General features: G+C 39.3%; 1 protein-coding gene across 1 annotated transcript; it reads right to left on the bottom strand.

Annotated features, from left to right (window-relative positions):
- Positions 1–43615: 43615 nt before the first annotated feature.
- On the bottom strand, positions 43616–48526 carry LOC133795602 (pectinesterase-like). The gene is made up of 3 exons (XM_062233058.1): positions 47612–48526; positions 47254–47414; positions 43616–44554 (listed from the first exon to the last, which is right to left on the bottom strand). Exons 1-3 carry the CDS (start codon positions 48478–48480, stop codon positions 43860–43862), a joined length of 1725 nt encoding a protein of 574 aa, XP_062089042.1. The 5' UTR covers positions 48481–48526; the 3' UTR covers positions 43616–43859.
- Between the last annotated feature and the right edge of the window lie 23563 nt (positions 48527–72089).

Genomic DNA, 72089 nt, shown 5'->3' with positions numbered 1-72089 from the left:
CATTGATTTATTTGTTATTTCATTAGGTTGATTCACATTAAATGTTTTGAAATTATAATTTTTGAAAAGTGAAGAAAAATCATATCTTTTTAGAAGTAATTTGTGCTTAAAATTATAAATGTATTTGGAAAATGATAGTTTGATTTATTTTAACTATCACTAAAACTTGGGAATCAATATACTAATAAATATTATTAAACTTACATTTTGTGGATTCTAGTATCTTAATAATCTTTCCTTTTACCACTTATTTTAAAATCTTTATTGAGTTATTTTCATTCTCTTAAATAACTTTATTTAAAATCTTTTATTTTATAATCATGACATTAAACCTCATCAATATTTGGAGCTAGGTTAGAATTTATTAGTTTTGATTTAAAATAGTTTTCTTTTTGATTTTAGACAACTCCTTTGGGTTCGATCTCGTGCTTACACGAACACTATATTCCATATACGATTCGTGCGCTTGCGAGTACAAATTTTTAAAACATACCCGTTTTTGGTCCATCAAGTTTTTGGCGCCGTTGCCGGGGAGTTGCAAGAAAAGAAACGACATTTATCTCAAGGTTAGTGAATTCTTCTACTAGGTATTTTAATTTTTGCACTTAAAAAAAACTAATATATATTTATATAAAAACTAAAAAAAAAAGAGATAAAAAGAAAATTTTGGACGATTCTTCCACCCATAAAAAAAACTTACTTATATATTTTTATTTATTATTTTATAGTTGAGGGCACTCGTGCCTCCTATCTATCTTTTTTCAATTTTTATAGTTGACGACACTTGTGCATCCTATCTATCTTTTTAATTTTTATAGTTGATGGCACTTGTGCCTCCTAATTTTGTTGTAATTTTATTTCTTTTATATCTTTGTTAGTTGACGACACTTGTGCCTCCTAACTGTAACACCCTGGTTACCCTAGAACAGTTACGGTGATCGGTGAACCAGAAATTTGACCCGCTACCCAAGTCTTTTGGTTAAAACGTGTTCTAAGTGTTATTAGCAGCAGGTTAAGGTGGAAAAACAATAAAAAAGAAAGGATATATTTTATTAAATATATAACTGCTCATGAGCTATTCAAAACATTTACAAGTTGTTTATAATACAAAAATGTCACTACTGTTTCAAAATTTACAACCCCGCCGACCTAAGCGGCAAAAATAGGGTAACCCCTTAGTTCTTCTAAGAACTCCTTGGCCATGGTGGTCAAGCGGCCGCATATGTACACAACACCACCTAAGCTCTCCACTCAACGCTGGGTGAGCTTTTCTTTTCCTTTACCTGCACCACATAGCACCCATAAGCCAAGGCCCAGCAAGAAAACACAATATAGCATGAGATAATATCATCAATGATCATAATAATCATTCAGGACTATCAGTCCAAACAGATAGGTGACAGTTGCAAAAGTCACTAAATTGGGAATAGCTCCCTTTAGCCTTGTGACGATAGGGTCACCGGGACTTAACAGGTAAGTGAACCTTTCATTAGCTTAACTAGGATAGGTGCATGGTGACTGGTCACCAACTTAACCTTCCTCATGACCATAGAGTCATAACCTTGGAACATCGTTCCCTAGCCACGTGACTAGTAGTCACCCGAGTCTTATGCCCTGGCTCTCAGTAACTAGTCTTAGACTAGCCAAGCGCTTATAAATTCATCGGCCTTAGGGTCGGTCCAGTGTTAATTCCTTAGAGCCATTCAACACTGATATCGATTAGATCTAATCTTCATTCGACCTTGCGTTTAGGACGCTTATGTCGTTTCTGACTCTTAGGTCAGTGTCCCTAACTAGTCAGTGCCATATACAAGTATACAATACTCATTAGCATTTAATATGCAATCCATGTCCACGTTTATCAATCCACATGCCTCAATAACAATCATGCATGTCATATATAAACAGGGTGCAGTTTTCTTACCTCAAGTTCGAGCGAGAAATATTGTAAGGACGACCTCTGAGAACAATCGATCTTTTAGTTCCTTAGTGATTACCTAATCACAACCAATTATAACCTCCATTAATGAGAATCAACATGGATAGGGTCTTAACCTAAGCACCACTCTCGGGACCTCGAAACATGCCCAAACGGTGAGTAGATTTGATCCCGGGCCTTAAGGATTGAAACCCCAAGTCAAAAACCCTAAAAAACACCCAAAACGAGACTTTGAAGGAACAGGGTAGCGCTATAGCGCTAACCCCTAGCGCCCTAGCGCTCTTCTTAGAACCTCCAGCACGCCCAATTGCCCCCTGAATAGCGCTGTAGCGCCCTAGGGTGGGCGCTATAGCGCTACCTTCAGACCAGGAATCCCCTGAACCGACCTTCTTCATCTCCTTCGATTCCAACCTGATTACAAAGCTTCCAAATTCCATTTTTGATGCCAAATGAACCCAAAAACCATCTCAACATATCCCAAACATCACAACCATAGGAACCCTAGCCAAAACTCCCAACAAAACCAAGATCTCAACTTAGAAATCACAGCTGCAAAACAGAACTAAAACAGGGCAAACCAGGGAATTCTATGGTTAGAAACTTACCCAAAGCTCAGCTTATGATGCTCTTCAAGGGTGGAACACACTCCTAAACTCCCAAGGCTTGCTTCCCAAGATTGAATCCTCAAGAATGGTTCAAAAATCTCAAAGAAAGTGAAGGAGAAATAGATATGGGAAGGCTCTTGAACATACTCAGTTTTTCTACCTCTTTCTCAGCCAACAATGGCTTATATCTATCTTAGGGGTGAAATGACCATTATACCCCTAGGTCAACTTAAAGTTTCTAAAGGCTCCCAAGGGAAAAATTGGTATTTTCCACTTATCTCGTTAATCATAATTAGCGCTCTTCAATTCCCGCTATTCTCAATAATCTCAAACACCAATAATTCATATCTCGTTACCCTTTAATTCCCGGTAACGCTCTAATCCTTAAAATCACCCCGAGACTCATCTCGAGCCCCGCACTTAAACCTGTTGTGACTAGACCGCTAATCAATAATCCAAGATCGTCTCATGCCGAATAGCTCGAACCAACCCACATTATAATGTGGTCTCAACATATATCATCGACATGCATACAAATATACAATTATACCCTCAACGGGCCAAATTACCATCACACCCCTGTAATTAAAATGTGGACTCACATGCCTGCATTTAACTTCATGTTATAATATAATTCACATATACATGCATATTATCATTTAATGGCATAATTAAGCAAGTATGGCCCTCCCAGCCTACTAATCCTGCCATTAAACCACATCGGAGAATTCAGGGCATTACACTAACCTTTTATTTTATTATATTGTTATTAGTTTATGGCACTTGTGTCTCCTAAATTTTGTTTAATATCTTAACATTGTCTTTGTTCTCTTAATTTTATTTTCTTGTTCCTTTTACCTTAATTGTCATTTAAAAATAAATAAAACTAGTTTGTCATTTAGTTTTTACCAAACGGATCATTTTAATTATAGTTGGAATTCTGAGTACAACTATTATGAGCAATCAAATTTAAATTATGGAGAAACTAATGATATGTATGATATGCATGAATCTTTTGATATCCATTTTACCCCTACCTATAATCCAAAATTTTCATGGAGCCATGCCCAATCTTCAATGAATCAAGGGCATGAATTCAACATGCCTAATCCAAGTCATGCCCAATCCGACCTATCGTATCCCATTCAACAAGAAACGAACCCATCTTTAGAGGATACCCTACAATAGTTCATGCAATCAACCTACCAAATCTTGCTAGCCCAATCTCAGTCAATCTCAAAAATTGAGACAATAGTAGGATAACTTGCAACTGTTACAGAGTCAGAAAAACAAGTTTACCCCAACCAACCCATTCCCAATCCAAATAGTCAAATTGAAAATGAAAAGGAGAATGAAGTTGTTGAAGAACTTGTAATATGCATCCAACCCCTAATGAAACAAAAGAGTTGAATGAAATAATTTTCGAGGCTCATGAGGAAAATGAAAAAGATATAATTATATCTCAAGAGCCCATAAATGAACAAATTTTTATATTTACTCAAAATGAAAATGAGTCTAATATAGATATGCAATTTTCTTATTTTATTGATACTCCCTTAAAATTACATATTTCTAACTTTCTTGTAGGTGTGATGTTATCAATTCTTATTTATGGCATTTGCATCAAAGTCATAACTCACTCTACTAATGAAATTTTACACCATCGATTGGGTGTAGGTTGAAAGAAAAAAAAAATTAGTCGAGCAAAAGACCATAAACTAAAGCGATTTGTGGGAGGCAACCCATACTTTCATGTTTCATTTATATTTCGTATTTGTTTCGTATTTTTCAACATTTCGAAGGAAACTTCTTGCTAAAAAGAAGAGAAGAAAACAAAGGAGCAAAATCAAGAAAGCATACATCCAAGGGAGTAGTTCTTAACTTTTTCCATTTTATTACTCATTGAGGACAATGTTTCATTTAAGTTTGGGGGTAGTGTGTATTTGTTTTTCTTTGTGTTTTTGCATGTTTTTCATTTGTTGTAAAATTCAAAAAAATAAATTATTTTCTTTTTTTTTGTTTGAAAAAAAAAAGAATATTGGTGATTTTAATTTTCTAATGATAAGAATTATGATTGAAATTGTTCTTAGTTTTTAGAAAAATATAAATAATTATTAAGCTTTACTTTTAATTTTTAAGTTAGTTTTGTTTAAATATATATTTTTCATAATATGTCACTTTTCTATTCTATTCGAATTTGTGATATTTGGATAGAGTTTATTTAAACATTAACTTCTTTAAATCTCTAAAAAAAAAAAATTGAAAAATCCTAGAATTTGCTTAATTATCTCTTGAGATTTAATTTATTTTTGTTTGCATAAGCTTGTCTAAATGTTCACATGATGATTTGATGATAGTTTTTGGTGTTTGCATGTTAAATATCTATTTTGAAAACAATTTTAACTTTTTAATTAATTACATAAGCTTTACTTTTATTTGAGATTTTCTTTGAACTATTCCATTATGCAATATTTGACGAAAACATTTGACATCACCAATTAAAAAAAAAGTATATGTTTTTAATTTTTCTTTTGCTCGAGGACTAGCAAAATATTAAGTTTGGGGGTGTGATAAATCTACAAAATAGAGTTATTTTACCACTTTTTATGTGCTAATTGTTGCTTAATTCTTGAGTTTTTAATTGATTTATTAAGTTTTTAAGTAATTTTGAATTTATTGGGTTTATTTTGATTTTATATATTTTTGTATGTTTTTATAGTTATTTTGTTGTAAAATATTGTAGTTAGTTATTTAAATTATTGTTGTTTAATTTGAGGTAAAAAAATGTTGTATTATTGAGCTTAAATGTTAAATATAAATTAAGTTATAATTAATATTTTCAAAGAATTATTAAGACTCATATTATAATTGAAATTATTTGATTATGATTTAATTTATTTTGTAGGAAAATTATTGCATTTGTGGCTCTTGAAAGCAAGAAAAATGAAGGAAAAAGTGGTATGCTTCAAGGAAAAGTAAAAGATTTGATGTTTTTGTCCAAAGGCCCAACCAGCCCACCTCTGCCTTCACCCAAGCAGCTGCCCCAAAGCTCCACCATGCCAGGCCCAAAGTGCCACCCGCCTGCCACCTCACATTCAGCATCACCCAGCCGAAGCCTGCCTTCTCCACTTGGGCCTAACCGACAGCCAAGCCCACTGCTCCACTCGGCCCAGCTCCTTGCAGCCACCTCCTGGGCCCGCGCCAGGCCCGTTTCCTTCACCCAAACGCCTGCCCCTTCCTCCTGTTATGCCTAGCCATACCCAACGAAGCACCAATCCGCCTGGTTCCTCTTCAGCCAACCCACGCCCCAGTTCCCTTAGCCTGCCACCAAGCTTCTTTTTCCCCTTTTTGAGCCCATAAATGTCCCACTGTCTCTTTGTCCAAAAATACCATAATTTTACCCAACTTTCTACACATTTTACTCAAAAATTACACCCTACAATTTACCCATATTTTCCATATTATAATTAATTCAATTAATTTAATCAATTTAATTAATTTAAATTGATTTAATCAATTTAATTAATGTAAATTGATTATTTTAATACCCTTTTTTGGCTATAAATAAGGGAGTTTTGTGATTAATTTTGAGGAGAGGTCATACCACAAAGTTTCTACACTTTCAAACATCTCTATTCTCTTCATCTTTTTCTTCTTTTTAGTCATTTTTCTATGAGTTTTTAGAGGAAAATTTTGGGGGTTTCTCCTCCAAATTTTCCTATTTATGTTTGTAATTTTTTGGTTTGTAATTTTTAATCTAGTTATGAGTTTCTAATCTTTTTAAGATTATTAAGGTGATGATGAAACAACATGTAACTAGATAATATTTATGTTGTGTGTTGATTTCCCATTTTGTGCAACAAAGTTTATGGATTTTCTTCTTCAAATATATTCTTTCATCTTAAATATCATGTATTTTTTATTGTTAGCTCATATTTACACTCTGTTCTTCATTTGTGCAAAAACATAATATTCTTTGTGTAAGATGTGTCATTAAATTGTACACATCCATGCTTAGAACAAAAATATTATGTTTTGCCTTATAAATAATGTTCATTGATTTATTTGTTATTTCATTAGGTTAATTCACATTAAATGTTTTGAAATTATAATTTTTGAAAAGTGAAGAAAAATCCTATATTTTTAGAAGTAATTTGTGCTTAAAATTATAAAAGTATTTGGAAAATGATAGTTTGATTTATTTTAACTATCACTAAAACTTGGGAATCAATATACTAATAAATATTATTAAACTTACATTTTGTGGATTCTAGTATCTTAATAATATTTCCTTTTACCACTTATTTTAAAATCCTTATTGAGTTATTTTCATTCTCTTAAATAACTTTATTTAAAATCTTTTATTTTATATTCATGACATTAAACCTCATCAATCTTTGGAGTTAGGTTAGAATTTATTAGTTTTGATTTAAAATAGTTTTCTTTTTGATTTTAGACAACTCCTTTGGGTTCGATCTCGTGCTTACACGAACACTATATTCTATATACGATTCCTGCGCTTGCGAGTATAAATTTTTAAAACATACCCGTTTTGGGTCAATCATTGGTTGATTTGTCGCTTAGGTCGACCTTAACTATATTTTTTTGTTGTAAAGTATCTTCTAAATGGTATTTTGGGATCCCAAATATATAACTCTTTACGGTTTCAATGAATAACCAAATGTTTTATACTTAATATCTTTACACAATTTTTGTTTCAGTTTAGTCACACTTTTAACCTAAAACCTCGATTAGCGAGCTAATGACACATTTTTAACTCACTTAGTATCGACTCTAAGGAAGTAGAGCGTTACATTGACCCTTGTCAAATCACACTTGAGTAGGGTTGTGAAGAAGTTTTTGCGAACCGTCCAACCCGAATAAACTGCCCAAACCAAATAGAAAAAACTGATAAAAATTGCAACTCGAGTAACCCGATAAAAATTCAAACCGCTCAATTATTTTATTGGGCGGTTTGGAAATTATACCAACCTGCCCAAATAACCTGAATAAACCGATTAAGATTTTTTTTCATTTATGCATGCATATATTATATGTAATATAAAATATTGTTTTTATATTTTTAACAATGAATTTAGAATAATGTATTAAAATTTCAATTTAGAATAATATGTCTATGTTTAGAAGATGTATACTATACTTTTAGTTTGTTGAATCTAATTATTTGAACATTTTTTAAAAAAAAATTAAGATTGGTTTGGGCGGGTTAACCCGACCAAACTGCCTAAAATATTGGACAGGTTTAACTTTTTTTTTCTTAATTGGACGAGTTAGAGTTGGATTTTTGCAACCCGATGTTTACATTGGGTTGATTAAAATATGTTATAACTCGACCAAACCGACTAATGAATACCCATACACTTGAGTAATCTAAAAATCTAGTGATTCAAACCCCAAATATTTAAACTCCCATTAGGCATTATAATCCTTGCAATCCATAAGTGGTTTTCCTCCCATCATTTAATTTTTTACCACTTAAATTAAACACATACCACTAGCCTAGATGATTTTGAACTAACATAAACCACTAACCCTTTATTGAAATAAAATTCTTAGGATAATTTAATTGAATCCAAAAGTGTGACACTAAACTTTATTTAAATGTATCAAAATACAATTAATAATTCCTATAGTAGGTGGTATAGATTTAACTTAGGGATATATCCTAATTAAGCTCACTAAGCTAAACTTTTATCATAACCACTACCTTTTTAGTTTAGGTTAAATAACAAACTTAGGGCATACATTTTAGATTGTGTGTGATACTAATAAGTCATTATGCCACATATTCTTCATAACCATAATTTACTTTTGGAATTATTTACTGATTAAAGCCACCAATATGCTTAATAAGAAATTTTCTTTAAAAAGGCGATTTAAATTATTTTTCTAAGAATTACAATAAGCTAAATAGTCTCAAAATATTGTATAATTATTCCTTGGCCCAAAATAATTTTTTCATAATCATTCTTCTGAATGACCATTTTTCGAGATTTTTCCCGATAAGGGATTTCGGTTCTATAACAAATCGAGTTTCTAAAATTCTGGCTAAGATAAATAAAATTTTCATTTGGACTCAAATTCAATAATTAAGAACATTATTTGGGGAATAAAAAGAATTAATAAATTCTAGAAGTTTGGTATTTTACAACGTCGCCTCTAGGAGGCAACTCATTGCACGAGCCACATTGAAAACAACAAGTGACATATCGCCTATACAATGTCATTTTTTAAGCTCCAAATGATGTGTTTAAAATCTCTAATACTATTAGTTATATTAAATGACAACGCGTACACTATAAATTGGTCTTTAAGAGTTTTGAAGCATTGATCACACTTCTCAACTCTTTCTTTAACCTGCTTCTCTATAACTCTCAAAGATCACAAGTTTTCTCCAAGAAATTCATAAAGAAAGTGCTTGTCTTTTGAGTTTCAAAGGCTTGTTAAATTCATATTCCCTTTCCTACTATAGAAAGCTCAAGCATCCTAAGAGGGCTAGGAAATAGAGAATTTGGACAGTGATACATCTCATGTATGAGCCTTGGTTTTAATTCTCCATTAACATAGAAGATGCAAGCGGTGTTCCATCTAAGGTTTGAAGCTTTCAAGAGATACTAAGGGTTTGCTCTACATCTAGGGTTTGCACTTCTCTTCTCCTATCTTTTTTGGACTCTGTCATATGGAATTTTGTGTAGATTCATTTTATATTGGTGATATAATTTTACTCTTCCCCAAACAATCAAATTCTCCATCATCTGGGTTGTGATATTCTTCATCAATATGGAAAAGTCTTCTTCAATTTCGACATTGAAATTCATGACTCAATACTTCGTAAGGCTTTAATGATTTGATGGAACCAATTTTTTGCAGTAGCAAGACAAGAACAAGTTTACAACCTTAAAGGTCTATTATGTTCTAGTCAAGGATCTAAAGTCCCTAGGTCCCGCTAAGGAGAATGACACTCAAGAGATCATCAAAGAAAGGAAGAAGTGCAATGAAGATGAGCTAATTTTTCAGGGTCACGTCCTCAATTCCCTCTCGGATCATCTATATGACCTCTACATCAACACCAACTCCACCAAAGAGGTATGGGAGGCCTTGGAAAATAAGTACATGTCCGAGGAATATACTAAGAAATTCTTTATTACTCAATATTTGGAATATAAGTTTTGTGATGTTAAACCCCTCCTCCCCCAATTCCATATGTTAAAAATCATTGTAAGCAAACTTTCTACCCGCAAAATTGTATTGTCGAAGTCATTCCTTGTTGACGCCATCATAACCAAGTTACATCCTTCTTGGAGGAGCTTTAGGAAGAATATCCTCCATAGGAATGAAGAGATTTCTTTGGAAGAGTTTCTAAAGCACTTAATAATTGAGAATGAGTCATGTATAATGGAGAAGAGTGTAGAAAAGTCTAATGGAGAGTGATAAACCCTTGGTACCCAAGAAGAAAGAATGACAATTTAAAAGCTCAAAGGGACCTTGCTTTGTTTGTGGTAAGAGTGACCATTTTGCAAGGGAATGTAGGTTCAAGAAAAACCCTAGCTGTGAGGCAAATGTGAAATCTACGAGGGATGAATTAGTGGCTACACTAAGTGAGATCAATACCATATATGGGAAAGTGAGATGTTGGTGGTATGATAGTTGTGCCACCATCCATGTCACTTATGATAGGTCTCTCTTTAAGACCTCTGAGAGTGCAAATGATGGGCATGAGATCCAAATGGGCAATGAGGAGATGTCCAAGGTTGAAGGCAAAGGCATAATTGATCTCTTCTTCACTTATGGCAAGAAGCTTCTACTCACCAATGTTTTATATGTACTAGACATGAGTAGGAAACTCGTGAGTGGTGATTTTCCTTATAAACCCGGAATCAAAGCCGTGCTTGAATTCGACAAGCTCATTTTGTCAAAAGAGAATGTATTTGTGGGGAAGGGATATACTTATGAAGGCATGTTCAAACTTTGTACTTCTATTAATGATATGAACTATAATAAACCTTTTAGTTCATCTTGTTATATGCTTGACTCAAATTCCACTTTATGGCATGCTAGACTTGCATAAATAGGTTTCAGTACAATTAAATGTGGATTAATTCATTGTGATATTGTTGAGCATGATAAATGTGAACTATGTATAAATTCTAATAAGAATCCCTTTCCTAGTATTGATATAAATTCTAACTTGTTAGATTCAATACATAGTGATTTATGTTAACTTAATGGAATGTTCACTAGACGTGCAAGTAGGTACTTTATTACTTTCATAAATGATTGCTCTAGGTTCACATATGTTTATTTGCTTAATAATAAAGATAAAGCATTTAATGCACTTAAAATGTATAAAGCAGAAGTAGAAAATCAATTAGAAAAAAAAAATAATGGTGATTAGAAGTGATAGAGGTGGTGAATATTTTTCAAATGATTTCAACTTATTTTGTTACGAACATGTTATAATACATAAAAGTACCAACCCATATACTCCACAACAAAATGGCGTAGCGGAAATGAAAAATATGACATTTTAAAAAAATGATTAATGATATGATATTACATTTTAAATTGAGTTTTAGTTTATACAGTGAAGCCTTATTCTCCACATATCATATTTTGAATCGTATTCCTATGAAGAAAACAAATATTTTTCCCCATGAGTTATGGAAAGGAAATAAACAAAATATTGGTTATCTTAAAGTGTGGGGGTGTCTTGCTTATTGCAAGGGTTTTTAAACAACCTTATTTCCTAGAAGAAGCCAAAAACTTACAGAATTTGGATCAAGTGAAAAATGCTCTCAAGTGGAGACACTATATCTAGTAGAAGGAAATCATAAAAAAAGTGACTTAAAAAATTGCAATAGTACCTCAAATAGAATATGATCCCAAAACTTTTAAAGAACTCTAGTTCTAGTAAACAAAAACAAAACGAGGCTTACAAACAATATTGAGTTAATTTTGAATTTAAAATTGATTTGTCTTTTTATTTTTTGAAATATGGAAAAGTTAATAGTTTTCTCAATTATTGGTTACCGATTACCAATTACATGTCTGTAACAAAACTAAAAGAAAAGTGCAGGTACGAATATTTTAAAATCAATCATGATATTGTTGATTATGTGGTATCTAATAACAAAATCAATCGATCTCTAGTTCTCGTAAACGAAATGAGGCTTACAAATGATATTGAGTTAAATTTTGAAATTGAATTCTCTTGAAATTTTGAAAAGATGTCATTATAACTAGTTACCAGATTTTCTAGTGACTAGTTACTGGTAACTGGTTACTTGTCTACAAAATAATAATAATAATAATAATAAAGTTCATAATATTTACAAATCAATCATCGCTTCGTCGATTTGTAATATCTAATAACAAAATCAAGAAATTTCTAGTTTTAGTAAATGAAAGGAGGCTTAAAAATGATATTAAATTAAATATTTAATATGAAATTACCTTTTTTACAATCTATAAAAGATGTCATATTAACTAGTCATCAGTTTTCTCAATTGTCAGTTACCAGGTAATTGGTTACTTCTCTGAAACAATGTTTTTAAATTTTTTTTTGAAATGCAGGTTACTATATTTTAAAATTAGGTGCGATTTCATCAATTTTGTGTGGTATCCATCAACAAAATCAACCAATCTCTTGCTCCAATAAACAAAACGAGACTTACAAATGATATTAGCATAATGCTTGAAGTTGAAATTGATTTTTTTTTTTTAAATATGAAAGAGAAGTCTCGGTAACAAATTGTTAGTTTTTTTTTCTTTTTCTTTTCAGCTACTCGTTACTAGGTAATTAGTTGTCTATGATAAAACTAATTAAAAAATGCAAGTTACTAATATTTTCAAGTCATTCAAGATTTCATTGATTTTGTGATATCTAATAACAAATCAATTGATCTCTAGTTCTAGTAAATTAAACGAGGTTTCCAAATGATATCGAGTTAAATGTTGACAATAATCAATATCTAATCCAAATTAAAACAGCCAAAATGTAAAAAATTATGTACAAAAACACTAATTAATAAGCTTCAAAGCATGAATAAATAATGATAAGCATAAATATAACTAGCCATAAAGCAAAAAATTAAAAAGAAAAAGAAGGTAATAGCTGAATAAGAAAACAAAGTCGCTACTCTTTGCAAAGATGAGTTGTGATTTCGTAGTGGATACAAGCAAAACGAAGTGACCTTATTGTGGACTGTGGTAGTCGGCTTTAATGGTAGTCAACGTAGTTCTAATGTGGGTTAATAAAACATATAAAATCACATAAATACCCTTAAAAAATCTAAAATAATTAATTCTCTATACTCTAATATAATATAAGGGTTATACATTTTTGGATCATGTATTTTGTCTCATTGCATGTTTAGACTCTGTATTTTAACAAATAACTTTCTGGTCCCTGTATTTTGTAAAATAGTTCAAATAATAGACTCCTAAACCCGATTTTGATGAACAACTAAAAATTGAATATAACAATACAGATGTTAGTCAGTATAGTTGTGATTTTTTTATGATTTGTTAGTTTGATGAATTATTTGTGATTTTAGTTAAATTTTTTTTTATTAAACTCGGGTTAATAGGTCTATTTGAATCATTTTATAAAATACAGGGTTCAAAAACCAATTTGTCAGAATACAGGATCCAAACATGTAAAGAGACAAAACACATTATGTAAAATAGTATAATCCCTCAAATATATACCATACAAATAAAATACAAAAATATGGGAATCCAAATTCCATATATTCAATTGAAAAAGACTTTTCCATAGAAATTTCTTATTGCTAAAAAAATTCATATGTATATATATAAATAGAGAAATTCTTAGTTAAGAGACTTACTTTTACCACTATTGGTAGTCGTGTTCATGATTTTGGCACATAGAGAAATTATATATAATTTTTTTTATATAACGGTGTATATAATAGATATACCATATATCCATCCAGTTTTCAGAAAATTCTAAATAATTTACCGTTTCGAAATTATGATTCAAACAGTCAGTTACACGCATGCCTAATTTTTTTTTTGGATATAAATGTAAAATAGACTGGTTGAACCCTAATTTCAGCACCATAAATTATTCAAAATTTTCCGAATACTGGCTAGATACATACTATAGCTACAATGTATATCGTCATATACAAATATTTTAGTTTTAATTTCTCCACATACCAAAAATGAAAACTCTCCAACCGGTAGGAACAAAAGTGATGTCCCTGTATTAAAATCTTCATTTATATATACGTATATGAAAATTTGTAAACAAATGCCAAACCAAGCGTAATTTTCTCTTTTAATAATTATATTACATTCTTACTTTTCCATTTTAAAAAAATAAAATTGTATATATTTATTTTAATCTTTTTGGGATTTTTTTAGTATGCAGAGTTTAGAGATTGTTGTGTATGAAGAGTTTAAAAATTTCACATTATTAAAAAAACTAAACATTACCATTTGATTTCTTTGGAAACCTATATTATTGTGCAACGTGTTCGGTTGTATATTAGAATTGTATACAAGAAGCCTAAAATTGTAAATTTTCTATGTTTAGTTATGCATAAAATTGTATTATCTTTATAATATTTTAACAAAATTAACATAACAATCATTTTTATTAAAATCATACAAAATCAAATAATAAAAACTATAATTTGGTAAAATTAAAATTGGGGAGTAATAATAACACCACAACATTAATATAAAAGCACTATTTTTCAACAAAAAAAAACATATTTATCGCTGTTTTTTTTAATAGAATGAGATATTATCATTAAAAGTTGAAAAGCTAGAACGAAATACAAACTAGCAATTGATATGATCTAAGGTCATACACACTAAGAAAAACTAGACCACCACACTTTAGCACTCTCCCAAGAAAGTGCTAACTTAGCTATAGAATTAGCCTTCCTATTATAATGAACAAAAGATGGATCAATGAAATCTTTGCACTGAAAAGTCATAGAGATTTTTTCATGCAGACATAAAAAAAATTCCAAAAAAAAAAATCTTTTATATAGTTGGAAAAGTTTTTCTTTCACTTTTATTGTAGCACAAAATCTTTCTTTTTTACGGTCTCTTCTTCGGGACCCAAAACTCCACACATGAAACCTTCAGTCAGTAGCAAAAATCAACCCAGCCCATGCGACTCACACGGCTGCTGTAGTCAAGCTTTGTTCTGTAATTAATATATATATATATATATATATATATTTATACAGAGAGAGAGAAAGAGAAAAACATAAGAGAAGGGAATCATGTAACATCATGGAAATGTTAATTACATAACAAAGCTTGACTATGGCAGATGGTCTAGAGATAGAAAGATATCGCCGAGGTAGAAAAATATAGATTGAGAGAGAGAGATGGTCTATCATATAGAGGTGTTTGTGGCTCAGTTTTTTGGCAGTTGCTTCTCAAAGCTAGACACCAGGGCTGACATTGTTTTCAGTTTTTTATTTTTAAAATTGTATTTTTTAGTGTACGCCCTGATTTTCCAACGGGCTATTAGCCAGCTGAGATACGGCCTAAATTATATCAGCCACATGGATCCCCCATGACCAGAGCTGTTGTCGTCAGGTCCTACCTCGTTAGCTCGGGGTATCCAAAGGATCGCCAAGATTACATAAGGACCGAGTCAGAACTGTGACGGCCACAGGTCGAGGCAGCATCCAGCTCGTGGTACGAGCTGGAGTTGGAGGCTATGACCTTTTATGAAGTCAACCACACAAGGTAAACGTGCATATATCAGACATCACGTGTCTGATATATCCCTGACTTCTTGGACACGCAGCATGAATGTGCGTATTTAGGCACCCACGACTGGGTTGGGCCGTGCGGCCCATTATTCCCCATATCTATTGATTAGACCACACTTCACCTGTCAGGGTTTAGGAATTAATCATGAATGTCACAGAAGTGACATGATAGGTAAGAAGGTCACGGGATGATCCCCCTTACCAACTCCCAGGTGCCCTCTCCTATAAATATGGAGACCCTGGGAGTTGCAAAGGGTTGGATTCCATTGTATAAGGAAATACCCTGTAAAAGAATACCAGGCACATAACAATAATATTGACTGGTGGAGTAGAATGATTTTAACCTTTGAACCACCTAAAAAATGTATTTTGTGTCACCGGTCCATTAAAAGATCATTCATCTATTCTGGTTCATTGTTAAGCACTAATCGCTTCCTCTTATTTTCTTAATTACCTGTTGGCGAAGAACCGCGTCAACAGTTTGGTGCTTTCATTGAGAGCTAGTTAGATTGGTGCTATCGTAAACATCCAACTATGGTGACCACTCGATCAAGACACGGTAACGAGGCGGAACAACATGATGGGCAGGAGGCTCATCATGTTGCCATATCCGGTGAGCAAAATCCTGAAGTCCAGCAGCGGCCGGGCAAGCAGCCGGTTGGCCAGGATGACACTGGAAGTTCGGCGCCCCAGCCACCTAATCCAAACCCAGATTTTTACATTGCGGTAGAAATGGAGAACGCTCAGCTGAGGAGCCAACTGGCGAAAGCTAGTCAGCAGATTAAGGAGGTGTTGGCTCGATTACCCCCTCTTACAACCGACGCTAACGTCGGAAAGAGGCAAGGCGAGACTCGTAAGTCCCGCCGGGGTAATCGATCCAGGCCTAGCCGATCGGACAGACCTTCGATGTCCAACTCTATTCCCTCATCGCACCGTCGAGAGGCAAACTTCGAAGAAATGCCTAGAGCCGAACAACAGTATAGCCGCTCGGTCCGAAATTCAACTCCCAGCTCTCAGCCAGCCTCGAGCGCGCCCAGGAGGGCTCGAGAAAATTCCAGAAGGAGATCTGGGGAGGGCTCACAGCGTCAGCCCGTCCCCACCAGCCGTCCTGCGCCTCGTCCAGATCGCCAGGCGCAGGACCTGCAGGTTGGTAGGGCCGAAAGACCCCCACCTAACTTGATCCGCCCTGACGGAACCAGGATTGCATCTCCGGTCAGGCATCCTCCATCACCAATAAGATATCCGTCTCCCCCTCGGCCCATCCGAGATATTCCAGCTTATGGAAGTAGTAGGAGAAACCTGCCATCCGCAGGACCTTCCCGACGTAGCAGGGCGCCAAGAGGGAGCCTGGCTCCTCACCCCCAAAGGCGGACTCCGAGCTTCTCTAACGGGAGCTACTGGACCGGCAGTCGCCGGAGCGACCTTTCTGGCGGAGACCTGCGTCAACGTTTAAGCTCGGCGCAAAGTCCTCAAGCCACCCAGGGGGGCGACCTGCGAGATCGCCTTAACTCTCATAGGGGGGAACCAGCAGGAGGTGGTAGCCATGCTCGCTTAGGGGGAGACCTGTCCGAGGTACGTAACGGCGGGAATGCCCCAAATAACCTATCTCAAGATAGGAGGGGCAATGACCCACCAAATGTATACAATGGATCCGAAGCTGTCGAACAACCCCGGAATAACCAAGGAAATCAGGACAAAACCCTTGAGCGCCTGGCTCAGATGGAGGAGCTAATGAGGAAGCTCTTGTCAGAGAAAGAGAAAGACGAATATGATTCGGGGGACGAGCTTGAGCTCTTCGCCCCCAGCATAGCAGCAACGACGTACCCGCTCGGTTTCCGTATGCCGCACTTGTCCAAATTCAACGGAGACGGAGATCCGTCAGATCATCTGGGGATGTTCAACACCCTGATGATGGCCCTGAGCTGAGGTGTCTGATATTTCCTCCACACTGACTGGAATAGCCAGGCAGTGGTTCAAACAAAGCAAGAAACAGTCAATTAGCTCTTGGAAAACTTTCTCTGCTGAGTTCAAAAGGGCATTCCGAGCCTCCTAGGCTGCCCGCGTCAAGGCCGACTCTCTGGCTAATGTGAGGCAACAACCCGACGAGCCTCTGAAGGCTTACCTGAGCAGGTTCGCGAATGTCAGTGCTTGGGTCAGAGACGCAGATGACAGCTCCAAGCTCATGGCCTTGAGGACTGGGATCCTCGTCGGAGGAGGACTCTGGAACGAAATACAAAGAAAGGGAGTTAGCTCAGTGAACGAGTTCCTAAATAGGGCCCAGTAATGGATCAACTTGGAGGAGGCCCAAGCCTCAGCTGCAGGAACCAGCCAGGTCCCTGAGCAGCCTGCTGGAGTGGGAACGAAGGTCGCGACAGCGACCCAGAACGTTACACAGAATAACCAGTTCGGTGGAGGCAAGAGAAAGGGGAATGGCGAGGGCAACCAGCATGGCCCAAAGAAGAATAATTTCGTAGACAAATTGAAGCCGGTCTACACGACTTATACAGAGCTCACCCACTCTAGGGAGAACATCTTCCTAGCGAACTCTGCTCGCCTCCCCTGGAAGAAGCCGGAGCCGTTAAAGTACCAGAAGGGGAAGCGAGACACCTCCAAGTTTTGTCGTTTTCACAACAGCGTTGGCCACAATACCGATGATTGTAGGCATTTGAAAAATGAGATCGAAACTCTCATCAGAGCCGGCTCGTTAGCTCAGTACGTGTGGAACAGGGCTCTGACAGGTCGACCTGCTCCGGATGTCCCGGTCAGTCAGCCCGGGTCTCGGGTAGATCAAGACGTTCCTCCTCCAATGATATGTAATGACCCACTAATCTAGACTATTTGGACCATTAACGAAACTATACATAAAATCCTTAAAAGAACTTACATTTGCGAAAATACCATAATTTATTGAGTAACTTGCAAAATAAGAGTTATTTACAAAGAAACAGAATACTAAGAAGGATTATGGGATCCCATTGTTTTAAAACAAAAGATGATTTAAAAATGAAAGACATTACATATTTGTTGCGGAAAATACACATAAAATCATAAAAATTTAAAAGGAGACTACATCCTCGAATCGAATAACGCTCGGCCCCTTGACTCCATTCACCATCGATACACATCCTCCAAGCGTCACGAATCTTTCCACCTCTAAAGCTTATTTCCTGCACATAAACAGAAAGGAATGAGCCTAATGCCCAGCAAGGAAAAATCTAACACATAGTCATAAACATAAACATAATTTCATAATAACGTAAAGACATATCATAACACATAATGCACTTATTATAATGGCCATTATTACTTGGGGTCCCATAGACTAAACAAGCATATGCCCATGGGATTAGTGGGGTCCTACTAGCTAAGTAGGTCATATGCCCATAACCCATTTGGGGTCTTGTTAGTCATATGGGTCATATGCCCAAGCCTACAAACATACACATATATCATAACACTTTTAATAACATAAAACATATAGATAACATAATCACATAACATGTTGATTCTAGCCTATTTCCTTACCAAAGTTACCGAGATTATGGACTGAGTTGGGATTGTTGGAACACTCCTAAAACCATAAGAAAGAGTAAGTCTAAAGAAAGGAGATGGAATGAAAGAGATGGAAAGACTAAACCATAAAAACATACTTACCAACTTATATGCTTAAGAGCTTGGATTCCCTAACCAAAATAAGAATAAGGTTAGGGAACTGAGTAGAAGGTTTTGAGAAAGGAAATAACACAAAATACAGAAAGGAACTAGAGTTTTGGGTTTACCTCAAAGATTGCAAGATCAATCTAACATCCACCGAAATACTATAGCACTCACTTCCCAAAGTGTTTGATAAGCTTATGATGTTTAAGCTTATAGTTTTTCCCCAAACCAAGTGTTTACATTCTCACACTCACTTAACACTAGCAGCCTCTGAACTTAGAGCAAATGGTGAATAATGGCTGGGTACTAGGTCCTATTTATAGAGTTTGGGAATGAAAATATCTTGATTTTACTTGAATAAAAATAATGGCTTTTTAGGTGAAAATCATTTGAATAATCGTTCAGCAGAGGCTGAAGACTCGTTCAGAAGATGCTGGACTGTTGAAGGAGTTTGAATGGCTGAAGGGAAAGGAATTCAAAAGTATTTGAATTCATGCTGGTGGAGGCGATATATCGCCCCCTATAGGCGATATATCGCCTGGACCTTTGTTCCCGAGGCGACCGTGCATCGATTCGTGTTTTCCGTATCTACGTGCTGCGATATATCGCCCCCTATAGCTGCGATATATCGGCATACGCTGAATATTTAAACACGAATTTACACATTTTTAGCTGAGTTTGAATGGAGTAAACAGCCTTGACTAAGCCCTCAACGTACTCAAAGCTGCTGACTGACCCTATAACATTCAAACTTTACCCTTATTTAATTTAATCCTCAAAAATACTTAATCCTTAATTACCATTCAAAACATGTGCTTAAAATCCTATTGGTTGATATCTAAACCTTATAGTATAAAATATATAATCCTTAATATCAGTCACATTAATCAAACCTTAGGTTAACTTAATATTCTTAAACTATAGATTAAACTTAGAAAATCTATAAGTACTACTATGAGTGTCCAAATAATTCCCGGTCTGAACCAAAAATCCATAGTAACAAAGATAATGCTATAGATACTATCATACTACTATCTATCTTAGCTAAGTAAAGTTCTTGGACTCTACATGATAGGAGGAGAGATATCTACAATCTCGGGAGGTCCGCATTTGGCTGGCACGAGCAGGGGTGCCCAAAAGAGGTACGTGAACGAACTCAAGGCACATAACGGAATAGAGTTCATCCCGGAGCAGCGTTTGCCAAAGCAACAGCGATTGGAGAGGCAACCAATCATTTTTACAGAAGAAGATGCTGGCCATGTCCAGTTCCCTCATAACGACCCTCTAGTTGTAGCAGTGCAGCTCGCTAATCAGAGGGTTAGGAGGGTGCTGATCGATAATGGGAGCTCGGTAAACCTTCTATTCCGGTCCACGCTGGAGAAGATGGGTTTAACTGTCGCCGAGCTGAAGGCGACCTCCATGATGATGTATGGTTTTTCGGGAGAAGGATCAGCGGCTATAGGGACGATCGAGCTGGTGATCACCTTAGGAGAAGGACCTCAGACAGTCTCCAAACTCCTCAAGTTCGTGGTCATCGACTGCCCCGCTGCGTACAATGCTATTTTGGGCCGACCACACACTTATAGCTTTTGAGGCCATCACTTCCGTTCGCCACCTCGCGATGAAATTCCCGTCTTCCATGGGAATGTGCACGGTCCGTGGCGATCAGCTCACTGCTAGGGAATGCTAATGCATTTCCATGAAGGGAAAATCGAAACTCGGGCAGTTAGCAATGGCCATCCAAGGTGGAGGAGAGGAATCTCAGGGGCCTTTAACTGACCCTGAGATTGAAAAATCTCAGAGCGCCGAAGGGGAAAATATCGCCTTAAGTGAGGATATTGACCCCCGAATAGGCGAGGATAAGTCCGAGCTCCAGGCCATTGAAGAGCTCGAGGAAGTAAACGTCGATCCACACAATCCTTCACGGATGGTCAAGCTCGGGAAAAACCTCTGTAACAAGAGGAAAGCGGAGCTGATCAAGTTTTTGCAGGATAACCTGGATGTGTTTGCATGGTCACACGAGGACATGGTGGGAATTAGTCCAAGTGTCATCATGCACACCCTTCATTTGGATAAGAGCGTGCCTGCAAAGTCCCAAAAACAGAGGTGCCTAGGAACAACTCTGGCTGAGGCCTTAGAGGAAGAAGTAGCCCGGCTCAAGAAATGTGGCTTTATCCGAGAAGCCAAGTTTCCGGTTTGGGTCGCCAACCCCGTGCTGGTCCCGAAGCCCAACGGGAAATGGAGGACCTGCATCGATTTCTCCGACCTGAATAAAGCCTGCCCCAAAGATTGTTTTCCCTTGCCAAGGATTGACCAATTGGTGGATGCCATGGCGGGGCACGAGCTCATGTCCTTTATGGATGCGTACTCAGGCTACAACCAAATCGCCATGAATCCGGCGGACCAGGAGCACACCAGCTTCATGACCCCGACTAACGTCTATTGTTACAAGGTCATGCCATTCGGGCTGAAGAACGCCGGTGCTACGTACCAGAGGTTAGTAAATAGAATGTTCGCCAACCAGATCGGGAAGAACATGGAAGTGTACGTTGATGACATGCTGGTCAAGTCAAAGACTGCCGATAACCATGTTTCTGACCTGGAGGAATGCTTCAAGATATTACGGGAGTATATCATGAGGCTTAATCCACAGAAGTGCACTTTTGGAGTCGCATCTGGAAAATTCCTGGGTTTCATCGTCAATACCCGAGGAATCAAGGCAAACCCCGACAAGATCAGGTCATTACTCGAGCTTCCCTCACCCAGGTCACGCAAAGACGTACAAGGCCTGACAGGAAGGGTGGCAGCCCTCCATCGGTTTATTTCAAAATCCACCGATAAGTGCCTGCCATTCTACAACCTGCTCCGAGGAAATAAGAAGTTCGAATGGACGGAGGAGTGCGAAAGTGCTTTCCTCGACCTGAAGGCACATCTGGCCGAGCCACCCGTATTGTCCAAACCAAAGGCAGGAGAGCCCCTTTTTCTCTACCTAGCTGTCACAGAGGATGCAGCTAGTGCTGTATTGGTCCGAGAAGAAGACCAGGTTCAGAAACCGGTCTATTACATCAGTAAGAGACTTCTCGGGGCTGAATTCTGATACACGTTGATGGAAAAATTGGCGTTCTGTCTTATCACGGCCTCCCGAAAGCTCAGGCCGTACTTCCAGTCCCACTCAATACACGTCATGACCGATCAGCCTTTAAGGTAGGTTTTGCAAAAACCTGAAGCATCGGGACGCCTGTTAAAGTGGGCTATCGAACTCAATCAGTTTGAGATTTTGTACACCCCATGAACTGCTGTAAAAAGTCAGGCCCTGGCTAATTTTGTGGCAGAGTGCACAGGATTCCGGGAAGATCCTGCAGAAGACTCACCCCAGGTCACCTCGGCCCAGACGTCGTGGAAGATCTTCGTGGATGGCTCATCCAATGAGAACGGCTCCAGGACTGGAATCATTTTGATATCCCCTGAGGGACATAGATTCCACTCGGCACTGAGATTCGGATTCAAGGCCTCCAACAACGAGGCCAAATACGAAGCTTTGCTGGCCGAGCTAAGAGTAGCCCAGGAGCTGAAGGCGAGCTCCGTTCAGTGCTTCAGTGACTCCCAGCTCGTGGTAAACCAAGTGCTAGGCGAATATGAGGCACGAGGACCCATGATGGCTACTTACCTGGCAAAGGTAAAGGTCGAACTGTCCGCGTTTGGGCGAGGCTCAATCGAGTAGATACCTCAGGAGCAAAACGCTAACGCAGACGCTCTTGCCAAGCTCGCCACCTCCGGGGAGACCGAGGCTTTGGGGTTAGTACCGGTAGAGTTCTTGGAGAAACCAAGTATAGAAGGAGTCGGGGCGGAGGTCGAGATGATCGACGCCAGTCTGACCTGGATGATCCCCATCCTTGAATATCTCACCGAGGGGAAGCTACCTGAAGGGCGTAATGATGCGCGGCGGATACTGTACCAGGCTCCAAGGTATACAATGGTAGATGGGGTGCTGTACCGACGTGGGCACTCCCTACCTCCCCTACGATGTGTTCTTCCAGGCGAAGCAAAGGCCATCCTGCAGGAAGTGCATGAGGGCTTTTGCGGGGACCACACCGGAGGGCAAAACTTGGCCCTCAAGGTCTTAAGGCAAGGGTATTACTGGCCCACTCTGTCCAAGGACTCGATCTCGTATGTCAAGAAATGTGACAAGTGCCAGCGGTTCGCCACAGTTGCCTGAGCTCCCCTAGTCGAGCTGAAGATGATCTCTTCCCCATGGCCATTTGCGGTCTGGGGAATCGACTTGGTTGGCGCCCTCCCTACTGGAAAGGGCGGGGTCCGATACGCTGTGGTGGCCATCGACTACTTCACGAAGTGGGCTGGGGCAGAGCCTTTGGCAACAATAACTTCCAAAAAATTCCTCGACTTCTTGGTTAAGAGCATTATCTGCCGATTCATGCTGCCCAAGAAAATCGTTTCTGACAATGGGACTCAGTTCGACAGCGACCTATTCACCGAATTTTGCAAAAGGTACGGGATCGTGAAAAGCTTCTCGTCCGTGGCCTATCCTCAGGAAAATGGCCAGGTCGAGGCCGTCAATAAGACCCTAAAGGCGAGCCTTAAGAAGATACTAGACGAAGCCAAGGGGGTCTGGCCAGAACAGCTCCCCCAGGTTCTGTGGGCATACCGGACCTCGCATCGGACTCCTACAAGTCATACTCCTTTCTCCCTGACTTTTGGGAGTGAGGCAGTCCTCCCCGTGGAGATTAAGGTACCTTCGCATAGAATCCAAGCATATGACCAGGACCGTAACCACGAGCTACTTTGCGCTTCCCTTGACTTGGTTGATGAAAGACGAGAAGATTCGCAACTTCAGCTCGCACACTACCAGCAAAAAATCACTCGTTATTTCAACTCAAAAGTCAAAAAGCGCGCCTTTAATATTGGTGACCTGGTCCTCAGGAGAGTTTTCTTAGCCGGTAAGGATCCCAAAGATGGAGTATTGGGACCGAACTGGGAAGGGCCATATCAAATCATCGAGGTCATTAAAGAAGGAACTTACAAATTAGCTCGGATCAATGGAGGGGCAGTCCCATGAACTTGGAACGCCATCCATTTGAAGAGATATTATCAATGACACCCTTGTAAGGCTTAAAGGCCATTTGTTATGTATTGAGCAATGAGAATTAACTTTTCGTTCATGATTGTACATAGTTGCAAGTGTAATATAAAGTAACCACGAAAGACCCTTTCCCAGTTACTTAGGGGGCATATGGTGCCTGGATACAATCAGGTCGCCTTAAAGGCTTAGAAGTTAATTTAAATCGATTGATCGTTGTTTTTCTTAAAGTGCACGAGATATTGATAAAAATTAACGCGAACTAAGTTTTCAAACTAAGTTCCTGGACATAACCAGGTCAAAAAACTTAGAAATTAATTTAAATCGATTGATCGTTGTTCTTCTTAAAGAGCACGAGATATTGATAAAAATTAATGCGAACTAAGTTTTCAAACTAAGTTCCTGGACATAACCAGGTCAAAAAACTTAGAAGTTAATTTAAATCGATTGATTGTTGTTTTTCTTAAAGAGCACAAGACATTGATAAAAATTAACACGAACTAAGTTTTTCAAAGCAGTAACATAAATGCGTAGAGGCAAAAGGAAATAAACCAATTAAAAGTAAAAATTGATAAAACTAATTGTCTCGAGGTGGAAGAACCTCATGCAAAGTTAAAAAAAAAAAAAAAAAAACGCATTCAAAAAAAGAAAGGCCCTAGGCTCCTCCGGGCTGCTCTGTTGAGGTCGCTGTCTCTCCTTCCTGCTCGGCCACTGTGGGATTCTCCGCAGTCTCAAAAGGTGCCTCCTGCTGCAGACGAGCTTTAAACCCCTCCAGCAAAGGCTCCCAGACGTCTGCTCCCAAAAAGGAGAAATCGCCATCTGAGTTATAGACCCAGCAGTGGTAGAGGATGTCCTCCATGGCGGAGATGGAAGCCGCCTTCTCCTTTTCCAAGGCGGTCTTAGCCTCCTCGGCCTCGGCTTTTGCAGCATCCAGCGCGGTCCGGGCTATCCTGGCCTCCTCGAGTTCGGTCGTCGCAGCGGCTAAGGCGGCCTTGTTAGCTTCGGCCTCTTCCAGCTTAGGACAGGACGCGTCCAGCTCAGCTCGCGCGGCCGCCAAGGCTCCCTTGGCCTCCTGCTCCTACTATTGGGCAGTCTTCAGGGCGGCCAGAGTAGTCTGATGGGCGCCTAGAACAGCCTGATGCTCGCCCCTCATGTCCTCGAGGCGAGCCCGGGATCTGGCTATGCTCCGATGAAGGGCCAAGACACTCTACAAAAATAGAGAGGCAACTGCCTTAGAAAAAAAGGAGAGGAAAAACAGGGCAAGGCATGATAATCAAAAATCATAAAAGGGTAAAGTCAGCTTACCGTTAGGGCCATGCCCAGTGAAGAATCCATTACACCCTCCGGGCTCCTTGTTTCGATGGCCCGCAGCTCTCTCTCAGTGAAGCCGTAGAAGTGGTCGACGGTGTAGCTCGCCGTCTCATACACCGTCCCCCGAAAGACGTCTGGAATCTTCTCCAGGGCCTGGGGATCCACCGGGATGCGCACCTCAGGGGCCACAGTTGCCGAGGCCCCGAGCTCCACCCCTGTGTCCCGGACAAAGGCCGGAGCTCGCGGAGGGGGTGGGGGCATGTTCACTGCAGCAGGAGGTGCAGTTTCCTTGGCCTGGGCAGCTAGGGTCTGCTCTTTCCCCTTTGCAGGGGACTTGGTTGGGGCCCCGGCAGCTTTCTTCGCTACCTGGAGCTTCTTCATTTTGGGCCCAGAGGCCCCAGCCGAGGAGTTCCCTCTGGTGAACATAGCTCGCAGATCTCTGCCCCCGGGCTGAGACATCTCCTCTGGCAAAACAAAGACAACATCAATATATCAGTAAGTAGTCATGCAAAAACAAAAACAAGGGGGGAAAAAGCGAAACTCAAGTATATATATATATACTAAAAGGAATCCTACCCCCCGAGCTAGAAGACGAATCTATGGTCACGACCATCGGCCCCGGAGCTTCCGCGAGGGAATCTAAGACAATTACTTCTCGAGCTGGCGCGGGTTCTGGGTCCGAGACTGGCTCAGGACTAGACTCTTCTACGTATTTCCTAAGACCTGGAGCTACGACACCCTCCCGGAGTGATGGCCATGACCGAAGGTTGGTTCCATACTCCTCAAATAGTGCCGACCTAAAGGCTAGGGTGTTGTCTACGACTATGGTACCCCTAGGGCGACTACTTTCGTAATCCAACACGAGCCGGTCGACACAATGGAGCGGGGTTATATCAAAGTCTGGGTCACTTAGATGGTGGTGGACAAGCTGTTTGGGATTGAACCTAGCTAGCCGGGGGTCTGCAGTGGCCCTATCTAAGTTCCTAAACATGTATGGGTTACCTTGGCCGGAGGGACCTGCAGCTGCTCCGGACCGGATCCTCTCCTCGTCCATTCTTTGGGCTTCCTCCAGCACCCGCTTCCTCCTCACGAGGGGCACCTCGTCCTCCTCGTCCTCCTCCTCGTCCCCCGCGGCCTCCTCCTCAGGGATAGGCCTCATCACGCGAGCTAGGGGAAGCACCCGGGGTCTCCTCAGGTTCAAAGTTTGGTGGCCTGGAGAGATCAGCTTACAGGCCAGCATCATCTCGTCTGTCACGAGCTGGCTGTAGTCCTTCTCACTGGGGGGTAAGCCCGCCAGTGTCTCGTATTGACCCCCGAGGGTCGCAGACTTCTCTGTCCTCGCGAAAATGGCTGCAGAATCATTCTAAGTCAGAAAAGGATAAGAGGGGGAGCTAACCGATACTTAACTTACGAGATAAGGATGAAAAGTACTTATGAGGACGGTTGAAGTAGTGCAGGTCGCAGTTGCGAAACCCCTTGGACATAAAGAACTGGTATTTGAAGTCGTTGGGGTGGCTGGGCAGCTCGATGACCGCAGCCGTATTTGGAAACTGGGTCAAGTAATAGAACCCGTTGCCTCGTCCCCGCTGCTCCGGGCTGGCCTTGAGGCAGAAAAAATATAGGATATCTGCCAGAGTGGGGACCTCTCACTCTTGTTTCAAGAACAGATATCTCAGCCCCGCCAACAAACGATAGGAGTTGGGGGGGAGCTGGAAAGGAGCCAGCCTCACGTAGTTGAGGAAGTCGACAAAGTATTGGTCCAGCGGGAGGAAAGCCCCGACTTTGAAGTGTTTGTCACTCCAGGCCGTGAACTCCTCGTCGAGTGGCGCGCAGCTCGGCTCACCTTCTACGGGAGGTCGGGCGATCAGGGTAACCCTCCCCAGTTCGATGTTGTGGGAAAGGAATATCTTATTCACTTTCCCCTGGTCGGTGACCTTCGAGACGATCCTCTCGGCCTCGAAGAAAGCGTCGGGTGCCACCTCGAGCTCCTGCTCCACGGCCGGCCCGAAGACGGGGATTGGGGAGTCTGTCATCACCTCTTTCCCCTTGGATTGTTGGGAAGACGAGCTGCCTGCGATCCTCTTAGGAGCGTTCTTCTTGGGTCCCATCTGGTCGCCTATTGAACAAAAGAAGAAATTTTCAGAAAAGGCGACCTAAGCATAAGGGAGAATCAAGAAAGGTGTTTCCTTTGCACGAGCTGAGGTAATCTCAGCTCGTGGAGAGTGAGACCACGCGGTTCTATGAACACGCGCCTATGCTCCCAACAGATCCCCGATTGCTCGGAATTCGTGTGTCAGGAGGGTCAGGATGAAAATTTTCCTTGAAGGGAAAGTTTTGGTAGGCGAGGGGTGCAAAACCGCCTGTGAGGCGTGTCCCCTAAGCTACCCGGTTTTGCACCCAAAAGTACTGGATATTTTAAAAAACCATACCAAAAATCCTACCCAGAAAATCTCTCCAGAAAATGCACCCTATAAACCGTATTCCTAAATGGTTTTCTACTACAAGCGATACCCTAACCTAAAAAGCTTTCACCCTTCATGCCCACAAAAAAAAAAAAAAACCAAACAAAACCTTGCATGCAGCTACAGGAAATATTTACCTAAGCTACAGTGAAAAATAATTTCAAAATATGCACAGTCAGGAGACTTACGGAGTATTCTGGTTGAGAAGGGGATGAAGGGGTCGTCTGAGTTGGGGCCTCGCGAAATGACTGATTCCAAAATCTCAAAGGAACCCTTGCACCTGAACTTCTGGAGTGCTGGGAACGGTGGCCGGAAGGAAGAGGGGTTTCTCTTCTGAGGATGAGAAGAGAGAAGAAAATGGAAAGTTCAGAAAATTTTCAGATAACCGGGTGGCCCATGCGTAAGGTGGCCGCCCCTTTTATTTACGTGAAAAGCCACGTGAGGAGGGTCGTTGGATTGCCCTAATTTGGGATCCAAGGCTCTCCACTCGAAAGGCGAAACGACGGCTGAGTATAGGCTAAGCCATTTAATGCGGTTCTCAGAAGACGTACCATCACCAACCACGATGTTCCACGTATTCGGCGCCTGCGTAAAATGTGGAATGCGAAGAGTTCATGGGGAAGCCTAAAAGCCCCTACTGTAGCCCTACACGACGTCTTGTACCACGAGCAGGGGCTTGGGGGGCAAATGTACGCCCTGATTTTCCAACGGGCTATTAGCCAGCTGAGATACGGCCTAAATTATATCAGCCACGTGGATCCCCCATGACCAGAGCTGTTGTCGTCAGGTCCTACCTCGTTAGCTCGGGGTATCCAAAGGATCGCCAAGATTACTTAAGGACCGAGTCAGAACTGTGACGGCCACAAGTCGAGGCAGCATCCAGCTCGCGGTACGAGCTGGAGTTGGAGGCTATGACCTTTTATGAAGTCAACCACGCAAGGCAAACGTTCATATATCAGACATCACGTGTCTGATATATCCCTGACTTCTCGGACACGCAGCATGAACGTGCGTATTCAGGCACCCACGACTGGGTTGGGCCGTGCGACCCATTATCCCCCTTATCTATTGATTAGACCACACTTCACCTGCCAGGGTTTAGGAATTAATCATGAATGTCACAGAAGTGACATGATAGGTAAGAAGGTCACGGGATGACCCCCCTTACTAACTCCCAGGTGCCCTCTCCTATAAATATGGAGACCTTGGGAGTTGCAAATGGTTGGATTCCATTGTATAAGGAAATACCCTGTAAAAGAATACCAAGCACATAACAATAATATTGACTGGTGGAGTAGAATGATTTTAACCTTTGAACCACCTAAAAAACGTATTTTGTGTCACCAGTCCATTAAAAGATCATTCATCTATTCTAGTTCATTGTTAAGCACTAATCCCTTCCTCTTATTTTCTTAATTACCTGTTGGCGATGAACCGCGTCAACATTTAGAAATGATAATAGAAAACAGTTTTTGTAGTTTTAAAAAAACAATAGAAATTTAATTAATGTTTTCTAAAAATAATTTTTTAGTTTTTTTTTAAATAAAAAATCTTAAATAAAAAATTAATAAATATATTTACAAATATAAAAATATTTTAAAAGTTTGTATAAATAATGAGATAAAGTAATGTGAAAGAAAACGTGATGAAAAATAAAGTAGAAAAAATGGCGAAATAGAAAAAATGAGGAGAGAGAAAATAAAGATATGGGAAGTGATAAGAGATAAAATAATGAGATAATAAGTGATGAGAGAGAAAGTAATATAAGAGAAAGTGATGGGAGAAAAAGTGATGAGAGATAAATTAATGAGAGAGAAAGTGATGTGAGATAATAATAATTAAAAATGTTATGTGAGAAAAAATATTGGCAAAAAAAATAATTTTTTGTTGTTCTCAAAATTTTTTGTAACTTTGTTTTTAAAAATTGTTTTATGAAAATAATACCAAACACCCCTACTTGTTTTCATAAAACAGTTTTGAGGTTTTAAAAACAAAAAATAATTTTTTAGTTAAGGAGTTAAACACCACCTTAGTTTTTTTTCTTTGATGAATTTCTCTCGTGTCCTTGTTGTTTACAAAGGTCACTACCATATATATAAATATATATAGCGTGTTAAGTGTTTTGCACAAGTTAATGTAAAACACCTTAACGATTTCACATAATGTTAGTGTGAAATTTGAGTTTTTATTTTAGATATCTATAAATAAAATTTTGGGGTCTAAAGTGATAAATGAGGTATCTAAATATTCCTATAATGTTTAGGAACATTTAGAGTTGATTTAGGTTGATTTTGAGCAAGTTGGGAGAGGATAAGATGAAATTTTATTATACTAATCATTATTGAGTGCTTTCGGTTCAAAATTATGATCCCAAGACAAGCTCGCAATCATCGAGTACAACCTCTCTACCTCACCTAGGAAGCTTAAAGGTGTTGGATTTTGATCATGTGATTGACAGTGTAGTAGAAGTACGAGATATCATTTAAATGCGATAATAATGATTATTAAAGCATAAAAACGAATCACTCTAAGAACTATAAGTAAAATGAAAAAAAATTCATGCGACATGAATCTAAATAAAATAGAAAATTACAAATACTTTTTCTAGATGTAGAACACGTGTAGATCAAATAGCATCTTAGCCTCCAAACCAACCGTTTTCCATATTATGGTTCGCACAAAGAGGATGAGACAGGTAGATGTTTATGCTATTTGGTAAGATATACAATAATACACTTTTGAATTTCAACACATGTGAGAGTGTTCTTCTCACCAAACAGAGAGAACAAAGTTCTCTATTTTTCTCTCTTGGCAAATAACGTGTAATTGCATCTTCTGTCTTCTCTCCTTGATGTTATGTTCTAATTATACAACAATCAAAATAAGACATAGCCCTAATCTCATTGGCCTATGCGTGGGCCACAATCCATTTGGATTGTGGCCGACACCAACTATAGGGCTATGAGCCCTATGATATTTTATCTTTATAAAATACTATTTTTTGGGCCTTTATCATATTGTTTTAAGCAGTATACAATTATAGCACAAAATTAAATATGATTAAATTAATTTTCAATATAATTTTATTTGCCATTAAATATTATTTCACAAATAATATTAATTTGTGAGATTAAAAATAATAGTTTGTTATTTTTAATTATTTCATTTTAATATCAAAATCCAACCTCTGTGTTATCGAGCTAGTACAGGGACACTATGGACTCATAGTTCTAAGTTCCAATAATTTAATTAATTTCATTAACTCTTAGTTCCATTAATTAATTTATTAACAATGAATTATTCCATTAGAAATTCATAGTTAAACTCTCAAAATTACAATCTTATATTATTAGAAGCCATAACTATTAAGTCGTCCATTGATTTAGTCATTATGAGTTATGACCCTCTGCTAGTTGTTCATAATTAGTGCTAGGTCTTAATGTCCGTTAACCTCTCTAATTATGTCTTTATCAATTATTTCCATTGATCTTCTAATGAACATTATTCTATAAATTTAATTACAGAATGAAATTTATTATTTAACAAAAATTGAGTGCTCTATGTTCAAGCCCCGAAACAACACTAAAATGAACAACTAATATGCTTTCATTTAAGTAAGCAGCAAATTTCATATATGTGAAGTATGTTCATAGCCACTTGTAGTTCTATGACTCCAAGATATCAGGAATATGGTCATTGGAATATTGAACCTTACTCGATAAGTCAAAAGTCATAAAAGCACAAATAGGATGTAGCATCCCAAATTTGCTAATAAGGCTTAGAGTCTTAATTAGCGTGTCGGGAGGACAATAATTGATTTAATTATATTAATATGTGAATTAAATGATCATGTGATTAGAAATACATGTTTATGTATATTAAATATGCATGTGAGCCCAATTTGATTATTATGGGCATATTTATAATTTTAGCTTATTGATAACATAAATGTAATATATATTTATATATGTGTTGTGATTGATACCACGAGATTGTGGTCATATAATTGGTGTGGTACATGCAAAGGTAATTTGATTATTAAGTTATTCTTTTGTGTTTAAAGAGAAAAGGAACAATATGTGAAAGAAAAATTAGAGAGAGGGAGAAAGAATACACCTCAAGTGTTATTTTTTCAATGGGGTTAGTGAAGACCTTTACATAGATAAAATCTTAGATCTTTGTTGATCGTTGGATTGTTTTGGACTAATCAGTTTATTCTCAATCGTTGATCGCATTTGGTATAAGAGGCATTAAATACAACATGACTACTAGGATTGGAGCATGACAATAATTGAGTGTGTTAGGCAACATATCTCCACATAGGCAGTGTGTTAGGATCCCAATACCATCATTAGATATTGCAAGATTTGATTGAACCCACATTTAGATATCGAGGTGACTTTGGCCTCGGTTCATCCTATTATTAAAAAATTAGAAAGATATGAAGCCTCGATTCGTGTAGGTGCCAATGAACCTTTAGTATGGTTGGAGGATTGCTAAGTCTTTGTAGAGGTTGAAATCTATAATTGAAGATAAATCTTATGGTAGGCACTAACAACCTATAGAAAAAAGAAAGATGATTGTAAAAGCCTTGGGACACAAGGATGTGCCAACCGAAAGGACTCGAATGGTCAAGTCAATAAGTAATTCAAGATAACAAAGAAATTAAGAAGAATTAACCAAGGTACCATCTATCTCCATCGTAAAGTGGTGGCATGAAGCTAGTTTAGGAGAATGAGATATAAGTATTGAGAGAAACTATGCTTAAAGTGTAAGAAATACATATTGCAACTAGAACAAATCATTCTTTCAATCTCTTTAACCCTTGATTTCTTTCTGTAGTAGAGTATTATCAAGCGATTGAACTAGATCAGCAACATAGTCTTCCTCACCGAGCCTTTGATCAACCTAGAACTAGTGTGGGCTGGTTCTCAACACATGAGATAGAGATCTAAAAGAGAAGAAGAAGAGAGAGTGGCCAAGAAAGGTTAGACTGTCTAGGTTTTCATTTACCCAATGAATCAATTGAGACTGATTTTCTCATGAAACCCTAGATATCATATTCTTTATATAGACAACTTAATGAGCTTTATTTAAATTAAAATTAAAATTAATAAACAAAAAATAAAAACATTGGGCTGCCATAAATGGACTTGGGCTCAATCTCTTTGTTTTGAATTTAAATCTCAATTAGGCTTAAATTCAAAATATTTTATTTATTTATTTTTCTTAATTAATTAATTAAATCCTTATTCAAATTAACTAATTATAATTTGAAACTTGATTTAATATTATTTATTTATATTGACACAAATTTGTCAATATTAATAAATTTACCCAAATATTATATTTTATTCTCTAGATCTTATATCTCTGTAAATTTTTCCAAAATTGACATAGTCAACTTTAAAAATCATAATTGATAATTTAATCAATTAATTAAGACATTCTAGATGATTTACTCAAAGGTGATGCGGAGACCATGGATCCATGAAATCAAGCTCCAATAAGTTACCGTGAATTTATTTGTGAATAATTTCACTACCTTATTAATTCCTCGCGACTCCACTATAGACTCGGAATTGAACTCTTGAATTCATAGAACATATATTCCAAACCATAAATACGTTATCCATTGTTATAACCATTACGGTCAATCAATCCTCTATCGATGACTTACTAACGAGATTAGTGCAAATTACCATTTTACCCCTCATCAGTATTTTATCCTTAACTCCCACTAAGTTCCTTATAAATGATATTTCCGTGAACTTTATCACAGAAATGAGATCTCAATCATTTAACATTTTGAACAAAACAATTAAGGAAATCATCTTTTCACTTCTCATACAGAAGTTATATATTTCATATCTATGAATAATACTCCCACTCATTTACACTACTAAATCTCCAAGATGTAAGTATGGGCTAGACTGTAGGGTAAGCTGGTAATGAACAAGTCAAACGATTTAAATAATATAATTATCATAATATTATTACTCAGAATTAAGATCGACTTAACCTATGGTCAACGTTGTGACATTGATTAAATTCGATAACAACGATACTTATTTATCAATCAATAATCAATATCGGTCCTAATCCGATGTAACTAAATACATCCGATCTTATCTACTTGGTCAATGCCTTGGACAAGACACCACACCCCGAATGTGTAAGTAGATCATATCGTAGATTGCTTAATCAGTGAAAATTCAATGCACTGATCTAATCTTAGGACTCGTTCTTTTGAACATATAATTACAACTATATTCCACTATGACCTAGTCACTATAATTGTAACTATCCATATGTTCATGATTTTATAAACTTTGTATTATTTCAATAATCATGTAATAAAACAAGCAAGCAACACAGTTGCCAAACTAAATGATTTCTGCTACTTCTATTGACAATATAAAACCACATTACATGTCCAACATGGTTTTATAAGGGCATAAAACCCAACATAAAGTATATGAGAGAGAGCAATATGATAACATGTGGGAGTTGATTGATCAATGATTATGCATTGTGGCATGAGGTTGGGTATTTTATAGGCCTTTTGAGAGTATCGTTCCCTAATAGCCTCCACCCAGGTGATTCACAAAGTAGTATTCTTTCCCATTCCTAGGGAATACCGCTTTTCCAGGGTTTGGCTGAGGATTGCTCTACTCTTCAGCTTGTTTGACTTGGTCCAAGCAGGCTTGAGTGAATCTGGTCCATGTATGGTCCAAGTTCCTTAACTATGTTGCATAATTGGCACAAAAGTTTAGGCCATGCCCTATGCTAAGTCAAGTCTATTGTTGGGTTATTTGATGAAATTTGGTTGTGGCCCAAGGTCTTAACCCAATACTTGACTAACAATCAAGTTTTGGGCCTTTGTTGTACTTGTGCCACTTTGATTGATTGGTAATGAGTTAAACTATACTTGGGTCTATGTATTCGGACTAAGCACAACTTTTGCCACTATAGTCTCTATCCTAAGTTGGGTGCCTCTCAATCTCAGTGTGGTGTGGCCTAGGGGTGAACATTTGGCACACAAAACCTGAAAACTAGAATAACCCGCTCGACCTAAACCCCGAGAACCTGTTTTTTTTAAAACCCGTTCATTTTGGGCCTAATCCGATCTGAACCCGACAAGTGTCGGGTCGGGTTCAGATTCTAAAATTTAACATACACGGGTTCGGGTGTAACCCAAACGCGACCGAGTGCATTTTAAAAAAATTGAAACCCTAATAAACTTAACCCTTTCTTTCTCTCTCACGCATGGAAAACCTCCACTACACACCACAAACCCTCCCTCCCTCCCTCACGACTTCACCACCACCACCCCAGTCACCTTCTCTCTCACGCACGGGCATGACCCACCACCACAACCACCCCTTCTCATCGCCCCAGACTCAGACCCCTGCAGGCGCAGCCACCACCTACCACCATCACTTTCTTTCTCTCTTTTGGCTCACACTTAGAGAGCACGTCGACCCAACGAGGACCACTCCACGACCACCAGACCACACCGCCACCACCAGCGCACGACCCTCGCAGGCGCAACCACCAGCCAGCCAACCCTCTCACGGTGAGCACACCTTGTTTCTGTTTATTTTGATTTTTATTCTTTCACTCTTTTCTCAATATATTATACAATGATATACTCTATCTATAGGCTCAATGTGTTAGTCTATGACTCTATGATTATCATATTATATATCTAATCTATGTATTGTATAATATGATTATCAGATTATATATCGAATCTATATAGTATATAATATGATTGTGTTATTATTTTTAATATCTAATCTATGAAATATATAATGTGTATATGTTCATTGTTTTGTGTATCTATGACTATGTGATTAAATATTTCATTTTACAAAACCAAGTTGTGATTTCATTAGTCTTGAATATATTTAAGGTTCTTTTTTCTTTTTAATAAACCATGATCTTTAATTTTTTTTTTATGAAGGAAACTTTCATTGATTTGCAAAGTTTGTGCATAATATATGTTTAATGCTAAAATTTATGGTCATAACTCAATCTCATATGCTGAAATTTTAATGACAATTACTCATTTTTATGGACTTACATATTGGAGCAAAAGCGGGCTAGTTTTAAGTCATTGCTTCTACTTTGAAGATTAAGGTAAAATTATTATCTTTGTTATATTTGATTATAATATATAGGGTTGTGTGAATGTGTGATGCCCTGTTGTAGTGGATATTAGGCTTGTTGTGTGTTGCCATGTTGTAGTGGATATTAGCCTTGTATGCTGCCCTGTTGTAGTGGATTATAGGCTTGTGTGTTGACTTATTGTAGTGGTTATTAGGCTTGTTGTGTGTTGCTCTATTGGTTAGTTTTTTCTTAAATATGGTGTACTAGGTAATGGATATTGATGAGGAAGATGAAACTCCTCCTCTGATAGATGATCAACCACCTCTCACTCGGACTGAAAAACCCCTCCAACTGATAAGGGTAGAAAACTAGGGCTAGAAAGAGGGGTAAACCTCCCATCCCTCCTGGAAAAACAACGGGAAAATGTTCATCTGTTTGGGATCATTTTACTAAGGAATATCCTCCTCCCCCCTCGTCAGATCCTAACGAAGAGCCTCCTCCCTGCCAAGTGTATATGTAATTATTATGGGTCTGACTTCTTGTGTGACACTAGAAAACATGAGACTAGTCATTTGTGGAACCATTTTAAGAAAGTTTGCAAGCTAAGTATGTTTAATATTGATGAGCATAAATAAAAGACTTTAAGCTTTGAGCCTGTAAAAGGAAGGAAAGAGGGGGAAACAAGCTTAGTAGCAGTAGCTTATAACAAAGAAGTTTGTAGGGTAGCCCTCACACAATATATTTTGTTGGATGAGTTTTCATTTAGACACGTTGAAAGTGAAGGGTTCAAAAGATTTGTCAAAACACTCCAACCTAGGTTTGAGATCCCTTCTTGAATGACTGTTGCTAGGGATATATTGAAGTTATATAAGGAGGAGAAGGTGACATTGAAAAATATTTTGAGCCGTGAAAGGATATCGATTACTACCGATACTTGGACTTCCATTCAAAATTTGAATTACATGGTCATCACTGCTCATTGGGTTGATAATGCTTGGGAGTATCAGAAAAGAATTATCAATTTTTGCGTAGTGGTAGATCATAAAGGGGAAACCATTGGCAAATAGATCGAGCTATGTCTTTTAGAATGGGACATCTCTAAGTTGCTTACCGTTACGGTGGACAATGCTTCCTCTAATGATGTTGCCAATAGATTCTTGAAGAGAAAGTTCAAAGAGAAAGAGAAAGGACTAATTTTGGATGGAAAGTTTTTACATATGAGGTGTTGCGTTCATATAGTGAACCTAATTGTTACTGAAGGGTTGAAGGAAAAACTTGGGTCAATTGCAATTTTTAGAAATGTTGTGAGGTTTGTTAGGTCTTCTCCCTCTAGGCTAAAATATTTTAAGGAGCGTGTGACGAAGGAAATGATTGAATGTAATGGGCTTCTATGTTTGTCTCAACAAGGTGGAACTCCACATATCTAATGCTCAATTGTACAATGAAATTTCAGAAGGCATTTGAGAGGATGGAATCATATGGTAATTATATGAAATATTTTGATGAGCTTGACAAATATGGAAAGACAAAGGAGGGACCCCCCACTGATTTTGTAATGCCCTAGATAACCAAAACTGTTACACTGTGTATTTGAAATAGTGCAAGACTTGCTAATCAAGTCATTTGAACAAAAATGTGATCTTAAGGTTAATCATCAGGGTAGGGTTAAAAAGTTTTTTTTTTGTTTAAAAACGGTTAATTTTCATTAAAACGGATGTTTGATACATGGGATCTCAAAAATGGGGTATAAGTTATAATTTACAACCCTCAAACGTTTAATACAACCAAAAACCACTCTAATTGAAAAATACAAAATTTGAGGCTCTGTCCTTGTATTTTTCCTCGGCCGTGGCAGACGAACAGCGAGCAATGTACACCTCGCCCCCAGAGCTCTCCAACTGATGGTTGGTCCAACTTTCCTTTGCTTTTACCTGCACCACGTAGCACCCGTGAGCCAAGGCCCAGCAAGAAAACCAAAACATCAAGCACATATAACAATAGTAATATTCAATCGATCTTAACCCAACCAGTTCAAACACTTAACAAAATTCAAATATAAAACTAAATAGTGGTAAACACTTCATCTCAAATACATATTATAGTCAATTACATAAATTCTCAGGGTTGGCACGCTTAGGCCGAACCCTCTATTTATCTAGCTGACCCCGGGTCGCTTAGGCCAAGTTGCGTTCAGTACGCTTATCATCATCCCTGACACCCTTAGGCCTTTCATTCTCATATATCATATCAATTGTACAATCACACATTACATGTATTCAATTATTGGGAACCTCAGTCCTGTTCACAACCACAAAAGGGTGCAGTTTTCTTACCTAGAATCCCGAGCGAAGAATACAAAACGGTTATGAGCACGGTCCTCAGTCCTGAGCCTTGGCGATAGACCTAGTCACAGTGTCAATGGGTAACCATCAATTTCTAATCCAAATAAATACTCAGGGAATAAATATTAATCACTGGGACCATGAATTCTACTACACTGGGTAGTAGAATTCATCCCGAGCGCTTAGGTTTGAATCCCCGAGCCTCCCTAAGCCTTAAACTTCATTTTCCCTTAATTCCTCATTTAGGGTCGCAACTTGCCCTTGAGGGCCGTGACCCGCCCCTTGGACAGAGGCTCAATCCTCCCTGGTGGGGGACATGGGTCGTGACCTGCACTCCCCTAAGCTGCGGTGCACTCCTAGTGAACAAAGGCTCCTAACCTCCAAAACTCATGCGGGCCGCGACCCGAGCCCCCAAACCCAGAAAAACCAACTCCTTTCAACATTTCTCCATGAGTCTAACCTTAAAGTCTCACCCCAAACTAACAACCAAACCCGGATTTAAGCCTAAGATTCCCAACCTTTTGGTCCAAACATAACATCTAGCTCATAATCAATTCTTACTCTTATTAAACACTCAAATTCAACCAAAACCAGCTAACAAAACTAAGTCTCATGCAAACTCAACCCTTAACATGGTTCAACAGAATTTTAGAGAAACTAACATGATTTTCTTACCTCAGATTGCTGCCTAATTCCTCAGCTTCAATCCTTGAGCTTAAATTCCCAAGTTTCCCAAGCTGAATTCCATGGTTCAATGCTTAGTTTCTCAAGACTTCTTCAAGGACAAGAGAGAGGTAGGGAAATCGTGTATGAGGGAGAATGAGAGAGAAGGCTGAGTTTTCAAAACTCTTGGGGGGTGGATTTTGGCTAAATCTAGAGTTTCCCCCACTGAGTTAATCTTTTAGCTCAAAATGACCAAACTACCCCCCGCCCCCTTGGATTACTTAGCCCTTTAGTTTGTTCTAGGGGTAAAATAGTCTTTTCTCCGGTTCCCGCTAATTCTTCAAGTGCTCCTAACATTTATCAATTAATCTCGTCAAGTCCAAATAATTACTAAATATTTATTTGTTACTCATTAAATCCCAAAATATTCTCTAAATTCCCAAAAATACCCACAGGCTCCCTCGAGCTGGGTATTTAAACCCCACTATGACTATTTTGCTAATCTGCTCACCAGGACCGTCTCGATCCATATACTGCAAATATCCACATAATAATGTGGTCTCAACCATTTATTACATAAATCACATTTATGCCCTCAACATGCCAAAATTACAAATATGCCCTTATAAGCTATAAAGGGCCCACATGCATATCTAATACTCCTAAATATGCATATCACATATCCATATAATCATTTTAGTCATGCATGCCACATAGTCACGCATTTAACCAACTAAACATACATATATCCAATTATGCCCTCCCGACACTCTAATTAAGGCACTAAGCCTTATTAGCAATTTTGGGTCGTTAAAGATGTTGATTGGCATAATGCTTTAGTGTTTGTGAGGTTTTTGAAGACTTTTTACAAAATAACATTAAATTTTAGTGGGTCTACTTATGTTACTGCTAATAAGTACTTCATTAAGATCTGCAATATGCAACAAGAATTGTATGACTTAGCAGTTGACGATGATGAGAACGAGTTGTTGAGGACAATGGCAACGAGCATGAAACTAAAGTATGACAAGTATTGGGGAAAGCTTGATGATTGTAATGAGGCACTTGTAATTGGCTTGGTCTTTGACACAAGATACAAGCTCGAGTATCCCAGTCGGTTCTTTAGTGCTACTTATGATGAGATTACGTGCAAAGAGATGGTGAATAGGGTAGAGCAGACAATGCGAGCAATGTTTGATCAATATAATGAGACAACTTCAATTCTTCATCCATCAACATCAATGACTCAGCCACAGTCTCAATCTATTGTTAGTGGTTTCTCCACGTTTGTCATGCATGTTAGTGGTCAACCTACTGCCAAGAAGTGACGTAATTTGCATGATGAGTTTGTGGCACAGAGATTGGAGAAAGATGATGGAATGACAAAAAATGAGGTTGATAAATATTTGGAAGAGGAACCTGAGCGACAAAGTGAGAATTTTAATGTTTTGGGATGGTGGGCTAGTAGTGGGTGCAAGTACAAGTTCTTATCATTCATGGCTCGTGATGTGTTAGCTATACTGATTACCACCATTGCTTCTGAGGAGACAGTTACTATTGGAGATCAAAATTTAGATCCTTTTAGAAGCTCACTAAGCCCAATGATGGTCGAATAATTAATTTGTCTCAAAATCTGGTGGAGCAGATCATATCAACCCATCATTGTTCGAGACTATATGAATGAAGAATAAGTGCTTCAAACATCAACGTATCTTGAGTCAGGTAATTTATTACATTTTATTTGGATTTTCATGGTCTAACTTGCAACTTATAACTTATAAATATTTATTTTAAGTGTGTGTGAATGTTTTATAATCTAATATTTATCTTTTATATTAATAATATTTGTAGAGATGACCAATGATGTAACTACTACTAGTGTTGGGCCAGCCTCATCCTCTATCAATGTTCAGTCTCTAGCCTCATCAACTGCACAACAATCTACGAATTGAAAGAATTGCTTGTAAGAATTTATTCGTGCCTTATTTTACTTAGTGTGTTGCTGTTTATTATCTTTGATTTCTTTTCTTTAATAATTTTTTTTTATTTGAACATTTGAATTTTGAAAGGAAGGAAGAAGTTGTCATACATACTACTAATCTCTTTCTTTGTATTTTGGATTTTCATGGACTTTATGTTTATCGTTGTAGAGTTATGGAATTTATGGACTTTATAATGGTTGTAGTTAACTAGTTATGGATTTTATGTTTGTTTATGGTTGTATTTTGGGACTTTTGACATTTTTATGTTTATAATTTGGACTTTGGACATTAGATAATAGATAATAGGTAAGGGATTGGACTTTGGACTTTATGTTTAAGTGTTTTAGTATATTACTTTTGTAGTTTGTTTCTTGAAATGCATTAAAATCAACTTTCTTTTCTAATTTCTAATTTCTAATTTTCTTTAAACTTATATTTCATGATTATGTTTTTTTCAAAAAATTTACCAATGCCCAATTTGTAAAAAAATCAATTGAACCAAACTTTAAAAATTAAAAAGGTGTAAAAAAAATGGTATTTAAAAAAAATTGTACTAAAACCCATTTTCGGCCCAAAGCCCAATTAGCCCAGCCCAACCTGAAACCAGACCCGACCCGACCAAACCCGAAACTTGAAACTCGAATTTGAATAAAAACCCGAAAAATTCAGACCAGATTCGGTAAAACTTTTCTCCACCTGAACCTGCAAAACCCAAACCCGATGCACCCGAAACTAAAAAATCCGACCCGTGTGCACCCGTAATTAAGGGTGGAGTTTATTTTGAATTTCAAAATTTTCCAAAGCATTTGTTTATAGAAATTTTCTTTGGTGTGTGGCCTCGGGCTTGGTGATAGGTAAACCCAAACTCATATTATGTCACTTTATTCATGTGCTCGGGGTTAATGCATACAATAATTGGTAATAAAATTCAATTGGGCAAATTTCACTTATTTCTTTGTACCAATAATGCCTTCCGAAATCTCTATTCTTTAATATTTTATTTCTAGATATAGGTATAGTATGTTTTTAATTTAAAATTGGATAAAAATACCATTAGCTAGAAAAGTCCCTCCACTATCCTCATTTCCCTATTTCTTTCTCACCCGAGCATACCCCTGAACCACCCCACCTTCACGAACGTCAACAACTGAGTGCTGAGCACCCTGACAAATGTCGATCACCTCACGAACAACATCGCTATCGCACAAAAATTACATATCTGATTTTTTTTCTCTTCTAGTTTTTTTGGTTAAAAATTCATAAGTTGAGTTAGTTTCCATTAATGTAGAGTTAAAATGTTAGATTTCTTGATTGTTATTGTGTTAGACTCAATTTTTTTTTATTAGGATCGATTATTTTGTTTGGTTTAATTTTCTCTAGTTATAAATTTGGGGAGGGAAATAATTTGATGATTCGATCGTATTCGATAAAACTCAAATGGTTAGAATTGAAAGTGTCGGACACACATCGATGGCCTTCAATTATATTCGATGGTTCCTTAATAATGTGCATAGATCTAGAAGAGCCACTACCTTCATAGGTTTCAATGCTATGTAGAGAATTGGGAGAGATAAGTTTTTGATAGTTTTCGATGAGTTTTGATGACAACTCGATAAATAGTTTTGAACTTTAGAATCAATGGCAATGGCCATATAAAAACATTGAAACTTATTGAGTGCATCAAAGAACTATCAAAATTGTTAAAAGCCTCGATGAATATTGAAATACCATTGAGTAATCAAGAATCAAAATTTGTAAGCCACAATGAACATTGAAATTTGGCTATAATCAAAATATCACAGAGGACTATTGAATTTTATCAAACTAGCTTTGAACACAATTGATAAAAAACATTACATTCAAATGTAGCCAAAATCCAAATTTGAAAATAAAAGAGAGAAAAAATTAACACAAAAAGATGAACAAAACTGCTCGAAATAAATATATATTTTTATGCTTTAAAGTTATACTCATAACTACATTAGGTCATGAGGAACATGCACATGATTTTCACAAGTTAAGATGGTGATATTTTCTTGGGGAAATATAATAAATCTTTGCGTTATCATTAATGTAACGTCCTGCATCCCTATCGTTGCTTCCTGGAATGACGACTGACCCTACAAACTAAAACGAGTCTTTCCAGCTTGCTTTGTCCCCACTCGCACGCTTCTTGAGAATACTTCCGATGAGCTTACCCATCATGAGACTACTCCAGGTGAACCACGCTTTACTTTGGAGTTCTCAAGTGATGAGCTACAGAAAAGAAGATGCATCTTGTTGGCACATGTAGTACCCATCAATCAATTTAAACTATCTTCATCTGTGTAGTCCCATACTTACAAAATCTTATAATCATCACACTTGACCTTCCCCAAGCGATGTATGATTCCACAAATTTTTACTCGATCTTTCTCCCTGCGGATCACGATATTTTAACTGTCACAATTAAACTATATCCTTTAATGTTTGTGTTACTTGTCAAGAGAATTGGCATGAGAAATGACAAGAAAAGAATGAGAATGATATTTAGATGAGAATAAAATTAAATAATTATGATATAGGTATTATGGTCTAAAATCAAATTTCAAGCATAATTTTTAAATTTTGAACATAAGTGGAATAATATTGTGACTGGACTTCTTTAAGCATGAAGCTCAAATGTCCTAAAATATATATATGGCATTCCATCAAAATTATACACCATACTTTACTTTAAAAACAAAAATTATTTACTCATTCAACTTCTATATAAATATATAGCTTTAATTTCATTCTTCGACCATTCCCAACTTGCTTTGCTAAGATTTACAAAGCATGAGATTTGGCTACTCAGATAATTTCTAAGGTAAAAATTTATCATAATTATAAATAAGTAGGGCTATCATTCTTGGTGATGATCAGCCCAAACCCGAAAAGTAAGGAACTCTAGTAAAGTTGAGCCACTCAGGGCCTTGTATAAAAACATCAACGGTGAACTTACTGGCCTCAACCGAGCTATTAATGACCCGAAAACCCGGCCACGTCACCCTTGCAGTCGTATTCGAACCGGGTCCCCTATTCATATACTCCCCATAATACAACGTACTCAATGCGAACGTGCCATTCCACTCCAACCACCCGGCGGGCTCCACTGACTCATCAATGTACGACTTCATTATAACAGTCCTGGAATACTCCTTCCAGGGACGGCCGAGATAGGTCCGGAAAGACGATCGGACTGGCAAGAGGTCGGCGGCCGCGGCGAGTTTGCAGTCGAGAATGGAAATGCCTGTGTTTTGGTTGGGGTCTTCACGGCCCTGAGCGGTGAACATGTTGCGTTGGTTTTCGTTTGGCTTGCGAGCGTAAAGGTTGCAGTTTTGGAAGACGACAGCGGCGTTGCCGAAGACGAAGTCTACGGTGCCATAGATATCGCATTCACGGTAGAATTGGCGGAGGGAGTGAGCGTAGAGAGTGTCTTGGTAGCCCACGAAGCTGCACCGATAGAAGGCCGAGAGGTCCGACCCGCTCCTTAGGGCTACTGCTTGGTGTTTGCTTGGTCCGGCTGAGTTTTCGAAGGTTATGCCTTTGGCAATGAACCCGTTCCCTACCACCGCTGTAAAACAATCATATTATGTTATATGTAAGTGTTAGAAGAATTGTTTCTCAAAAGAAAAAAAAGGAACTTGAAGAATTGAGTATTCTACTGTTTTGTTGTTCACACCACACGTACTAAAAAAGGAGAGCTTTAGATTAGTTATATATATATTAAATAAAGATCTGAATTTTGGAATTATAAAATATATTCGATTTATATAAAATCTGATTGGTGACTAGCTAGATATTGAAACCCCCCACCCAATAATCAAGTCAATGAGAGAGTCCATCAATTAGAACTACAAATGTGGACAGTGTACTTTTAAATGTACGTTTCTACAGTAGTGCTCAGATCAGGTTAGCTAAAAATAATAGAAAAACATATCAATGTCTCACTTTAAAGGCAACATCAATAATATCACTGCTTCTTCACATTGATTTTCAGTCTTAATTTAATTATATACGTACGGTACACCTTAAGATTGCTTCAAATGAAATAAACTTTGTCCTATCCCCCTTCAAATTTAACGTAATCCATCACTATACAACTTAATGGTACATCAACTAGTTAACTCAGTGGACAATATTGAAATAGCTAAATAAAAAATGAAATAAAGAAGATTTATACGGTAAATTTGGAGAAGAATTTCTTGAGCAAGGGAGGTTTATTTATATAATAAAATTTAAAGGTTATTTTTAAGCATCCCGCGACTAAATAATTTTCATGCATAGAAAATGTTAGTTAGAAATTCTACTAGATTTATATCTTTGAAAGGTATATTATTCTGTACTTGTATAGATTTTCTAGTAATGTAATTAAGTATACTATTCTTCCATGAAAGGTATCCTATGCTGGGGATTAGGGTACTTGAGTGAGTCGCCTTATATTATGGGTTTATTTCTATACACAAATATTTATACTAAGTAAGATGTAAGCACAAAAGTGCATAGTTTATAGCATACCACCAGTCCACACCTCCCCCTAGAAGCCCCAACTAATTTAAACTGGGAAAGGAGACAAAATTAAACATTGAGACCCACCTATCATGTGACAAACTAATTTAAAGTCTTATTACGATTTTTTTAAGATGATATATAATATATATATATATATATATATATATTACACACTAGATCTTGTTTCAGATTTCATCCAAAATAAAAATATTAATTTAAGAAATTTATTCTCTGAGAAATGAGAAGGCAAGACATTTTTTTTCCCAAGAAATTCAACTTCCTACCTTACCTACGCGTTTCTAGTATCTTAAACTCCGCTAGACACGGAAGTAAGGCAACGTGGGGCCCTTCCCCTTTTATATATTGCACCGACGCATATATATATATTACAATATTTCTAGAATCCCTATCTATCCATCAATCAATAATATTCTTTTTACGAAGTAATAATAGGCTAAATCAAAGCAATATTTCAAGCAGTTTAAAATTTTCAATTAGGAGCCAACCATTTTTTTTATTTCTTTTTTAAAACATACTTTTTGACTCTTGTTTTATAATAGCAAAGAGATAGAGATCTTTTAGCCTTGTTAAAAATTCTTGTTCCTCTAGCTATAGGTATGTCAACTTATTTTATATTCCCAAATGTCGACTTGAATATTGGCGATGGCGAGTAAGTATATATTAAATAATTCTAATTTTTATACAAACTCATTATGAAGTGGCATTGTCTAAAATCAAGGCATGTTTGAAGACTATAAATGTACTCACTTTCTTACTCTATATTTTCAAAATACTTTCGACCATGTTAGATAATGCTCAGTTGCCTTACAAAAAATTTAAGAAATATAATCAAAAGGTAAGCTTTTTAGTGGGATTGACAACCCTACTCTCGTTATTTCTTACCTGAGATTGTAATTTTAACTAAGCTAGAAACTCTCATGGAAATGCCTAGTTTTCTCAGTACTTTTTCCACGTGGGACGATATACTCAATTTTCTCAACCTAAAGTGTCAATGATAGTGTTAGGACCTCAGAAAAGGAAAAGAAAGAAAGAACACGATTCAAAATTTACAAATTTCAAAAGTACCACAGTTCTAAAGGTTCACGAGTACCTTTAACTTTACTGTCCAAGAAATTATAAAACGACAAAAGATCGCATTGAACATGGTTAGTGCATGAGTCTATTTGGACCCCTGTATATAATTTATGGTCCACTTATAGCATGCACGCTGACTGTAGAAATGAGTAGCAGTCCTAATTTAGCCTTAGCATTATTATGTTGTCTTTGTTTCCACTATCCACACATAAATCTCGATTTCTCTTTTAATCAACTTTGTGCAACGTATAATCACCTACTCATTCGACATATTATAACATTTTTCATCTACTTATATATATATATATTTTAAATAACTCCGCCCTATATTTAGTAGTTAAAAAGATACCACATCTACGAAATGTACGCTTTGGGGTATTTATATTTGTCTCTATGTATGTACCATCATTTTGCAGTATATCCAATATACTAGAATAAAATCTGTGACAAAGTACATAGATTTCGGAGATTAATGGATCCTACAAAACGAAGTTATAATAAAAAGACGCGCACAGCCCCTGACTCATCTTTTTCCCGAGTTACAGGTCACGGGACAATGTTGAGTGTAGTAAAAACTTTTCCAGCAATTTATTAAAATAAGGTCCAAAATATATTTGAAAAAAAAAATACTAATAAAATTTAGAGGAGGATTTGGAGAACACTGACCTACGGTGGCCGATCGGAAAGTAGTCCAGCCATCGACATGATTTCGACTGGCTTTGATGACCGTCTTCCCTATCCCGTCTCCCAAGAACATCAAATTGGTCTTCTTCTTCACCACCTCTACATTCTCAAAATAAGCCCCTGCTTTTATGTATATGACAAACCTATATATACACACACAAAATGTCAGTGATATATATCAATAATCAAAATTTAGATACTTATAATGATGACCTATATAGTATAAGAAATAATGTTAGCAAACATACATTAAAAGAAATGGAAAAATGGGACCTACGCTACACCTACACCTACCGACGTGTACTGTCAATTGAAGTTAATAATGGCAAAAGAAACTCACCTAGTGACGCTGGAGTTGGGTGCTGCCGCCACCGCCTCGCTAACGGTTGTGAAATTTCCGGTACCATCTTTAGCAACGACGAGGTCAATTTTACTCTCGTTTACTGGCGCCACTAGCAGTGTCTGATCCTCGGAAGAAACCCACGTGGGGAACCCGTTTCTCAGGTGGCCGTATTCCGGGAAAACCTCATCCTCCTCAAACGACGTCGTTTTAGTAGTAGAATGGCCACGTTTACCCGGAATCTTCTTGAGCATGGCCAAGATATTGCTCACATGGTTTGAGATAGTAGAAATCCTATTCTGAATGTAGTTCCTCACATAGTTGGACTCTTTGCTAAAGTCAAACCCATCGAGACACGTGGCCTGGTTAGTCAATGCACCGCTCAGTAAGGTCTGGAGGTCATGGTAGTGGCTCGATGCTGATTTTTTCGAGGAAAGATCAGAGAGTGCGGTTCCGAGCTCCGAAACGGTGTCGTCTAAGAGCTCGATACAGTCGTCGAGGGCCCGTTTCTGAATGGGGCTGACTCCTCTGAGCCGCTTCCCAATGAAGGTGCAGTTGGCGGAGGAGGCACGGACCTCGTTCATGGTGTGGTTAACGGTGAAGGAGATTATCTGAGGGAGAGATTTGGAGATGAGATCTGGGAAGGAAGCAACGGTCGAAACGCACAGTTTTGGGTATAGAGTCCCCTGGCATGCTGAGTGAGCTACTTGGTAGTGTTTGTGGAAATGGAGATATTGGATGTGTTTAGTTGGACTTCTAAGTGTATCCCTTAAGTGGTATTTCGGATTAAATAGGAGGGTTAAGAGTAGAAGAGCTGAAATGGGTATGGAGATAAACAAGAGTTTTGGTCTTCCATTCCAGTTATACATGGTGGATAAGAGAAGAGAGAAGAACAGAGAATTGAGGAGAAGAGGATGCGATCTTGTGGATGTATAAATAGGCTGATCATTTAGATGTCTAATAAGTAATAATGTCTTAAAAAAAAAGTAGTGTTGGATTAAAATCCTATTATGGGTATTAATTTATGATGTTATTAAAAAGTTTTTTACAAAATAAAGTGAAAAATTATGTTATAAGAATCCTATGATATTAAAATGTCATGGAAATAATGTTTAAATATGATAAATTGTATTTATAATTTGATAAGATACCAAATTATAAATACTCAAAATTGATTTAATAATCAGTTTTTTAATAAATAAGTAATGGTTATCAAGAAACACATTAATTCGTATTCTTTCTTTCCTCATCACAGATATATTACATACTGACAGAAGGAAAGTAAAATCTGTATTACTTTTCCTTAAGTAAAATAGTACACAGTACAAAGGCTATATAGCCATACTATAGTAGGGCACCTTTCCAATGAAGAGGTGACCAATCAGCACAAAATAAGGAAAAAAGATAGACTATTATAGCACTTAATTAATTACTGTTTAACAGCCCCCCTCAAACTCATGGGGCTAGGAAGCACCGTGAGTTTGTTCCTTAACTCTTGAAAACGAGATGCCACAAGAGGCTTAGTTAAACAATCAACAACTTGGTCCGTTGAAGGAGTGAATGATAAAGAGAGAGAGAGTGCTGCGATTCACTCATTCCCGAACAAAGTGATAGTCAATCTCAACATGTGTTAGTGCGAGCGTGAAGGATCGGGTTCGAAGCCAAGTGAATGGTGCTCATGTTGTCACAGTGAAGCGTTGGAGGAGCAGTGAGAGAAAAACCAAGTTCCCTAAGGAGAGAAAGAAGCCAGGATACTTCAGAGGCTCCATTCGCCTGGCTCGATATTCAGATTCAGTGCTGGAACGAGAGACCACTTTTTGCTTGAAGGATGGCCATGAGATAAGATTGAGACCTAAGAAAACACAATAGGGACTAGTGCTGCAACGATCATCAGGACAGGCAGCCTAGTCGGCATCAGTAAAGCAATGGAGACCAAGATTGGGATCGGGTTGGAGAAGAATATAGAGATTGGTAGTGCCTTTGAGGTAGCGAAGAACACACTTAGCAGCCTGATGGTGAATCATTGTGGGTGAATGAAGAAATTGACAAAGTTTGTTCAGTGTAAAAGCAATGTCTGGCCGAGTAAGGGTGCAATATTGTAAAGCTCCAATGAGGCTTCGGTATGTAGTGACATCCTCGAGGGGATCCCCATCATAAAGTGACAATGGTGTAAGAGATATTGGTGTGGATACCGGTTTTGAGTCCAGGAGAGCAGTCTTGGTAAGCAAATCTCTGATATATTTGGTTTGTGACAAATGAAGACCAGAGGATGACCGATGAACTTGGATACCAAGAAAGAAGTGCAGAGGTCCGAGATCTTTCATGACAAACTTAGTGTTGAGATAGGTGAGCAGAGAATCAGTTGATGAAGATAAAGACCCGGTGACGATGATATCATCAACATATATAAGTAAAATAATAATAGCAGTAGAAGACTGATATATGAAGAGAGAAGTATCCGCTTTGGAACCAACAAAACCCCAATCCAGAAGAGCAGTACTTAACTTAAGAAACCAAGCCCGAGGTGATTGCTTTAAACCATAAAGAGATTTTATTAACTTACACACATGATGGGGATGAGATTGATCAACAAATCCCTTGGGTTGAGTCATGTAAACAGTTTCAGTGAGATCCCCATGAAGGAAGGCATTTTGGATGTCAAGTTGCTTGATAACCCAGTCATAGGAGATGGCCAAAGAGAGAACCAAACGAATAGAGTTGGGTTTAATGACGGGGCTGAAAGTCTCATGATAATCCAGACCTGGATTTTGGTGAAAGCCCTTAGCAACAAGACAAGCCTTGTAGCGTTCAACGGTACCATCGGCAGTAAGTTTAATACGGTAGACCCATTTGCAACCAATCACCTTACAATTAGAAGGAGGTGGAACAAGAACCCAAGTTTGTTGCTTGGACAAGGCAGTGATCTCGATATTCATGGCAGCGGTCCATTGGGGATCGACACTAGCTTCTTTAAAATTGGATGGTTCAACCGGAGTACCTGCAGCCACACTATAAAAGAAACGGGGCTTGTGAATGCCCAATTTAGCTCTAGTAATCATGGGATGCAAATTAAAATGGGCAGTGGTAGGTTCATGTGGACCGTGCAAATCAACCATCAAAGGATTGGTGGGAGGGGATGAAGTAAAGGAAGAACTAGAAGGAGCGGTATGAGGGGTGGATGGTGTAGAGAGACTAGGGGAAGAGGGAAGCCGAGAAGGAGAAGTGGAAGGAGAGATATGTACCGGAGAAGGAATATGACTAGGGGAAGGAGAGGGATTGAATACAGAAGGAACATGTGGGGTGGGAAGTGGAGGAGGAACAGAGAAGGGTAAGGCAGAAATAACAGAGTGAGGTTTGGTTGGCGGGGGAGAAATAACAGGAGTGAGTGAGAAAGGAAAATAAGACTCGTTGAAAACAACATGGTGAGTAACAAAAATGCGACTAGAGGAAGAATGAAGACAGAGATAACCCTTGTGTTTACTTCTGTAACCTATGAAAGTACAAGGAGAAGAACGAAACTCAAGTTTGTGAGTATTGTAAGGTCGAAGGAAAGGAAAACATTGGCAGCCAAACACCCGAAGTAGAGAATAGTTTGGAGACCTGTGATAAAGTAGTTGATAGGGGCTGGAATAGCTAAGAATGCGAGTAGGTAGTCGATTAATTAAGTAGATGGCAGTAGAGAAAGCGTAGGGCCAAAATTGAAGAGGCATATGGGCATGAGCCAAAAGAGTGAGACCAGTTTCAACGACATGACGATTTTTGGGTTCAACGCGACCATTCTGTTGGGGAGTGTGAGGGCAGGAGAGATCATGACGAATGCCATGTTGCGTGAAAAATGTGGACAGAGTGCAGAATTCACCACCCCAATCAGTGCGAACAACTTGAATGTTGCGTTGAAATTGAGTAGAGACCAAAATTTTAAAATTGACAAAAGTTTGGAAAGCTTCATCTTTGGTGGTAAGAAAATAGAACTAATGAAAACGAGTAAAGTCATCAATAAACAAAAGAAAATATTTAACACCAGTGATAGCTGTGACAGGGGCCGGACCCCAAATATCAGAATGTATTAATTCAAAAGGCTTGGAAGCCTGGGATATAGAATTAGGAAAAACAAGTCTATGAGATTTGCCTAATTGACAAGCAGTACAAAAGGTTAGGCTATCTCTTTTTGGAAAAGAAAAATTACAAATAGAGGAAACAAGAGAAAAAACATCTTGAGACGGATGACCTAAGCGAGAGTGCCAGACATCAACAGAAGACTTGTATGACAACAACAGGTGTGGTGAGGAAGATGATGAAACAGGTGAAGAGGGCGAGACCCGATAAATGCCGTGGTCAAGCAGGCCTTTGAGGAGAATTCCGTGGTTTTCTTGGTGTTTGACAAAGAAATAAGTTGGATGAAATTCAACATAGGCATTATTATCGAGACATAATTGAGAAACACTGAGTAGATTTTTAGATAATGTAGGTGAATGATAAACCTGACAAAGTTTGAGGACAGGGAAAGTAGAAGATGGTAAAAATGTAGAGCCCACATGAGAGATAGAAGCCAACTTACCATTGCCCATTGTAATTTGATGAGAACCATGATATGGGGTGGCTGAGTCCAAGAGATTCAAGTCCGGAGTGAAGTGATGAGAAGCTCCGGAGTCCATATACCAAGCTGGGTCAGTAACAACATTGGAGGAGGAAGGAGTAGGTAGCAGAGGAGGGTTGGATGACGGTAGTTGTTGAGTGAAATAAGCATGAAACGGATGGGGAGGTGGTGAAGACGGTTGATACTGAAGATCAGTGCGATGGTAACATGAGGAAGCTGTATGACCCATTTTGAAGCAAATTTGACATTTGGGTGGTCTAGACTGTGGACGAGAGGTAGAGGGAATCAAAGGGGCAGAGGAGCGAGGGGGATGAGAATATGGTGGATGAGGGTTTTGGAATGAAGGATGAGCTGGGCGAGGTGAATAAGGGGAAGCGGGGTTGGGATTGGGATATCGGGGAGAAGACTGAGATGGTGGAAGTGGAGCTTTGGGACACTGTCTAGGAAAGGGTAAGTTGGCAAAGTTGGCTTGAAGGGAGCTGATAAAGGCGGCTTTCGTTTGTTGATCCAGCCGAGCTTCATAACTCAGAAGAAGAGCATGAACGTCCTCAATCATCGGCTTGACAGGACGATCTAAAATCGGGGTTACAAACGCATTATACTCCAGACCCAAACCATTTAGTAGATATACCAAATGATCTTGATGAGAAATGGGTTCACCCACAGAAGCAAGAGTGTTGCAGAGAGACTTCAGTTTCTAAATGTAACCAGAGGCTGTGAGACCGTCCTTTTTGAGAGACTGCAATGTAGTGCGAACGTCCGAGCTCTGAGCAAAAGAAGCAGCGGTGTAGGTGCGTTCCAGAGAGACCCAGATCTCTGATGCAGTGGAGAAGTTCACAATCTGTCCCAGCATAGAATCAGAGATAGAGGCATAAAGCCAACTCATGAGAAGCCTGTTGTACCTGTGCCATGTTGTGAACAGTGGATTTGTTTGGGAGGAGTTTGAATCGGCAAACTGAGGAGGACAGAGTACGGTGTTGTCAATATATCCCTCAAGCCCATTAGCAATAATGATATTTTGCATTTGCATTCTCCAAACAAGGTAGTTGGATTCATCAAGTTTGAGTGAGATTGTATGATTTAGAGAGGGTATGGAAGAGGGTAACAAAGATGAGGAGGAAGAAGAGGAAGAGAGTATCGTGGGGTTAGGGAAAGTGTTTGGGGCATCTGAATAGGTAGGGTTTTCTGGTGATATATCAGTAGTGTTGAAAGGAGGGTTTCGTGTGGTAGCATCCTCCATGTGGGGGGTAGAGCCAGTACTGACAGTTGAGTCCATGGGGAGCTGTTCTGGCTGTGATACCATGACAGAAGGAAAGTAAAAGTTGTATTCCTTTTCCTTAAGCAAAATAGTACACAGTATAGAGGCTATATAGCCATACAATAGTAGGACAATGAAGAGGTGACCAATTAGCACAAAATAAGGAAAAAAAGGTAGACTATTATAGCACTTAATTAATTACTATTTAACACATACAAAGAAAAGTGTATTTTTGGAAGATCAATAACCTCCTGTGCAATCTCCATCAATGAATTCAGGCTAGTGCTTCCGCTCTCATGCTCATCTTCTTTTTTGATTTAGCAAAAGTTCTAGAGAAACATGTTTTAGGATTTATTATTTATGCACTTTTAGTAATATGATTAAGATCTCAAATATTATGTTGAATACTAATATTTATGTATGTTACTTAAGTGTATTTTTATAATCTTAACAAGTGGTACCATAATCACTTTTGTTGGATTTATTGAAGATTTGATGATTTTGTTATAGAAAATTTGGGTTTTCTAATATTAAGGTTATGATATTATATATATATATATATTCGGATAGAACTTTTGGTTCGACGTTATTATATATATATATATATATGTTTCTTGTTCTTTTGTAATTATGATATATATTGATCAATTCTCTGACTTTTATTGTCCCCGTGACTATGTCACATAACGTTTTGGCTCAATCGACATATGCTTGTTATTGGTATGTTTTCTCTTGAATCATTAAAATAGTGGTGTTGTTTGTTAACACTTAAAAAAAATAATTTTTATTTAATTAATTAAAAATTTGACAATTAACACTAAAACAAATTCCATTATTAGCGGCGGGGGACTCCGCTGCTAATAATTGCCACATCCACCGCTAATACCCCGCGCCTAAAAAAATGTCGCTAATAATGATTATTAGCGGAAGACTGACACACCCGCCGCTAATAATCAATTATTAGCAGCGGACATTAGCGGCGGAACCCGCTGCTAATAACTATGTCCGAGGCATTAATATTAGCCGCGGGGTCCGCCGCTAATATTGTATTTATAATTTTTTTTAAATTAAATTTTAAATAAATTAATAAATTAATATTTATTAAATTTAATTATTTTTAAAAATAATTTATAATATAATTTAATAAAAATAAACATTTAATTAATTTAAACATAACTAACATTAAAATTAATATAAATAGTTTTAATATTTATCAACCTAGTAAATATCACTATAGTCATTAAAAATAAATAAAGTATTAATTCAGTCCAAATATATAAACTAGTAACTAAAGAAAGTCATTAAGATTAATATTGAAATTGTCCTCATCTTCAACATTTTGGTCTGGCTGTGAGGACGACGGCTGTGACGGTGGCGGTGGCTGTGGCGGCGGTGGCGGTGAAGGAATATAAGGTGGTTGTGATGATCGTCTGAGCGTGAGGTCCCCAAACAGATCTCGAGGCTGTGGCTGTGGCGGAGGCTGCATCGATCCTGGGAATGGGGTCCAAAAATGTATTGGTTTTGATACTGAGGAGGTTGTTGCGACGACATATGTGGCAGATACATTGGGTGAGGCTGGTACAGCTGCTGCGGCGGATACTGTGAAGGAGGCTCGAATTGCTGCTGTGAAGGAGGCTGATACTGCTGTGAAGGAGACTGAAAAGACGAACCACCTTTGGATTGTGGTGGCAAATGCCTCTGCAGAAAACTGTCAAACATTGGGTTATACAGTTTACTGGGATGCACAGTTGTCGAAGTCTCAAACGTCTCACGAATTGCCTTCACCAGCAAAGCCATAACTCTCATATCTTCATTAGGCGAAGCAGCAGTATTTGCTTGGGACTGACTTTGATTTGTAGAGCTAGAGGATGTCTTTTTTGCCTTCCCTTTCGCCCTATAACCCACTCCTCTTTGGTAGTCAGATCTCTCCCCGAGTACTTTACTTAGTATCTCGTATTGATCAACCGAGGACGAATCAACACCAAATACATTTAGAGATGCCTCACTCTGCTGTTGACTTTGCCTCTCATTCTGTGACCTCTCAACCTCAACCGCCATTTTTTCCTGTATAAAGATAACATTATAAACAAAAATTAGAAACATTATAAACATTAGAAACAATAAAACAATACTATTCACTTACATAATCTTGTTGAGCTGCCTCATTGACAAAAGATTTTGTCGATTTTCTCATATGAGCATCCCTCCAAGTATCAACAACATGCGCATCCGGATTCTCCTATACAAATGTAAACAAAATGTTTCAGGATGTGTTATTTTATAAAATTAAATTAACATCTTCACTTACATATTGGTGACGCTTAGCTGCCAACGACTTTGTGCCTTGTGTTGTTACATACTTCATTTGTCTTCTGTTTGCTTGATTTTTAGCGGAACGAGCCAAAAATCTTTCGCTAAAAAACATTTCACAAATAAGCTGTCAAGCCTCCTTAGTGCAATGGTTAGGTGGCTTAGAGAGGACATTCTCCAAATCTTCTGGTCCATCATAATGATTTTTGAAGTGTCTATGTCTATAGTTCTTTCTCTCGCGATATCTTTCCCCCATCTCCTTGTTGAGAGTTGCCAGAACTGACTCACGTTGTGGATGACCGTCTATATTATAGTAATACTGCATTAAGAAAAAAATATTAGATAACTTGTAAATAATGAAAAGTACAAGATTTGTAATTTTTTTACCCTCATACGATCAAGCACTTGATCCTTAAACTGTTGAGGTACATCAGCAAAATCCAAATAATGCCCCGGACACAACATGGAAACTAGAGTTCCCAACATGCGAATAAAAGCTTGATCCTCCTACCCAACCACTTTGTTGGTCACAGGATTAAGCTCTAGATCCAATGGTTTCTCAGCTTTTTTCCTTTGTTCTTCAAGAACATTATTACTAGCAGGGCCACGACCTTTTCTTCTCGTCGACGGGGCTTTAAAATTTATTAACAATAATCAGTATTAGTATTGATGTTATATTTATCTAACAATATAATTTCTAAAAATAATTTTGATATGCAATATTTAACCTGACTCGCAAGATGTTGGTACCCTAGAAGGATTTGGCGGGTCTTGACCCCCACCATCTCCGCCGTGATAAGTAGCTATATCAGCTGACATTATACTTCAGTTTAAAATTTATTAGATAGTAATTAGCATTAAATATAAGTATATCACATTGAATTCTTAATAATAATAATTACAAAAAAAACTTCATTATGTTTAAATATATAGTTCTGACACACAAATAGAAAAAACTAAACAGAGTAATCACTATCATTTCCATCAGTAATCGGAGATACATTTTCATCTTCACAAAGCTCAAATATCTTATATTATAATTACAAAAAAACACTTCATTATATTTAAATACATAGTTCTGTTATACAAATAGAAAAAAACTAAACAGAGTAATCACTATCATTTCCATTAGTAATCGGAGACACATTTTCATCTTCACAAAGTTCAACAACCTATTCATCTTCTGCATCTGCAACGTCCTCATGTTCTGACATATCAGCTTCGTCGTCACCATCTTCATCAACCCCAACATATGCAGCAGGTTGATCAGATTGCATAATCAACTCTCCGAGGTCCACAGTCAACACAAAATTTGATGAACTTGTTTCATGTACAACATCAATAACATCATTAACCTCATCAGAATTGTCCTTAATGTCCCAAATCTGTCGATGATTCACATCTTCTACAACTTTCCAATCACGACCTCTAAGTAAATCATCGAGATAGAAAACTTGCTTAGCTTGAGTAGCAAGTATGTACGACTCATCTTTGTACCATTCGCCATTGACGTTTATACTGGTGATATTATTTTCAATGATTGTGTTTCTTCATTCTTGGATTTGTATTAAACCATTTGCACCGAAATAATGCCACTGAATATGCACCAGTGAAAGAAAGTATCACTACTTCTTCAAGCATGCCGTAAAAATTAAAACCTTCTGTTCCGGCAGTATACACTCCACTATTCTGTGTGGTGCGCTTTTTGTCTCGATCGTGTGCAATAAATCGAACACCATTGACTATAAAACCTTGGTAAAAGGTTGACAAATGATCTGACCCAGATGCTAAAGCTAACAGTTCATCACCGTTTTCCAAAGACCCAAGCTTGTGCAAGTCATATATCTAAATACATAGAATGATATTAGATTCACAAAATATATCATTAATAAAATCACTGGTCAAAGTTCAAAGTTCAAAGCTACCTTTTTATGAAACCACGAACGAAAATTTTTCCTATGCAAACGATCATGATCACCATCTGGGTATTTTTGTTTAATCTCTTGTAGGTGTTCGCTGTTAATTAGAATAGTGTTACGATTCTTGATAATAACCACACATGTTCTAATTTATAAGAGAATAAACTTACTCTAAATAAGACTCAATTTCAGGAGAATTCTCAAGTATGAACCACTCAGCTATTTCACGAGTCTTATGATCGAGAGTCTTCAAAGTTCCCTTTGTGAGTGGACGACATTGAGATTGGAAAACTGCAAGATTTCGTGGGATATAAGTTGCATCTTCATTTCGATCAAGACAGTTAAATATTGTTTCAATGCCTTTGAAATATATTGAACAAAAGGTCAAAGCCTCGTCTGCAACATAGCCTTCGGTGATCGACCCTTCAGGGCGAGCTTTATTTCCCACATAATTCTTTAATTTTTTCATGTACCTTTCAAAAGGATACATCCACCTCATAAATACCGGACCACCCAATATTGCTTCTTCTGGCAAATGTAATACCAAATGAATCATTATGTCAAAAAAAGCTGGAGGAAAAATCAACTCCATCTTGCACAATATCTGAATAAGATCATTTTGTGCTTCCTCCATATCTTTAACATTTAAAGTCCTCGAACATATTTGCCTGAAGAAATTGCACAATTCTGCAATAGTGGTCGATATAGATTTTGGAAGAAACTTGCGAACACCGAGAGAAAGTAATCGTTGCATTATCACATGACAATCGTGTGACTTCAACCCAAGAATATTTGTATCATTCTCGGACACTTTCTTCTTCAAATTTGAACAAAAGCCATCGAGAAATCTAACTCCTTTTATAAACTGACAAAATTGTTGCCTCTGCGTCGGAGTTAACACATAAGGAGCGTGCGGCTTCATCAGCTTCCCATTCTCATCTTCATAAATCCACAATGATTCTCTCACACCTATCTTTTTCAAATCATGTCTGGCATTAGTGGTGTCCTTAGATTTATCACTGTCTAAGATGGTGCCAAGGAGACTATCACACACATTCTTCTCAACATGCATGACATCTATATTGTGTTTTAATTTGTTTGTACACCAATACTCAAGCTCGTAAAAAATACATTTTTTCCTCCAATTACCTTCATCTACTCCTCTTTTACGTTTCACACCCCCAAACTGGACATGTTTTCCTGGAACTTGTGCTGCAAGAGCATTAACTTGTTCTAGTATATCCTCACAAGTAAACCGTCTCGGAGGATGTCTTCTCTCAACTTCTCCATCGAACTCTTTGTCTCTTCTCATTCGATGAGTACTTGGCAAGAATCTTCTGTGACCAATGTAAGACGTCTTACTGATCACTCGGATGGAAGTTGTGTCCTCATTACACGTAGGACAAGCTTTGTATCCCTGACCACTCCATCCAGACAAACTACTGCGAGCTGGAAAATCGTTCACTGTCCACAAAAGGGCTGCCCGCACCTTGAACATCCCGTTGGTCGTACTATCTCTTGTATCAACTCCGTTAACCCATAGATCCTTCAACTCATCCACCAATGGTCTCAGAAATACATCCATGTCCTTACCGGGTGATTTTGGCCCAGGAATAAGGAGGGTCAACATGAAATAATTGTCTTTCATGCACAACCAAGGTGGCAGATTATAGTTTGCCAACACCACAAGCCACATGCTGTATGCAAGGTTCATGTTGCCAAATGGATTAAATCCATCAGCAGCTAAGCCCAGACGAACATTTCTGGGATCCCTTGAAAAATCAGGATGTTTGGCATCAAAGTCCTTCCACGCAGAGCTGTCCACCGGGTGTTGCATCACCCCTTCATCTTTTGATTTCCCGGCGTGATGCCATATCATGTGTTTTGCTGTAATCCTTGAACTGTATAATCTTTTCAACCGAGGGGTCAACGGAAAGTAACGCATCACCTTGTGTGGCACTTTTTTTCCTTTCGTCATTTCGGAAGTAATCCATCTACTACTTCCGCATACTGGACATGTCTCTTTAGATGCATGCTCATTGTAAAATAAGCAGCAATCATACTGACACACATGAATGGACTCGTATCCCAACCCTAATTTTTTCAATCTCTTTTTCGCCTCGTAGTACGATCGGGGATTTTGTTCTCCTTAGGAAATGCAAGCTTTAACAGCTTCAGCAATTCATCAAATATGTTGTTAGGCATCTTCCCTCTAACTTTTAGATGCAATAACTTTGCTAAAAAGTTTAGGGATGAAATCCAATCACAGCCAGGATACAACTCCGCTTCAATCTCCTCAAATAACTCGTCATAATACTGACTCCCACCGGGATCCCTTTCTACTTCCTCAGTTGTCGGTAAAAGGAAGTCTTCCACAACGTGAATCATCTCATCGTCTTCATTCTCATCAACCACCTCATCAGCAACAGTTTCTTCCACCTCACCATGAAAAATCCACTTATCATAAGCTTGATGAAAACCCTTATCGAATACGTGTGCCCGAACTACATCCAAAGATTCAAATCTATTATTATTGTATCTCACACACGGGCACCTAATTCTTCCATCAAAATCTTTATGTTCCGACGCCATCCTCAAAAAAGCTTGCAGACCATTCCAATATTCTTGACAACCACGATTTCTCAATGTTGTCCAAGTCTTATCAATCGCCATCTAAAGTGTTATAAGAGTGTGAGTTTTAGTAATGTGAATAGAAATGGATAACAAATGAGATTTGTTATCATTTTTGAAATCTTATGCAATATTATAATATCTTATGCTATTTTATGATGTTTTATTTGATAATGTTATTTATAAAAAAATTAATTTTTTTGCCTAAACTAATTTATTATTTATTAAAATTTTATTAAATATTATATCTAACTTTTATTATTTAATTAATTAAATTATTATAAATTAATTAAAAAATAAATTATTATTTATATAATTATTTATTCTTAATTTTTTAAACTTTTATTAAATATAATTATCAATTTCTATATTCATTTAATTTATAAATTATTATTTATTCATAATGTTTTATTTGTAATAATAATAATAATAATTTTATAAATTAATTATTATTTGACTTTAAGACTAATTTATATTTTTAAATAATTAGATAAATTTTATTAATAATATTTTAAACTTATCATTTCTGTGCCGATATCCATGTAATTGATGGTTGTAGTCAACGATCATCAATCACAAACATACCGATACTAAGAAAATAAATTAACTACTAATTAATTTTTTCGTTCTATTTTTACAAATTATAATAATAATAATAACATATGTTCAAGCAAAAAAGAGAAAAAAGAACAAAATAACATGATAATATGCACTTACTGTTGTTTTTTTTTTCTATACTCACTTTTTTTATTAAATAAACTATCTTAAATTTGTTTCAAAAAATTTCACAATCTAAACAAAATTAGTTTCCTATTAAAAATATCAAGTTGCGATGAAAGTTAGTTAATAGTATAAAAGCTTTCACTTATTTGACTAAATACTTTTTTTTTTGACAAAAATTAATAAGTAGTTCAAAAAATTTGGTGTGGCCGCTAATAATGGCAATGGAGAAACACAGACGTGATATAATTAGTTTGTTTTAATTTTAATTTAAAAAATAATTACAATTTTTTTTAGAATAAAAAATAATTCAAAATTTATTACTAAAATTTAAAAATGATTCAAATATTAAAAAAATATTTTAAAATTTAAATTAATTTTAATTGAATTTGTATATTTTTCTAGCACTTAGTTTAATTAATATTATATAATTAAGAAAATGGTGATAAAGAAAATATGGGTGCTAATAATCTGATTGATCAAGTTTAAATCCTCTTTATTCAATATTAACAAAAACACTATATTTTACTTAATACTAAATCATCCATTATTATATTTTATAAATTAATTTAAATTATCACTTAAATTTTGTTTTTAACCAAAACAGTCCTATACTTATTTACATACTAAAATTAAAAAATAAAGTAAGAACAAACATATGTCTTAACAATAGATGTCAATACCAAGAATACTAACTAAAGGACTCAAAACTCAAATATTATACACTAAACAAATACAAAATAAATTATTCAAAAGATACAGAAGATATTAATTACAAAAAATATATCCACACCTGTTGAGGGTATGCCAAGGTCGTGTGTGTGTCAGGGTCGTGGGTGTGTCGATATCCTGATAAAAAAAAAATTAAGACCAAAAGATACACGAAAAAAATTCAAACCAAAACAATATAAAACTAAGTATAAAAAAAATGCAATTTATTAATCTAACTTTTGCAAGTGCTTAAAATGCATGCACTTGTTTGATTTAAATTAAAATAATAAATCCATCCTAATTTTTCTATAATATTAATAAATTTCACATAAAAATTATAAACACAAAATAATTAACAAACTATATTAATAATTTCTACATACTACAGAAAGAGATTACAAGAGTGATACAAATTTTACTTAACCATTTAATCAACAATAAATGTGGAGAACAAAACATACATGATATATATATATATTATCCTATATCAGAGAACACTATAATTAGAGTCAATGTATTTGAAAAATCTGTCAAGAAACGTCCTACCTCGACAAACTTGAAGTTTGGCTCCAAAGTGAAATAGATGTTGTACGCCCTGATTTTCCCACGGGCTGATTAGCAGGCCGAGCTTCGGACTAATCATGGTTAGTCCATAAACATCCCCCAGACCGGAGCTCATGTCTTGAGGTCGTACCCCCCTTAGCTCGAGGAATCCTCAAGGACTCGCCAAGACTGGAGCAAGGAATCGGAAGGCCGAAGGTCGGGTCAAATGCGCAGCTCGTGGTATGAGCTAGATATGGAGGCCATGACCCCTTGTAAAGTCAACACACGCAAGATAAACGTGCATATATCTGACATCACGTGTTTGATATCTCCCTGACTTCTCGGACACGCAGCACGAACGTGCGTGTTCAGACACCCATGGCTGGGTTGGGCCGTGCGGCCCAATACCTCCTTACCTATCGATTTGACCACACTTATGTGTCAGGTTTAGGAATTAATCATGAATGTCACAGAGTTGATATGACAAATAAGAAGGTCACGGGATGACCTCCTTACCAACTTCTAGGTGCCTTCTCCTATAAATATGGAGACCCAGGGAGTTGATAAGGGTTGGAAAAATAATCCCTTGTAAGAAATACTTTGTAACCAAATACTCAGTATAGATCAATAATATTGACTAGTGGAGTAAAAGGATTTTAACCTTTGAACCACTTAAAAACCGTGTCTTGAGTCACCCCGTTGGTCCCCTAAGATCATACATCTATTTCGGTTCACATTTAGCACTAATCCTTTTCTCTCATTCTCTTAATTACCTGTTGGCGAAGAACCGCGTCAACAATTTGGTGCTTTCATTGAGAGCAAGTTCGATTAGTGCTGCTGCAAACATCCAACTATGGTGACTACTCGATCCAGGCATGGCAACGAGACAGAACAACATGATGGGCAGGAGGCTCATCATACCGCCATCCCTGATGAACAAATTCCTGAAGTCCAGCAGCAGCCAAGAAAGCAGCCGGCGGGCCAAGACGATACTGGTAGTTTGGCGCCCCGGTCACCTAATCCGAACCCGTGTTATTATACTGCGGTGGAGATGGAGAACGCTCAGCTGAGGAGCCAGTTAGCAACAGCTAGTCAGCAAATCCAGGATATCCTGGCCCGACTACCCCCTCTCACAACCAACGTTAACGTTGGAGAGAGGCAAGGTGAGGCTCCTAAGTCTCGCCGGGGTAATCGGTCCAGGCATAGCTGTTCGCATAGACTTCCAGCAGCCAACTCCACCCTTTCATCGCACCATCGAGAGGCAAACTTCAGGGAAATGCCTGGGACCAGACAACAGCAATACAGCCGTTTGGTTAGGACATCAACTCCTAGCTCTCAACCATCCTCGAGGATACCTAGAGGAGCTTGAGGAAATTCCCGAAGGAGATCCGGGGAGGGCCCACGATGTCAGCCCGTCCCCGAAGACCTTCCTGCGCCTCGTCCAGATCACCCGGCGCGGGACCAGCAAGTTGGCAGGGCCGAAAGGCCCCCACCAAACTTGATCCGTCCAGACGGAACTAGGATCGCCTCTCCAGTCAGGCATCCTCCATCTCCGATCAGATATCCGTCTCCTCCTCGGCCAGTCCGGGACATCCCAGCCTATGGGAGTAGTAGGAGAAACCCACCGTCTGCTGGACCTTCCCGGCATAGCAGGGCCCCAGGGGAAAGCTCAGATCGTCACCGCCAAAGGTGGACTCCTAGCCTATCCAGCAGGAGCCATTGGACCGGCAATCGCTGGAGTGATCTCTCTGGAGGAGACCTATGTCAGCGATTAAGTTCGGCACAAAGTCACCAGACCACCCAGGGAGGCGCCCTTCGGGATCACCTCAACTCTCACAGAGAGGATCGAGCTAGAGATGGTAGTCAGGCTCGCTCGGAAGGCCGAAGGTCGGGCCCGGTCCGAAGTACGTAACGGAGGCAATGTCCCAAATAACCTATCTCAAGATAGGAGGGGCAATAACCCACCTAATATGTACAATGGATCCGGGGCTGTCGAGCAACCCCGGAATAACCAAGGATCTCAGGACCAAACCCTCGAGTGCCTGACTCAGATGGAAGAACTAATGAGGAAGCTCCTATCAGAAAAGGAAAAAGACGAATATGATTCGGGAGACGAGATGGAACTCTTCGCCCCCAACATAGCAGCGACGGCATACCCATCTGGTTTCCGTATGCCTCACTTGTCAAAGTTCAACGGGGACGGAGACCCGTCGGACCATTTGGGGATGTTCAACACCCTAATGATGGCCCATAACATTGGCCCGGAGCTGCGATGCTTAATCTTCCCCTCCACACTGACCGGACCTGCCAGGCAGTGTTTGAAGCAGAGTAAAAGACAGTCAATCAGCTTCTGGAAGACTTTCTCAGCTGACTTCAAAAGGGCGTTCCGCGCCGCCCAGGCCGCCTGAGTCTAGGCCGACTCCCTAGCTAACGTGAGACAGCAGCCCGGTGAGACGTTGAAAGCCTACTTGAGCAGATTCGTGAATGTCGCTGCTCGAGCCAGGGACGCAGATGATAGCTCCAAGCTCATGGCCATGAGAACCAGAATCCTTGTCGGAGGAGACCTATGGAAGGATATACAGAGGAAGGGAGTCAGCTCGGTCAATGAATTCCTTAACAGGGCCCAAGAGTGGATAAACTTGGAAGAAGCCGAAGCCTCAGCTGCGGGAACCAGCCAGGTTCTCGATCAGCCTGCGGGGATAGGGGCAGAGGTTGCGGCAACAACCCCGAACGTCGCACAGAGCAACCAGCCCGGTGGAGGCAAGAGAAAGGGCAATGGCGAAAACAATCAGCACGGCCAAAAGAAGAATAAGTCTGTAGACAAGTTTAAGCCCGTGTTCGCGACATATACCGAACTTACCCAGTCCAGGGAAAGTATCTTCCTGGCCAACTCTACTCGGGTCCCCTGGAAGAGGCCGGAGCCATTGAAACACCACAAGGGAAAGAGAGACACTTCCAAATTCTGCCGTTTTCATAACGACGTCGGCCACAATACCGACGATTGCAGGCATCTCAAAGATGAGATAGAGACTCTCATCCGAGCAGGCCCCTTGGCTCAATACTCGCGTAACCGGGTCCCAGCGAGCCGACCTGCTCCAGAAGCCCCAGCCAGTCAGCCCGGGTCTCGGATAGATCAGGACGTCCCTCCTCCCGTGGTCGGAGGAGAGATATCCACCATCTCTGGAGGTCCGCACATGGCTGGCACAAGCAGAGGTGCCCAGAAGAGATACGTGAATGAACTAAAGGCTCATAACGGAGTGGAGTTCGTCCTGGAGCAGCGTCAGTCAAAACAGCAGCGATTGGAAAGACAACCGATCATTTTCATGGAGGAAGATGCAGACCATGTCCAGTTCCCTCACAATGATCCCTTGGTTGTAGCAGTCCAGCTCGCCAACCAGAGAGTGAGAAGGGTGCTAATAGACAACGGGAGTTCAGTGAACCTTTTATTCCGATCCACTTTAGAGAAGATGGGTCTGACTGTCGCCGATCTAAAGGCAACCTCCATGATGCTGTATGGTTTTTCGGGAGAAGGATCAGCAGCGATAGGGACGATCGAGCTGGTGATCACCCTAGGAGAAGAATCTCGAATAGTATCCAAACTACTCGAATTCGTGGTCATAGACTGCTCCGCTGCTTACAACGCTATTTTGGGCCGACCCACGCTCATAGCCTTCGAGGCCATCACTTCCATCCGACACCTCGCCATGAAGTTCCCCACCTCGACGGGAATCTGCACGATCCAGGGCGATCAGCTCGCTGCCAGGGAATGCTACAACATTTCCATGAAGGGAAAATCTAAATCCGGGCAGCTGGCTATGGCCATCCTGAGTGAAGAGGAATCCCAGGAACCCTTGGCGGCTCCTGAGATTGAAAAACCTCAAAATGCCAAAGGGGAAATTGTCACCTGGGGAGAGGACATTGACCCCCGGGTAGGCGAAGACAGATCCGAGCTCCAGGCTATTGAGGAGCTCGAGGAGGTGAACCTTGATCCATAAAATCCATCACGGATGGTCAAGCTCGGGAAAAACCTCTGTAGCAAGAGGAAGACGGAGCTGATTACGTTTCTGCGGGCTAACTTAGATGTATTTGCCTGGTCCCACGAGGACATGGTGGGAATTAGCTCGAGTGTCATCATGCACACGCTCCATCTGGACAAAAGCGTTCCTGCCAAGTCTCAGAAGGAAAGACGTTTAGGAACAACCCGAGCTGAAGCCCTAGAAGAAGAAGTGACCCGACTCAAAAAATGTGGCTTTATCCGTGAAGCCAAATTTCCAATTTGGGTCGCCAACCCTGTGCTAGTTCCAAAGCCCAACGGGAAATGGCGGACCTGCATTGACTTCTCCGATCTGAATAAAGCCTGCCCCAAGGATTGTTTTCCATTGCCAAGGATCGATCAGCTGGTGGATGCCACGGCGGGACACGAGCTCATGTCCTTTATGGACGCGTACTCAGGCTACAATCAGATCGCGATGAATCCGGCGGACCAGGAACACACCAGCTTCATGACCCCGACTAATGTCTATTGCTACAAGGTCATGCCGTTCGGTCTGAAGAACGCCGGAGCTACCTACCAAAGGCTAGTAAACAGAATGTTCGCGGACCAGATCGGAAAAAATATGGAAGTGTATGTTGATGACATGCTTGTCAAGTCAAAGACTGCCGACAACCAGGTTTCCGACCTGTAAGAATGTTTTAAAATACTACGAGAATATGGCATGAGGCTCAATCCCCAGAAATGCACTTTTGGTGTTGCATCCGGGAAGTTCCTGGGGTTTATAGTCAATACCCGAGGAATCGAAGCAAACCCCGACAAGATCAGGTCACTGCTCGAGCTTCCTTCGCCTAGGTCACGGAAAGATGTCCAGGGCTTGATAGGGAGAGTGGCCGCACTGAACCGGTTTATTTCCAAGTCAACCGATAAGTGTTTGCCCTTCTACAACCTGCTCCGAGGAAACAAGAAGTTTGAATGGACAGTAGAATGCGAAAGCGCATTCCTTGACCTGAAGGCACATCTGGCTGAACCGCCCGTGCTATCCAAGCCCAAGGCAGGAGAGCCTCTTTTCCTCTACCTGGCCGTCACTGAGAACGCGGCTAACGCCGTACTAGTACGAGAAGAGGACCAAGTTCAGAAGCCAGTCTATTACATCAGCAAGAGACTCCTCGGGGTAGAATCACGATACCCAGTGATGGAAAAATTGGCGTTCTGCCTAATCACGACCTCGCGAAAGCTCAGGTTGTACTTCCAATCTCACTCGGTACACGTCATGACCGATCAACCTCTAAGGCAGGTTTTGCAAAAGCCTGAAGCATCGGGACGTTTGTTAAAGTGGGTGGTCGAACTCAGTCAGTTCGAGATTTTCTATACTCCACGAACTGCCATAAAAAGTCAGGCCTTGGCCGACTTTGTGGCAGAATGCACGGGATTCCAGGAGAATCCAGCGGAGGACTCATCTCAGCTCACCTCACCCCAATCGTTGTGGAAGATCTTTGTAGATGGTTCATCCAACGAAAACGGCTCCGGGGCCGGAATCATTCTGATATCCCCCAAGGGACATAGGTTCCACTCGATGCTAAGGTTCGGGTTCAAGGCCTCCAACAATGAGGCGGAATACGAAGCTTTGCTGGCCGGCCTAAGGATAGCCAGGGAGTTAAAGGCGAGCTCCGTCCAGTGCTTCAGTGACTCCCAGCTCGTGGTGAACCAGGTCCTGAGCGAATATCAGGCACGGGGACCCAAGATGGCTGCCTATTTGGCGAAGGTAAAAGCCGAGCTGTCCACGTTTGAGCGAGGATCGATCGAATAGATACCTCGAGAATAGAACACAAATGCAGATGCTCTTGCCAAGCTCGCCACCTCGGGAGAGACAGAGACCCTGGGGTTGGTGCCAATAGAATTCTTGGAAAAACCAAGTATAGAAGGATATCAGGCAGAGGTCGAGATGATCGACGCCAGGCCAACCTGGATGACCCCCATTCTTGAATATCTCGTCGAGGGCAAGCTGCCTGAGGGACGTAACGATGCGCGGCGAGTCCTATATCAAGCTCCGAGATATACGATAGTCGATGGAGTGTTGTACCGACGTGGACACTCCTTACCTCTCCTCCGGTGCGTTCTTCCAAGTGAAGCGAAGGCCATCCTGCAGGAAATTCACGAAGGATTTTGCGGAGACCACACTGGAGGGCAAAGCTTGGCCTTAAAGGTTCTCAGGCAAGGTTATTATTGGCCGACTCTGTCCAAAGACTCGATTTCATACGTGAAGAGCTGCGACAAGTGCCAGCGATTCGTTGCGGTTACCCGAGCTCCTCCAGTCGAGCTAAAAATGATCTCGGCCCCTTGGCCGTTTGCTGTTTGGGGAATAGACTTAGTAGGCGCCCTGCCCACTGAAAAGGGCGGGGTCCGTTACGCCGTGGTCGCCATCGACTACTTCACTAAATGGGCCGAGGCAGAGCCGTTGGCAACGATCACGTCTAAAAAGGTGCTTGACTTCGTGATTAAAAGCATCATTTGTCGATTCGGCCTGCCCAAGAAGATCGTCTCCGATAAAGGCACTCAGTTCGACAACGACCTGCTCACCGAGTTTTGTGAAAGGCACGGAATTGTGAAAAGATTCTCCTCTGTGGCCTATCCTCAGGCGAATGGCCAGGTCGAGGCTGTCAACAAGACTCTAAAGGCGAGCCTCAAGAAAAGATTAGATGAAGCGAAGGGGGTCTGGCCGGAACAGCTCCCCCAGGTCCTATGGGCATACCGGACCTCGCATCGGACTCCTACGGGTCATACTCCTTTCTCCCTAACCTTCAGGAGTGAAGTAGTCCTCCCCGTGGAGGTTAAGGTTCTATCGCATAGAGTCCAGTCCTACGACCAAGGTCGGAACCATGAGCTCCTATGCCATTCCCTAGACCTAGTTGATGAAAGGCGAGAGGATTTGCAACTCCAGCTCGCCCATTATCAGTAGAAGATCACTCGCTACTTTAACACCAAAGTCAGAAAACGCGCCTTTAGCGTTGGCGACTTGGTCCTAAGGAGAGTCTTCCTGGCCGGGAAAGATCCCAAAGATGGAGTCTTGGGACCAAACTAGGAAGGACCCTACCAGGTCATCAAAGTCATCAGGGGGGAACTTATAAGTTAGCTCGACTTGATGGAGGGGCCGTCCCATGGACTTGGAATGCCATCCACTTAAAGAAATATTATCAATGATCCACTTGTAAGGCCTGGAAGGCCACTTTTTATGTATTAATAAAAATCAGCTTTTTACGCATATTTGCAAGTGTAATCTTAAAGTAACCACGAAAGACCCTTTCCCAGTTACTTGGGGGGCATATGGTGCCTGGATATAACCAGGTCTCCTTAACGACTTAGATGTTGATTCTTATCGATTGACCGTGGTTTTCTAAAAAACGCGGGGTATTGATAAGGGTTAACACTAACTAAGTCCTATCCTGGTTTTAACCGGGTCATAAAACTTAGAAGTTGATTTAAATCTATTTCTCGTTGTTCTTCTTAAAGAGCTTGAGATATGGATAAAAGTTAACACGAACTAAGTTTTTCTAAATAAGTTCCTGGTTTTAACCGGGTCATAAAACTTAGAAGTTGATTTAAATCTATTTCTCGTTGTTCTTCTTAAAGAGCTTGAGATATGGATAAAAGTTAACACGAACTAAGTTTTTCTAAATAAGTTCCTGGTTTTAACCGGGTCATAAAACTTAGAAGTTGATTTAAATCTATTTCTCGTTGTTCTTCTTAAAGAGCTTGAGATATGGATAAAAGTTAACACGAACTAAGTTTTTCTAAATAAGTTCCTGGTTTTAACCGGGTCATAAAACTTAGAAGTTGATTTAAATCTATTTCTTGTTGTTCTTCTTAAAGAGCTTGAGATATGGATAAAAGTTAACACGAACTAAGTTTTTCTAAATAAGTTCCTGGTTTTAACCGGGTCATAAAACTTAGAAGTTGGTGTAAATCTATTTCTCGTTGTTCTTCTTAAAGAGCTTGAGATATGGATAAAAGTTAACACAGGACTAAGTTTATCAAAAAGATATATATATATATTGTAGCCAAAAGTATAAAAAAAAAAATGTAAGTTAAAGGTGTCCAGGAAAATTGTCTCGAGGTGAAAACACCTCATGCAAAGGTTACATACAAAAAACTTAAAAGTATTCAAAGGCAAAAAAGAAAAAGCGCCCTAGGCTCCGTCAGTTGGCCCTTTGGAGGTCGCTGTTTCACCCTGCTCCGCCGCGCCAGAGGCTTCCCCAGTTTCCGAAGGCGGCGCCTCTTTCTCAAGGCGAGCTTGATACTTCACCAGCAAGCTCGCCCAAAGGCTCGATGACATGAAGGAGAAGTCAGCCTCCGGGTTGAAAGCCAAGCAGTGATAGAACAGATCCTGCATGGACTGCTCCGATGTGGTCCGTTCGGCCTCCAGGGCGACCTGGACGGCATGGATCTCAGTCTTCGCAGCCTCGAGGTCTTTCCGCGAAGTGGCAAGGGAGGTCTTGAGCTCTTGAACCTTCAAGCGAGTCTTCTCCAACTCGGCCTTCGAGGTCGCCAAGGCATCTTTAGTCACCTTGGCCTCCTGAAGGGTGGCCTGGTGCTCGGTCCTCATATCCTCGAGCTGAGTTTTGGCCCTGGTGATGCTCCGGTGAAGAGCGACGACGCCCTACGGGAAATGAAAGATAAATTGCCTAGAGGAAAAGTAGGGCAAAGTATAATGGTAAAAGCCTAAGACAAAGAAAAAAGGAAGGGGCGGCTTAACGTTAGAGTCATGCTCATTGAAGACTCCATTACGTCAACCGGGCTCATTGTCTCAATAGCCCGAAGTTCCTTCTCGGTGAACTTATAGATATGGTCAACGGCGTAGTTCGCCGATTCGTACACCGTTCCCCGGAAGGCCTCGGGAATCTTCTCCAGGTTCTTAGGGTTGATGGGGATGCGCACATCAGAGGCCACCGCAGCCGGAGCCCCGAGCTCCGTCCCTGCGTCCTGGGTGACGGTTGGAGTTCGCTGAGGTGGTGGAGGCATTTGGCCTGCTTCGGCAGCAGGAAGAATCGCTCCCGCATCCTGGGCTGACGGGGTTTTCTCCTTCTCCTTTGCCGGGGAATTGGTGGAGGTCCCAGCAATGCTCCTGGACCCCCGGAGCCTTTTCAGTCTTGGCCCAGCTGAGGGGTTTCCCCCGAAGACTGCGCCTCGCAAGCTCCCCTCGGGCTGAGACATCTCTTCTGTCAAACAAAAAACATGGTTATTACAAGTTAACAATCATACAGAGATAAAGACAAAAGGTTAAAGCTAAAAAATATACGAATACTAAGGGAGCCCTACCCCCCGAGCTGGAAGAACCTAAGACGATTATTTCCTGAACTGGCGCAGGTTCTGGCTCCGGGTCCGATTCGGGGCTAGATTCTCCTACGTACTGCCTAAGCCCCGGAGCATAGATACCCCTCTGGAGTGATGGCCATGTGCGTAGGTTTGTCCCATTCTCCTGGAAAAGGACCGACCTAAGGGATAATGTGTTATCTACTACTACGGTACCCCTAGGCCGGCTCTCCTGGTGGTCCAGCACGAGCCGGTCGACACAATGGAGCAGGAGCGTGTTCAGGTCCGGATCGCTCCTGTGACGATGGACGAGCTGCCTAGGATTGAACCTAGCCAGCCGGGGGTCCGCGGCGGCCCTATCTAGACTCCTAAACAAGTAAGGGTTACCTTGGCTAGAAGGACCCGCAGCTGCTCCGGATTGGATCCTCTCCTCGCCCGTCCTCTGGGCGACCTCCAAGGTCCTCTTCCTGCTCCTCACGAGTGGAACT

The sequence above is a fragment of the Humulus lupulus genome, chromosome 1 (assembly GCF_963169125.1).
Source record: "Humulus lupulus chromosome 1, drHumLupu1.1, whole genome shotgun sequence".
In the NCBI taxonomy this organism is placed as follows: Eukaryota; Viridiplantae; Streptophyta; class Magnoliopsida; order Rosales; family Cannabaceae; genus Humulus; species Humulus lupulus.
The sequence above is the reverse complement of the archived record's forward strand: the minus strand, read 5'-3'. Positions and strand labels throughout refer to the sequence as shown.

Excerpts from the sequence above, each read along its gene's own strand:
- LOC133795602 (XM_062233058.1), bottom strand. The coding sequence starts at position 48,480 with ATGTATAACTGGAATGGAAGACCAAAACTCTTGTTTATCTCCATACCC. Across the intron at positions 47,415-47,611 it reads CCCAACTCCAGCGTCACTAG|GTTTGTCATATACATAAAAG; the intron begins GTGAGTTTCTTT and ends GTGTATATATAG. Across the intron at positions 44,555-47,253 it reads TTTCCGATCGGCCACCGTAG|CGGTGGTAGGGAACGGGTTC; the intron begins GTCAGTGTTCTC and ends ATTGTTTTACAG.